The following is a 60,948-nucleotide window of genomic DNA, read 5'->3' as shown; positions in this document are numbered from 1 at the left end:
TCAAGCGCCCAGCGTGCAGCTTCGCACTGTGTGCTTACTAACCCATGATGAAGCCAGTTTGAGGAATCACCCTGTAGGTAACGGTGGCTCTGGCAAGGACACTCCTTGTCCTAACATAAGGCGCAGGAGGAAGCGTGGTAGGCGTAGGGTGCTACGCAGGAGACCAAACTTGCTGAAGTCCTTCTCCACGGAGCCTGATGTCCCTGAAGAGGAAGCTACTCCAGTGGACAGTAATTGTCGGCTGCAAGTGCTGCGCAGCAAGGTGATTCCTACGGAATCCAAGTGCCCTGAGGCCAAGGGCAAGGATGACATAGTGGGAGACTCTTGGCCCCCAACCCAGGCGGCCGTCTGGGATGATCTGTTTGTCATGACAGCTCGGACTGCCAGTACAGCCAAGCTGAGCATACCAGGAAGCAGTCTTGAGACAGCGTTGGAGGATGTCCATGTTCCTGCAACTAGGAACTCCCTTGCTTGGGAGCCAGTTGGAAGAGGCCTTTAGGAGCAGCACCAAACTTGGAGTATCTCCATTCAGGTGTCCAGACTATAGAGTGATGGACGCACGGGAGATGCCATCTGGATTGTGCAGGGCATGTCTCGTGGATCAGACATAGTAGAGCTGCCCTACCCGGACTGAACCCGTAACCTCGAAAAGAACGACTTGGACAGTCCCTGGATTATCCTTTTTGTGTGTGGAGGCCCTTGTCATTTGGACGGGCCCTGCTCTAGTGACTTAGTATCCCGGCTGTTGCTGGGATGGCGTTCCCACGCCCTTTGTTATTCGGTGGTCCCGTTGGTAACAGACGTGGACCTACTCCCCTCAAGGAAAACGGTAGTATTTGTGGACTCGTTCCCCGTACGGGCTATCTATTAGCCCGTGACGTCACTACGCGGTATTCTGCGCGAGCGAGGATTCTACCGCATGCAGCCAGCAAGTTAAGATATAGGACATGTGCTAGCTAGACGAGGCGACAGGCAAGTTCAGCGGCAACTCACGGATTATATCAGTGATAGTGACTGAGAAATTCTATATCACTTTGAATTCAATGGACTAATGTTGTCATTTTATTATTTTCATCTACTGTTTACACCATGTTTTGTGGGGTTTTTTTATTTAAAAAAATTAATTATATTTTGTCATACGGAGATTGCTATTTCAAAATATTTGACCTTTTTTTTTGCTGTCAATTATTTCAATAATTTTCATTTACACACTATTGTAATTGCTACTTCATCAGATTCTATTTCAGAATTGTCATCAGAGGAAATGGATGTAAAATCTGTTGGTCTTCCATCCGAAATAAGAACCAGTCGTGGGTTAATGTGAAAAGCTCCTATCGTGTGTGATCTACCTAAAATAATTAAATCAAAATTAAAAAAAGAAGTTTAAAACATTTGCAAATAACAAAGTTATACATCAACCTACCTGCATTATTAACTATGCATCCCAATGATAACATGAATGATGCAGTGATAGGAGATGGTCCTCCAAAATCAATGTCATCTATTTAAAAAAAAGAACTATTTATGAATGAACCAATCAATGTTCTTTACAAAGAAGTACACGCAGGCGTCGCCCATTATTTTTGATTACACATTCGAACACGAAACCTAAAACATTTTAATTTCAAAAACATAAATCATAGGTTATGCTCATATGTCTTCGCCTGTGGGATAACAGACCGAAAATAATCACCACTATGACATAAGTTACATGTACTACATGCATGAAAATTACGTTAAGAATGGCACTGTCCAATTCCTTTTGAAATGATAAAAATAGACCCTTAGATAGCTGTTCCTGGTTTTAGATTACCTAAACAGTGTTTGATATATTCATAATGATTGGAAAAATGACGCTGAATCTTGGTTTCTCGTCCGCACACAATGACTGCCACGTTCTCATCGATTTCTGGGTGTTTGGCATATTCTGAACCATAAAAATTTGTGCACTGTCTCAAATTTATCAAACTAAGAAATAAAGAGTATATTTTTAATTGCCCCCCCCCCCGATACTTTCATTGGTTTTAACATGACACGTAACTGCCGAATATATCCCTATGTCCGTCTGGTGAGAAATATTATTGGGAGTTGATTTTAATCTACTCTCCTATGCAGTCACTCTGGCAAACAGAAAGTGAAACAGTGTTTGAACCTAAGCACAAATAATCACCGCTGACAAGTCTTAGTTCTTGAATATAATAGAAAAATTCGATGTAATGTATGCTGAAGCATTGTTTTTCAAGGAAACTTATCTAAAACACTTTGAAAATAGAAAGACTTTATATAATACGAACAATTTAAATATTTATGTAGTCTCATGTATTCCTACGCCAGAGTTTAATATAGTCTCCTTCAACCAAAAGTTCGGCCGTCTCCGTAAATGTCCGACAATCAGAGAGGCTCTCTTACTTGTCGGAGATTAACGGAGACAGCTGAGCGTCTGGTTGAACGAGACTGGAGTTCAATATAAATAGTGCTTGGATCCATACAATTTTTATAATTGTTTCGATTACTAATACATAGTTTGAAATCTATCTTTAAATATTACACAACATGATTCATATGGGGTTTCTCTAAATTCTTGTCTGAAAAATCTAATTAAAATTCATATTAATATGTTTTACGGTGCTACCGTTCTGGCGAGCGCAGCAAGAATTACACATACCATGCATCGTTGTCAACTTATAGTTTTATTTAAGTATCAACAACGCCAAAGAATTTTTGAGAGAGTATTGCTCTACAATAAGTATGCCAAAGGTTTTAATTTTAACGGTTATGATACATACAGCGCAACCCCCTACCCCGAGAGAGAGAGAGAGAGAGAGAGAGAGAGAGAGAGAGAGAGAGAGAGAGAGAGAGAGAGAGAGAGAGAGAGAGAGAGACTGGTACCTGTTTGTAGGTGTGTAATTTCCCACTTTTAAATTTAATGGTCTATATGCAATATCTACATCAATTTTTTAGCTGTTTTTTTTTCTTTTTATTCCTTTTTATTTAGTTCAAAATGTCCTATTGTTTATTTCCTCCCTACTCATATACTTACATGTACCTGCCTACTGTACATGCATGCACAATTAGCTTAAAAATGGATCGATATGACAGTAAAGTATGGCTCTTGCTAGTATATATATATAAAATCTCTATATTAAAAAAAGATTAAAAACAAAGCATATGTCAATGAGGCAGGTATCGCAGTCCATACTGAAATAGCCAGTACACTCATTACAGATGTTTGATCCACCTCTAAATTTATCGCGGGAAATATAGCACGAGTACACTGTGACGTCATCCATGACTTTATTCGTCTTTGTTTACGTTTCTCGACTCAATACGAAGGTATGGAAGAATGTAACAAATCTTTTGAGTCTCGCCAAAGCATATGCAACTCTCAAAACGTGTCTTCAAACTTTAAGTCACGGTATTACGAGTTAAAAGTCGGCCATTTTTGGCATAGCACCACGGGTGAAAACATTAGAGAGCATTATGGGACGTAGACAAAAAATTTTGTTTGATGAACTGTAGGTTTAGCTCGTTCTTTTTCCCGCGCACACTGGTTCTTAGAGCTCGCTTCGCTCGCCGGCGAGCTGCGCTCGCTATAAAAAAATTGCGTTATTTAAATACAGACTAGAAACTAATTGCCACGCAAGATAAGTTGATTTTTAAAATAAATGATAATCGATAAAATCAACTCCCGTCAGTACTTCAGTACTTTGATTTGTCAATATTGCCAACGCTTCGCCTACTCTCTCGACTTGAAAATGTCTAATTCAGAAACAGTGTTCCGTAGATGTAAGACCACTATAACATGGAAATTTGAAGATAATCGCCTCATAGGAAATAAATGTCAAACTTGATAGACCTCGGGAAAACAAAACATTTATGAGGTTTGTTACTGACTGACCATAGAAATATATCTGTTCGCCTCGCCGTCTATGAGACTGATCAATCTGATATATTTCTGTAGTCAGTCAATAACAAGCCTAATAAGTGATGATATATACCGGTATTTGATCACTATAAAAATTAACTGGTCACCATCAATAATTGTGGTAAAAACTTCCTTTATTTGTTGGAAACCTTCATCTCCCAGACTTGAAGATGTATCTAATATAAAAGTATTGTATGGACCCTTTCCTTGTTGATAGCGCAGTGCCTGGTCTGTTGAATATAAATAATACAAGTAATCTTTATATCAAATGCAACATACGAGAAAGCAAATACATGATGAAATATTTAAAATGAATGAAGATAGTTAAAGATTTATGATTTCAAATTTTATGTATGATATTACGATGTAGTTAATTTTTAAATTCCTCAAAAGAATACTTTAAAGAGTTACAGTCTCCCGGTGTAATCTCATCTTAAAGCTGACATGAATTCATTTATACGCATTATTTCCCTCAAATCTCCGTCTATCGCCATATTAGTTTCTATTGTTCTGCTCATCGCTACATGCCCTGTTACAACGCACCTAGAAAAATTACGCACTTTGAAAAAAAAAATTCAAAGTGCGTTAATTTTTGGACCAAGTCAACGCTTTAAAAATTTTTTTTTTCAAAGTGCATTGACATCGTCGATATTAACGAAATTTGAAAAAAAATGTTCAGGGTTTAGTGAAAATAGTTGATAGTTTTATATACAATAAATGATTGTTTTTACCTTGTTTAGCTTAATGTGATATATTTAAAAAAGAACTCATTGCATTCTCAACTTACTTGATAAACAGTTTCTAGATGAGATTTTGTTTTCTTTTCTCATAAGACATTGTCGACAATTTACACAGAAAGAAAAATTCGGGAGGTTTGAAAAATCCAAATATGACATAAAATTCATCGCTTAGCAACTGCATTTTCCTTTTTGAGTATGCAGCTAATTTACTTCTGATCTAGTATACTGGGCTATGCCCGAACGAATATGATTTATAGGTATGAATATTGGAGATCAATATATACTATATTTCAACTGGCTTATTGCAAATATGATGTGTAAAAGGATACCTTAGTTCTATTTATCAAAAACAATATGATCTTTTAGAAGATCAGTGCGAGAAAATTAACCCACATCCCAATGCTTATTTTTAAGTTTATAATAATCTAATGTTCGTAAATGTTATTATTATATTATTGAAGTTGATTGGAATACGAAAAGAGGGTTACTGTTGGAACACATAGATTCTTTAACATACCAGTGGAGAAATTATTGTTCGGCCAGCTCATTTTTCCAATAACACTGCATGTACTTATACAGAGCATATTTCTTTTTCCGATCTTAAATTTTTACCCAAAGTTGCTGAATATCATATGTTTTGGAAGGAAAAATGAGTGACAAGGGACCTTCAGCTTGTAATCAATTACTATAGTAAGTGATGCACTGGTATTTGACCTGTATCTTTGGTTTACCCCCATCCCCGTAATAAATACGGTAAATTAGATTCACGAGTGTTAACAAATCATCATACTATCAACAAATTAGAAATTCAGTTCCAGAATTTGTGATATAAAAATATTTTTTCAAAGTGTGTTAAGAGTGCCGATACTAAAAACTATTGATGTACCTTCATGATACACTTTGAAATTTTTTTTCAAAAGTGGGTGAACTTGGTCCAAAATTTAACGCGCTTTGAAAAATGTTTTAAAGTGCGTTGATTTTGTCCAAAATTTACCGCACTATGAAAAAAATGTCAAAGTGCGTTGCCACACTGCACCCTGCAAAAGGCTGATAGCACTATTCATACTTCACCACATTCAGGTACTTTCTTCACCCAAACAATGCAATAGACGAAAACTCTCTCTCTCTCCTCTCTCTCCTCTCTCTCTCTCTCTCTCTCTCAAGCATCAGCAAAATCAACGTCCTAGTTTGCGATAATAGATGTGACTACAATATTGTCAATAATACAGTACAATTCTTCTTTTCACTAAAATGTGAGTGTCTTAATGTCACAATTGATGCTCATTAGAAAAGACAGAACGTTCCATTATTCAAAATATTTTACATTTTAATGCACTATTAAAAATGTTTATTTCAGTACTCACTCCTTTTGGCCGCAATAGCTGCTTGTTGGGCCCAAAAGTTTTTACATTCTTCCCATTCTTCCATCGTACATGTAAGTTCTGAGAACAGATTAATAAATCTGGTACGCACTTTATAGAATAATACATCGGCATTTTTTTTTATAAATGGCTAGCTCATTTTATTGTATTGCTCATTTTATTGTATTTTATTTTTCAATCTAAAAATATCAGTAACGATAATCAAAACTATCAAGAAACTTACCCATATCTGCTTTATTAAATCAAACGACTCAACAAAGATAGTCAAAATAATCTGCTATATGTTTTCGTAGTTGACAAAATACCCGGAAAGAAGGGAAAGAAAACACGTCAATGTCCTCCCTGTTTCCATTTCAGTTATGAGTCCACTTAAAGATGAACACTGTTTATGATATGAAATACGAGAGAGAGAGAGAGAGAGAGAGAGAGAGAGAGAGAGAGAGAGAGATTTCCTCATCATACGCACAAAAGTTGTGGTGAATAATAGTAAAGAATGGACAATTGAAGAAAAAGTTAAAGTTCCTTGAGATAAATTTTTACAACTTTATTTCTCACATACATGTATTTGTATATACTGTTAAAAGTTTGGAATCACAAATAGTGTTATTGCTTGGCGGCAACGTAGCATTGCTTTTACGTGACGCATGCATACAGCTGTTTATTGAAGAGAAATGAAGAGAAAGCGATTGAGCGCGTCAACAAATATGAACAATTACTTCCTTAATAATATAAAATGTAACTGATAATATTTCTGCTTCAAACAGTAAAGAAATTTAAAGGAATTCTAAATCATGGTCTCACGAGATTTACAAAAGTTCTGAAGTAAGTTAAGCAAATCGCTTAAGCTTGGTCTGTGATGACATCATTTGGTGATGAATTATATTTCAATACCGAAATCCTTTCTTCCTTGTTCACATGAAAAGGGTTTTTTTTTCCGTAAATACTTGCAACTATACACAAAACTCGCAAGCAAAGATGTAATATGAATATTGTTAAATTCAATATATTAACATTTTCAACTGTCTTAGTCTGCGTTAACATTACGGATCAATTTCGATCCCTAAATCCCAGTCACTTCATAAAACATGAGTGACATAAAATGGCCGTGTTTTATAATGTAACCGAAACACGCTATTGGCTGCACCGCGTAATAATACGTAGCATGTGCTACATAAAAACACAGTGGTTTAAAAATAATGTTGATTTAAAATGTAAAAATTGGAAATAATATAAATATAAGTAATAATAAGGAATCATGATTCAGGCTTTACTGGATTTGACCTCGCCCCGACCGAAATTATCACCTCATAATACCCAAAGAATGATTCCTGATTCCTTAATTAGTCCCCTACCGGTTTTCACCGTAGGGGACTCTAGTTTTCCTCTGCGTCTGTCAGTCCGTCCGTCCGTCCGTCCGTCATTCTGTCTGTCCGTCAGTCCGTCTGTCTGTCCCACTTCAGTTTTCCACACTTTTTTCTATAATATGACATTTACTGAACAGCTTCAAAATGTCAAACTCCAGATAAAGTTTACACTTTTGTGGCGTCTGTTTGACATATACTTTTGAGAAAATTAATTTTTTATATTCCAATTTTTTAATGTTCGGGTTCGTTATCGGGTTCGATTTGTACCTGAATAAACGAGGTCAGTATGTAGTCAGTAATAATATCGTTCCTTTTATTGTTGCTAACAAATAAGTTCTGTAAAATAGTTACAAGTATTGTGTTGTAAATTAATCAACAGGGTTTTTTTGTATTATTACAATCGGGTTCGTTATCGGTTTGGTCTGTTGATTCGGGGTACAGAAAACGGTAAGAAATGATATGCTGCATAACAGTGCATTGTTTTCACAAATTTCTACAAACCGGTAGAGGACGCGTATCGCAGGCACGTAGAATCAGGGGGGGGGGGGCAGGGGGGCCTGCCCCCCCCCCCCCCACTTTTTCTCGCAGCAAAATTTTTTTAAAATTTACATATAAAAAATGGAATTATGATGGAGTTGGCCCCCCACTTTTTTGGGAGAATGTAAAAAATTGATATGAAAATATGGAAATGAGGAGTGAAATTGAAGTTATATAGTACGCCAGCCCCCCCCCCCCCCCCCCCCCCCCGGATTAGGATTTTGAAAATTTTGGAAAACTTAAAATGTCCCTTTTTTTTCTTTTTATTTTTTTATTTTGCTTGTCAAGATTTTTTGGATGAGTCTGCCCCCCCCCCCCCCCAGTTTCAAAAACGATGCTACGTGCCTGTATCGCTTATGCAATACTCTCAGAATTGCTTGTTAAAGTACAAACTTAATAGGATAAAGCAACAAGCAATTTCATGGTCATGATTCGAGATTTTGTTTTGCATTTCTTTAAACGCAACTGTTGATGTACTGTTTTTACTTGCAAAGTAACGTATTTCTGTATAATTTTACTTGCTGAATTTTCATATTTGTGTTCATATGCAAGCTAGCATTAGTTGACTAAAAATTTGGATCTTTCCCCTATAAACCTAGTGCTCAACTCTTAAAAACTTTTTATGTGAGAAATAAAGAATCATTCCAGATTTATACTTAAACGGAGTGACCATATCAGTCGGGCTCGTGATAAAATTCAAGAGATTTTTCAATCTTTGTACATTCAATTAAAATGAATGAATTTTTTTTTTTACATTTTTTTTATCATGCAAACCCCGCTTGTTTCCTAACAATGTACGTCATTTGACACATATAGATTTTTTTAATTAATGCAGACTGTGTATTCCCATGAGATGCAAAGCAACTACGTGTTGCTTTTGAACACGCACGTTTTAGTCTATGTGCCAACAGTAAATTTAAGAAAAAAGGATTTAAAAAAAAATAAATTGACTTGTAGTCTTATCAGAGTCAATGTCACAACATATAAGAAATAAAGAAACGGCACAAAAACATTGGCAGAAGAAACATCTGTCCTGTTTCAGTCGTCTGTTTGTGTTTGTAGTTTCTCTAATTACTTTTTGTAAAAGTATTACAGGTGTATGAAAAGTAGCTACACCCAGAAAAGCGCTTATGTATTCGACTCGCCGAAAATTAAAAAAAAATTGTCAATATACTAGTAGTACGCGATCAATATAGTACACGATGAATATCGTATGCTTTCATCCGGTTTCTCCCCTACCAAATAGAAGTTTGGTTTTCTTATATATGATGTTTCGATACTGTTATTCCGTGAAGTTATTTGTTGCAGTTTCAACTCATTAATACACCAGTGAGTAAAAATAAACTTTCATTGGGATAATACCATAACATTCCACGTACTATACCATATATTGTTATATATATTATAATATATTATTATAATAATTTATTATTATACAAGATGAGTGTATATGCTGCCATGCACTTTATAATGTTTTGAATGTGCTTGCATTTAAAATACATTTCAGGTAAATTTACTGTGGAGGGGGGTTGGCCAATAATAACGTAAGCATATCTTTAAAACATGAATACTTTTACTCGGTCAGATTCCATGTTCTTTTAGGTGATTCAAGGGAGAATGAATAAATTACAAAAGTTACAGTTCTTCTACAGACTATACACCTCGTATGGAATTTCGCATTTATTAATAAAACACTTTTCTCAATTCCATTATTTTGAAATTAACGAGGAGATCATTTTTCACAGTTTCAGATTGTCCTTAAAAATATCAGTGAGCCATTCGGAATACGTTTTAATTCACTCATGAAATTACAATACGTTCATTTAGCCTCGGCCCGTTATCGTTTGTGAGATTGGGTGTGGTTTCGAACAAGCTGGGTTATCTATTCAATATTAATATTTTTTAATCAGAAAACAACAAGCAAATGCTCTTAAAGTTCATTCGTTTATTTTCAACACTGATATGAAATAAAAGTAGGTCCATCTATTACAGACAGGATCAACAATTTATCCTATTTTATTATCAGAGCCACATTTGTTATCACGCACTGAATTCATGTTTCACTAATTTTACCTCAGACTTCTCTCTAGTTACCACTTGTATCTGTATGTTTTTGGCCATTACCACTCTGTAACTAAATAAAAATATAAAAATAAAAAAAAAACAACCAAAAAATATCACGCTATCTTTAGTAAAAAAAAAAAGACAAGAACAAATATAGTTCGGAATAAAAAATTTTATTCAGTACAGAGTAACCCAGTTACTATTTACTTACGTTTGGTTTTGGACCGTGACAATCGCAGTTGACTTGGGATCACGTTTATAACATCTGTTAATTTTGGTGTTTGTTTCTCTACAATATGGGTTCCATTTTCCTGTGCCATCTTTCCAAAACCATTGTCCAAGGGCACATGAAAAACTGGGACCGTCTGTTTCAATATCGGATGACAATGAGTGGTTTCGAAAGTACTTTCCTTTAGTTACATGCAAGATCGGATTCGTCGTCGTTTTCGGAGAAGTCTTATTACTTGATGCTTCTGATGACTCCAATGCCTTTTCAAAATCTGCGGAGATTTGTACACATATTGAAATCAAAACATATAACAAACCTTAATTCATTATTTCAAGGAATGGAGCATCAGACTATTTCATTTGTTGAAGCATTTGAACTTCCAGTGTTTACATTTTTCTGAGCTTCAATTTTCAACTAAGCATTAAGCTTGTAAAAAAATCAAAGCCTCCTTGTATACCCTTGAATAGTCAATATATGTCGACACTCTGTCTTTTAACAGGAAGAAGTACCTTCATTGGGGCTTGCCTGAGCTCCGGATGTATAGTTCAGCGCAGGCGGCGTCCTCATCAGTTCCTCTCGGTGACTGACTGCTTCCGGTGAAAAGGGGTCGCTTTAGGATAAAACGATTCAGTTTGTTCAAGAATTTTGTTAAGTCCTATTTCGAATCAGACAAAACAACTGGTACAAACAAGAATGAATGATTGTAAAGATATTTTAAACTGATAACTGACAAGGCAATATCATTATTTATTTCATTTGGGAAGATAGTTTTAGTTAGCATGTCAATGTTTGTATTTATCGACATCAATTAGAACTGCAATTTCTTAGAGATATCAGGACACTGAACACATCTCTAAGTAACAAATATCACTTACCAAATCTTAAGGTCAAATTTTCCATTTCTACCAAATCTATACTGACCCAAAAAACCATTCCACCATCGTACCTACATCATCATTGTTACAATTTAAGCATCCATCCATCCATACATACATATACTTTATACATTTCATTTTCTAAACTTTTCAAATAAATTGAAACTTTGACACGGACAGGAAAATTATGCAACTTTAATGTCTCTGTTTGTAATTTCTACATCGGAATAAAGAGTGAGTTGAAAATTTGTTCAAACATTGAACAAATGTCAGTAGAAATGTCGTGATTGTTTGAACTATTTCTGAACACGATCTTACCAGAATATCTCCATTCTCTACTACTGTCACAACAGATCCAATACTTCCGGTACCGCCATCTTGATTTTTAAATTCCCAGTCTGGGCCTTAAGTAAATATCAAAAGTTCTATACACATGGTAACAAGTCTATATTAAATTTTTATTAGTGCACTTTATATTTATACATATAACACACCATGGGCTTGGAGAATATTGACACTAAAATTAGATTATAATGTTTTGCGAAATTTTGAATTATTGAACGCATATTTTACTATTTTGAAAGAATATCCCTATACTTATACCCCATATAATTTTCCAATACCTCTTTGGACTTGGCAGCCTGTTGATATAGGTTCGTTCCTCAAAATCCGAGGTTCATTGCATACCTGAACATCATACATATCACTCTCCAAACATGTTGTTCCATAGCGGTAAATATTCCGCAAGCCATTATCCCACTCCACTGTCAACCAGCCCACTGGTGATTAAAAATGTTAGTTAGCAATTAAGTAATTTTGAAGTAAAAACATCTACAAGACATGTAAGTGTAATAATGATTTTTTTTAAAGAACGATACAAATATTTATTTACTGTTTTTGCAATGCCCTATAACTGTTCCAGGTCCGAGACTATCCTGGTCATCCCAAACCCAGTCCCGCCTACGTTTGACCCTTGAACCTAAAGGAGGCATCTGGGGGTTTCTTTCTTCAAACCTATTCAAATCCTCCCCACCATCCGCTTCTATTCGCTTGACGGGTCGATATAAGGATTTTTTCAAGCATACTTCAAATATATCATCCTGTACATATAACACTAAATTACTTCTATAATGGTTTATAAAAAAAACAGTCCAATGTAAACAAACCATCTGTTAAAAAATCACATACTTGATCCATTTCTGTAAATTCTTCATCAGGAAATGTACACACCAGTGACGTCATAACACGCTCTCTGTCGTTCCCGTCATTCATCATTGTATATGACAGCCTAGACGCTATTTTCTTTAAAAAGATGTTTATTAAATTTTTTGGTAGTCACCATTGCTCAAGCCTTTATAAAAAATATTTGATTTAGACAGATAGATAGATAGATAGATAGATAGATAGATAGATAATTTTACTAACATCAATTAAGTTTAAAATGTAACAAGTATGTTGCAAAATATATTTTAATTCATATCACAACAAGCTTTGAAGTTTGTTACCATGTTTTGAGATAATTTGGCAAACTGCCTTGAAGTTTGTTACCATGTTTTGAGACAATTTGGCAAACTGCCTGGCTTCATAAGAATGAACTATTTTCCCTCCGCGCGACTGGTTGCAGATAAATTCTAACACCGTCTGAAACAGGCGATAATTTGATCGAAAGTTATTGTAAGGTTTAAAGGTTGAATACATTTGACATAGCAGAAAAAATTAAAATTGCATGTTGAAACTTTGTTCATTTGGTTTACATTTAAAAGTGATATATAACATGAAAGAATGTAAAAATTATCGAGATATACCAAGAATACGAAAAGTATGCTACTCGATTAAAAAACATAAAGGATTTGTTAGAACAGAACATTCCTTTTAAATCGATTTCTTTATTTTTGGCATGTGTATTTCCAAGTAAATACTGAAAATCCGAAGGGGGGGGGGGGGTTATAACAATTTAACTCACCCAATCAGGATTTCTACCGACTGGAATTAGGCTGAAGTTTTCCCAAATCTCTGGTACACTGTAGTAAATAATCCTTATTCTGTCAAAAGACCAAATCACTATAAAAAGGAAATTCGTTGATGTATATTTTAATTCAAATTGTCTTTAACGAGGCCGGGTCTAGTTTCTTCTACCCTAGATTTTTTAATGAAATTTTTTACATGAATTTCTACTGAAATTATTATTATTTTAAGATATTTTCTACATCGTTTGTTTAGGGGGCATCTCAAAGTCTATTAATTTTTAACATAGGACACTGGAGGATTTTGCTTGAAATGCAACAATTTTATATCCTTTTTTTTAAACTTCTGCTCTAGAGATTTCTTTTTTTTTTATGTTCTACATATGAAATTTATTGCTAAAAGGCATCAAATCGTCAAATGAAAAAAAAAACACTTTTATTTCCTGGTTTGTTCCTGGGGTCTTATCAAAGTTGGTTTTTTTTTTGGGTATGCGCAGATTTGTCAGATAATGGCTATTTTTTATTTGACAAAGGCGGAAATTGTGCATGAACTTTACAGTCTTATTAAAACATTCAGAGATATTTAATTGATTAATATATAACATCACATATAAAGGGTCATTAATATAAAATACATGGTTACTGTCTTGAAATACATGTATTAAGCTATATTTAGGCGGGGTAAGAAAACAACAACTTTCGACAAATTTCGCTGGATATATGCAATTTGAAACCATAACGCCATCGCGTCAACTAAGCAAAAAGATGAGGTCACAATGCAAATAAAACGCTGTGCGAAAGCGTGCGTACTCTAACTTCACTCGGTCTCATCAAAGCTCAAATAAATCAATTATCTATCTATGTTATTTAACAACATTAACATTATTACATTAGCATATAATTTATACTTCGTCAAATTCCAATGCTGAATGGTCATCCGAGGAAGAAAAAGAGGTAAAATCTGTTGGTCTACCATCCGATATGAGAATTAACCTTGGATGAATGTATAAATCTCCAACCCTGCGTGTGTGGCCTTAAGATAATACAATAATTTAGATAACACAAATATCACATTTGAACGATTTTGCATAGAATAAACAAAACATAGATGACCTACTTGCATCATTCATGAAACATCCTTTGGACAATAAAAGTGCAGCAGTTAGTGGGGACGATCCTTCAAAGTGAAGATCATCTTAAATGAACAATTTGATTTTAATTGGAATTGTTATCTTATAATTTTGTTATTTACATTCCATGCAAGAACAGTAGAACCACAACTTCCTAGGGAGTATATAAGTATATAATTAGGGACTTAATCAATTTTGAATACTTAGAAAATATCCTCAATTTTAAACTTATTTTGATCAACCCTCAACTTGTATTTATATATGAAAATAGATAATTTAAGGGGCATGGTCAAGATTTTTGTTAAATTCTGTTTTTCTTATTTACCACGCTTTAGGAACGCTTTAAGTGATTAAGTTTAAGTGATTAAACGAAATTTAAGAGCCAGTTGTTAAATTATAAGCAAGATGCAATGCTCACAATTCTTTGTAATGTAAACAAGGCTCGTGCCCTGTTTTTGTTTACATAGGTTCAAAATACCACTAAAAATCTTTTTTAAGTTGTTTTGTCTATCATCTCTTTCATTTTAAGGATATATAAACAGATCCCAACGTTTACGACATTCACTTAGGTCTAGAATTGGAATTTTCACTTCAACGTTCCTAATGTAAACAAATGTCTTGTTTACAAAGCAAAGAATTGTTAGCTCTGTAACTCGCTTATAAGTCAACAAATTGCACTTAAATTTTGGTTGCCTATTAAAGATGCCTTACTGAGGCATTGTAAACATTAAAATCAGAAAAATAATTTTTGACCAAAATCGTGATTATGCCCCTTTAAAATCCAACATGAAATGGCATTCCACAATCTAATAAATTATAAAAATGCTGTAGTTTTTTTTATTTATTTACCTAAACAATGTTTGATATCTTCATAATGGTTAGAAAAATAACGTATAAACTTGGTCTCTCGTCCACACACAATGACGGCCACGTTCTCGTCCATTTCCGGGTGCTTTGCATATTCTACAATAAGAAAATTATTGGTCATTAAACCGAATAAAATTCAAATTCGCGGGACTCTGCGAAGGTTTTTATTTTAATTATATCGTGGGTATTAATTCCAATGTAGTTTCATTCAATATGAAAAATATTTTTGAAGTTATTTGGGTAAATTGCAAAAAAGATGCTATCCACAGAATCCTTTTTTCGGTGTTTTACACCATGCATACTCGAGGCGGTTGTGAATTATATTTTCTCTGAACGTTTTGACAGGATATAAAAAGAAACCTATATCTTTCGAGCAGATTTCTATACAAATTCTTGTTTCTCCGCTTATAAATAACACAATATACTTATTTTACTAGAGATGATACATCGAAAAAAATAACTTTGATATTTTTGTCGACCAAGCCAGATGGTCGATGTCTTTTAATAGTTCTAAATACTTGGGAAAAACATCTAAGAAAGAAATAACTCGCAGAGAAATAGTTCAGCTAAGCCTTGTTTTATAATATATATTTGAACAATTCAATTATTTTAGACATTTCATGACCGACACTCTACAACGTTGAGAATAAAAAGAAGTTGTAGAGAAAAGGGTTTTCTTTGTATAACAACGTAGGCTACATGGAATTTAAAAAGAAATATTTCCTGTGTTACAGTTATTAACGGCCATGCGAACAAAGTTATAAATAAAATCACCATCAATAATGGACAAAAACGCCTCCTTCATCTGCGTGAATCCGTGTTCCCCAAGACTAGAAGACGTGTCTAATATAAAGACATTGCATGGACCCTCCCCATATTGATAGCGAAACTCAATGTCTATTACGATAAAACATAAACAAACATTAGAAATATCACAAAATATCAATTACTAAGTTGTAATTGATTTAAATATAGTCATTAAAGTTCAAATATCTGCAATAAAATATCACTATATTTTAATTTGGTATAAATCTGTCCTCACAGCCTCACATATATTTTAAACATAACTCACGTTTATGAGACTCAATAGCTGCTTGCTGGTTCCAAAACAACTGGGATTCTTTAACAGAATCTTCCATGATTTTGACGTGAACAAGGACACTTGGTCAAATTAATTTTACAATGTTGTTTCCACATCCGTTCTAGTAACAATAAGACTATTTTTTTATTTTCTCAAGCTTGAGTTATTATCAACAAAGTATTATAAAAACAGCACAACTTACCACTTTGGCATTGTTTTAAAGAACACGTAAAAATGTCGACAGATTAGTTTTCTGTTATTGCACGATGAAGCAGAAAGGACGGAAAACAGCTATGCACAATGTACTTCCTTGTAACATTCCATCATTCATTAATTAAAATTACCAAGTTGATATTCTTAAAAAGAACTTACATACGTTTACCAAGAGTTTTTGGTTATAAATAAGCATTGAAGAAACCCAAAACTGGTAAATAGTTTAGGATTAAACGTCAAAATCTAAAATCAAAACATGCAGTTAAAAATAACAAAAGTTAGCACTTCCTGAATAGCAACAGTTATGAGGATTTCAATCAAGTGTTTTCCATTTATAACGCACTGACCTAACCAAACTCTTGATTAATTGGGTCCTCCATCTAGTATTATAGTCACCCCTGCGAATGTGTTCGGAATGTTTTCTTTATCGATGCTAAGTATGTAATAAATCCAGAGGTGCTCGAATAAAAGTTCACGAGACTTCACCGAGATTTGTTCAGTTCCTGTGAAATTTTGAGCGGAAGTATAAGTGTTCGGATAATATTCTCAAAATACGTAAGTACTGGTCGTTTTTCATATCGTATCCTACTTTGGATTTTGTTAAAACATGAAACTCTTTTAATATGTTTGTCTTATTTCACCATTTAGCGGTTTTTATATCAAACGATACTATTCAGAACAGAGTTATCGTTCGTGTTCAACCACGTGTTGAGTGGTTGAAAATGTAAACATTGCGTGGCTTAATAAAATCATATCCATGTTTGATGCTTGTGGTGTGCAATATCATGTTTTAAAAAAAATAATGGATGTCTGTTTTGCATAAAAACTTAGTATATCGAGTCATTTTCAATGAACATTCTGCATAAAATAGTATAGTCTGTTTCACTATTGATGCTATTACTAGGTCAGGCGCGGATCGAAAACTAATCCTCAGGGGGATCTCTACTTAGCATGTTAATTGTTGCAACAGCAGACGCAAAATATTTTTTGTATTTTTACATTTATTTCTAGAACACATTTTATCCACCTATTAATGAAGATAAAGTTTAAAATCAATAAACCTCTATATTTTATAATTGACTACAATAGTACCTAGATTCTATGAACTAGACTATAAACACGAGGCACGATTTTTACTGCGAAACTGAAAGGGTCAAATAAAACCACGTGGTCTAAATTTTAAATGACAATAACATTCGCAGGGGTGATAGTTGTCGTGGGAATAAGAGGAGAATCGTGGTGCATAAGCATAAACGTTTTGTTTCATTATAGAATGCATGGAATATCCCTTGGAAGTCTATTCCATAATCTGTAAAATGTAGCTTACACCAAAGGAACCTCACTCATCTAACAAAAAATCTAAAAATAATTACCTCATAGGACATCACTAGGACAGTTGGGACGTCATTATAAGTGCATTTTCCCGTATTTTTTACACTAAATAAACAGCCGACACCGATTCTTCAGTATTTTTTCTTTTAAAAAGGGTATGTAATATTGCCTGCTTCAACTTTATCATGCAATTTCATAATTATTAACTATACGAATTCCTTTTCCTTTTCGAATATTTTAGATAAAATAGTTCATTATTCATCATTTTCTTAAATTTTAAGAATATGACTTATTGTGGAAGTCATTTATCCATAATAAAAATATAACATAAGTTCAAACTTGCCGGTTTGTGTTATATATACTGATACAGGATGCAAAATTTGTTGACGACCCTATATATGGCCCAGGCTCCTGACAGCTTTGATATTTTCTGCGTTGATCACAAGGACAAATTGGATACCGACATATATTGAAAAGATGACCTTTACTTGCTGCTTTATACCATATTGAATATGAAAAAGGATTTGAGTTTTAAATCTTACACACTTATACCTCGATGACAATACTTTACACTGAAGCCATATTGCGTATGGAACAAAGTGTGACAGTTTGGTTGCATATACAATGTACCTAGCATCGCTATTCAAATTAATGGGGAGAAGCTTATAAGATATTTTAAGGTCAAGATCTCATAAATGTTTAATGCCGTTTTTGGAGAGACTGTAGGCAATATATATATATATATATATATATATATATATATATATATATATATATATATATATATATATATATATATATATATATATAATTCGTCGCAAATTAGCTATATGTTAAAATAATTGATGAGGTTTTATTGTAATTGGGACGTGAAAGGAAATGAAAGCAAAGTTTTCAAGGATGTTTGCATTTAGCTGGATGTGTACAAAGTATTGTGGTCAAAGTAACTAATTACTTTGACAAAAGGGTAAATTCTATTGTCTAATCTATCTTTTAAAAAATACAATGGAATTTGCTAAAGCGTCAATCTCTTGATATTAGGGTAATAATAAAAAAATGGGACTTAATATTAAGGAAAATAGTTAGGCAAGTTTTTAATTTCTGAAAAAGAAAATAAGTTGTGGTAGGTCATGCTGCGATACCCAACGAGTTGAAAACCAAGTAAAACTTGTTAAACCCATTACGTCAAGAGTTACCGGACTTTCGTGACAGTTGTTGACATGGCAATACTAGCAATATCAATTAAAAAACATAACAAAAATTCTTATTTCAACATTTATTCATAAAGTTTCAAAATTTTTAAATGCAACAATTTTTTTAAGTTCATTATTTACTGACAAGTTAAACTATGCATTTTTTCATGTTATCTACAATTCAAAATTCACATAAGTGTTTACAAATCAAGTTCATTTTTCACTAATTTTACCTCAGACACCTCTCTGGACGCCAGGTTAATTTGAATGTTTTTTGCCATCACAACTCTATAACTAGAAAACAACTATAACTATTCAAACGAGCAGTATTAAGAAAATGTGGTATGTTTTATTCATTCAAAGTCCGAGCGCTTTTACTTACGTCTGATTTTGGACATTGACGACTACGGTTGACTTGGGATCACGTTTATAACATTTGTTGATCTTTGCGTTCATTTTTGTACAATATGGGTTCCATTTCCCTGTGTCATCTTTCCAGAACCACTGTCCTATTGCACATGTAAAACTCGGACCATCTGTTTCAATGTCTGATGATACTGAGGTGTTTCTGAAGTACTTTCCCTTTACTACATGTAAGATTGGCTTTGCCATATCAGAGGTAGCTTTATGCCCAGATATATCTAATGAGCCCTTTGCCTTTTCATAACCTTTTGAAACAATTGGTAATAGTGCCTCAATAAAATGATTTATGAAAAATACAAACTCTTTTTTAGTATTGATAAAAATTTTATTACTAATAAGTAATTCAATAGATAATAATAATAGTAAAGTAATAATAGATAATAATAAATTTACATTCTTTTCGATTTAATTAATGATAAGATGATAAAACTTCAATTATAATTACCTTCACTGTTTGGTTTATTTGATTTTTCATAATAAATTTTAGCAATTTTCACTATTTTATCGTGATAATCATTCTGTTATAAAATATTATAAAAGACTTATTGAACATTCTTCTTTCACAGTTCTTATTACTAAACTTTTGCTATCTTTTACAAATCGGATGTATATTTAAAGAACTCCCAGTTAGTGTTCACATTCGCGTAGTTGTTACAAAGATATGTTTAATGACAAGTAACATTCAATTATTGATTTAAATCTATTTTGATTTAAAAGTTAACAAAAAAACCATTTTTAATTATAGTTTTAGATTTTAATTCTAAAAACAAAAATTACATTGAAATCAGTCAATTTTTGAAGCCAAGCAAAAGCCATTTACTAAATCCAGGATGGTCACAAAATAAATGTTGACAAATACCTACCCTCTTTTGAGTTGGCATGACTTTCGAATGGATAATTCTGCGCGGCCGTCCTCATTATCTCTTCTCGATGTCTGACTGCCTCAGGTGAGAAAGGGTCGCTGTGGGGAGTAAAATTTTAGTTAGCTCATATAGTTTTCATCTGGTTGCTTTCGTAACAAAACAAATAACCAACGTATACATAGTAAGCTAATGATTTGAAATGACGATATCTAAATCTAATAATTCAAAAACATTATCTTAAATTCTTGTCAAACATATACGTAGCCTGTAATAACAATTTAAATGTTCATAAAAAATTTACACGTGGATAAAAGAAATTACCAAATCTGGATCTCATTTTTTCCACTGAATCCAAATCTATAATGACCCAGGATACCGTTCTGCCATCGCACCTTGAACACAATAAACATCATTTATGTATTAAACCTTCGAGGGTTTTTGATTTATAAAAGGGATTTAAAATTTCCCTATGTTTTATTATGTAAAAAGTTTTCACATTGTACTTCTATTAGGGAAAGAGTAGGAATTGACATTATAGCCATAAACGGTGTTCCAATGATAAATAGAGTTGTCTTATGGCCGATATCCTTACAAGGACTACTCCATGGCCTACTACTGCCACAACAGATCCAATGTTTCCGGCACCGCCATCTTGGTCATCCCACTCCCAATCTGGACCTAAGTGTGAATGGAGATGTCTCTAGTTAGACAAACTACACATCGGTGATTTTTTAGTAATCATTTTTGTAATATTAGTAATTAGATTTTTTTTAGTACAGAGTCCGATATTACTGTTGGAATAACTTCATTCAAATTGCCATCAACTAAAATCTTCTAGTTGTTAGAAAGAGAAGTTTAAGTGAAAATGGTGATATCTTTTCTTATTGGCGGTGGCTATGAAACACAACAATTTCATTTAATAATTTCAAAATATTTGTCATTTTGAATGGAATCTTGTATCATTTTGTTAAAGTAATAACTCTTAACCGAAGAAAGCTTTGTTTACAACTATATCACAAACTGATATAAAAACTGTAGAAAGGTTGAAAACTACATATTGCAGATTAGTTATGAAACAATGTCCTAATGAGCTAGATTTAGATTCTAGTTTACTTGTCGGTTACCGACTGGTACTAGAAATATTTTCTTGTATTTCCAAAAATAAGGAAGAAGTGCTTATAGCACTTCTTATGTCGAACATATATTTTCAACTATCTCTGCGTGTATCTGTCTATGATGATAATGGTATTATTAACAATTCTCTCCAAAAACAAATTAAGCAGGTAATGATTAATTTCTATATCAAACATTAAATATCAATTCTTGAATACAGATCATAATTCTCCCTGATGACCCGTTTTAACCTACCCCGTTTGACCTGACAGCCTGAGGATATCGATTCGTTTCCCAAAATACGTGGTTCATTGCACACTTGAACATCATACTTCTCCTTTTCAGTATCTGTTGTTCCATATCGGTAACAATTACGTGAGCCATCATCCCATTCCACAGTCAACCAGCCCACTAGGTAATATAATGGACTCAAATTATTCCACATACAATTCAACGTGAGTGAAGCATAGTTAAAACATAATAGATAAATTTTGGTCACTCGGAAATGAGCTTTTGATATGATGCATACGCGCGCAAAAATTTATGTATTGATTAAAGTAGCAAAATAAATATATGTCCATTATTGACTGCGTGGGGTGCAATATATTCATGTGTATGTTGTCGAAGAAGAACTTGATAAGAAGAATTTGCAGTTTTGTATCAAGAGTACACTACTTGTAGCATTGTGCAATGTGACTTGAGAATATTGGAGTTTACAAATCCAAACACGATTAGAATATTCTGGCAAAATCAAGATATTCTACAGTGCAAATTTTAAAAACATAAATTCTTTTAGTGAAAAGAGCTCGATAAACGTCATTTTGTATGGAATTGGATCGAAAAAGATTTCTAAATCAAAACGGACATTCATAAATCTATGTATTAACATTTTTATTCTACAGAATCGCACCATCCTCTACCGTTTTTTGACCAATGTGCGAAGATTTCGAACTATGCGCATCTTTGCGCACGCTTTCTTATGAAGCGATGTGGACCTATATGACCAATGCAAAAAAAATCCCGTAACTTTTTGTTTATCTAAACATGCTTCATCGCTTTAACAAATGTTACTTTATTCAATATTTCGTTTATTTACATACTTCATTCAATATTTAGTTTATGTACATACCCAAATGCAAAATGATCTGTTTTGGATTAATGCTTATTGTTAACCAATTGGATAATGCCAGTTAAATGAATTGAAGCAGAACGATCGTAAAAACTGTCCATAAGCAATGAAAAGGGAAATGTTTTAACGAGGCCGGGTCTAATTTTTTCTGCCTTAGATTTTTGAATGAAATTTTTTACATGTATTTTTACTGATATAATTATTAGTTTAAGATAAAAAAAAATAAGACATTTACCACACCGTTTGTTTAAGGGGTCATCTCAAAGTTTGTTAATTTTTAACATAGGACCCTATGTGATTTCACTTGAAATGTATCAATTTTGCACATTTTTTACAATTTTCTTAAACTTCTGCCCTAGGGATTTCTTTTTCTATTCTACATATTAAAGTTATTGCTAAAAGGCATCAAATGGTCAAATAAAAAAAACCTTTTACCTCCTGGTTTGTTCCAGGGGTCTTATCAAAGTTGTTTTTTGTATGCCCAATTTCCCAGTTTGTTCGATAATGGCTATTTTTTATTTGACAAAGACGAAAATGGTGATCTTTATAATATTATTAAAACATTCAGACATATTTTAGTAATAAATAAATATATAACATCACACATTAAAGGTCATTAATATAAAATGCATCGTTACTATTTTGAAATATATGAATTAAGCTATATTTAGGCGGGTTAAGAAAACGTGACAAAGGGCTAGGCTTGCTGAACCCTCTTCACGTTTTCAACCCGAGCCCAAATATAGTTTATACTTCGAAACAATTATGTTTATTCCACAATATAATATCAATTTTACGCATCAAATGAGCTACTTTCAACAAATTTCGCTGAATATCTGCAGTTGAAACTATCACGCCATGGCGTCAACAAAGCAAAAAGATGACGTCACAATACAAATGAAACGCTGCGCGAAAGCGTGCGTACTCGTTCTGTACTCGGCCTCGTTAAGTAAGTTATAAGCATAAAACTGCCCATATTTTCAGATATAGTACAGTCCTTAGTCTGACGCGCCTTGGACTGTACAAGATCGAACAAAATAGACAATTTTCGACTTATAACCATTACTTAACATTAATTATTCCTTAATTAGTTAGGTTTATTCACTTCAAAGACAATAAAAAAAAGAAAACGACAGAATTCATTTTTAAAAGCTTTTTATCAAATTCAACGTTCTGTGAAATATATTAATCAATTAATATGAAAAATTGCAAAAAGTACCAAGATAAACCTCGTGGCCTAGTAGACAAACTATCGTATATATACCTTGTATTTTCTAAAGAATTTATATGAGCAATGCTTGTTATACCATATGTTTATGTGATGCATAATGAAATACTGTTTAAATTAAATTAAATATCTTATTTACCTTCTCTAGAATGCCCTATTACAGTACCAGGTCCGAACCTGTCCTGAAATTTCCACTTCCAGTCTCGTCCTCGCTTCACTCTTGTTCCCATAGGAGGCATCCGGGGATCTCTTTCTTCAAACGTATCCAATCTCTCTTCAATATCGTCTTTTATACGATCAAATGATACATATAAGGACTTTCTTGAGCATATTTCGTAAATGTCATTCTATAAGCATAACATTGTATATCAACAGAATGACGTTCTACAAAACAAAATGTAGATCAGATATGGATTGAAAGATAGAGAAATATACTGACATACAGATAGAGACGGGAAGAAAGAGTAGATAAATGATAATGGTTTAATTGTTTTATTTGTTTAATACCTGGTCCATTTCCGAAAATTCCCCGTCTGGAAATTTACACACCAATGACGTCAAAACACGTTCTCTGTCGTTCCCGTCGTTAATCAATTCATACGACAGACTAGCAGCTATTTTCTTTAATAAATACATGTAAACATATTTCTTAAGTAATTTTCAAATCTCATTGTTTAAACAGTTTATTTCGATCAATATGCATGATTTTATGCAGCGTCTTTTAAAGTTATTCAAATATCACTTTAACCATTAGCGCTGAGTATTTAGAATAAGTTATTCCAATTCCACTCAAATTACGCGTTCGGTATTTAGAAGAAGCTATTTCAATATCACTTAAACTTAGCTTTCAGTATTTAAAATGATAAATAACACACGTTATTAAAATTAATTCCCTATAAAGCATGAGAGAAAATTCTGTGACCTTAGTGTAGCACTAAGAACTTTTAGTGAAAAAACGTATTTACAAACTTTTGTGTAAGATGATTATGATATAGTTAAAACATTTTACCATATTCTTGGAATATTTAGCGAACTGTCTGGCTTCGTGGGGATTTACAACCTTTCCCCCACGTGATTGGTTACAGATGAACTCTAGTATTGTCTAAAATAAAATAAAAATACACGTTTGTATTGTAGTATTTCAGCAATCTGTATGGTCAACAAATTATCCAGGAAAATTACTGAACACTTTTTTGAAAAAAAATTTTTGTTAAAATGGACCATGTACATCCAACTCTTTTAAATAAAATGGACATGAAAAGTCACGACAAACAAATGTGTTTTTAACTATATGATTTATTCTATGATCAAGTGGTATGGCGTGCCTGAAGTTATTCAAATAAAATTGACACCGCTATAGTGCACCTTAAACTACACTTACGGTATCTGGGTGCCTCCCAGTCGGAATACAAAATATTGGATGAACTTTTCCAATTTTTCTAGTAAACTGAAGCAGATGATCCTTATTCTGATAAAATAACGAGTCATTATGATAAGAAATACAATGAATTTAGTTTTCAAAAACCCTATATTTGTTTTAAGTCATGATTAGACATTCATAGTACACACATTATCAGATTCCACTGAGGGACTGTCCTCAGTCAAAAAAGCTGTAATATCTGTAGGTCTGCCATCCGAAATTAGTACAATTCTTGGGTGAATGTGAAAATCGCCCATAGTATAAGAGTGACCTATAGAGTAAATAATTAAAGCAAATAGGGTAAAAATCACCAATTATCAATATAAAAACATTGTCAAGAACAAACAATACAACCTACTTGCGCCATTGACGAAACATCCAGTTGATAATATAAATGCAGCAAAAAGTGGGGATGGTCCACCAAATTCAATGTCATCTAAAACAAAATCGATGCTTTCGATTACAATTCTGTATGATTAATAGTTTGACACATCTGAACACACAGTAGTATCAGAATTCGGGGGGGGGGGTTGTTTATTTTAAAGTTTTCATGAAAATGTGGAATCATATTTGGAAATAAGTCATTTTAACAAAACAAAGTATTGTTTTACACGTTCTGAATTGGGTGGTATGTAAATTACCAGATGTCGTTCAATGGATGTAGCCATATAATGACAATATTACCTAAACAATGTTTGACATCTTCATAGTGATTTGAAAAATGACACTGAAACTTTGTTTCTCGTCCACATACTATAACTGCTACATTCTCATCAATATCTGGGTGTTTGGCATATTCTGAAATGTTAACGTTTGAAAACAGAAGTTACTGGTTTGCATGGCATGATTGAAGCCTTAGATAGCTCTAAATAATAAAAAATATTTTATAATGCCAAATAGAACACAAAAAAAATTAAAATTAATTTTGAAATTTCTTTTGTGTAAAGCAAATTTTGAAAACGTCACCATCAATTATTGAAGTGAACGCTTCCTTCATCTGTGTGAAACCTTCTTCCCCAAGACTGGATGACGTGTCCAATATAAAAACATTACACGGGCCAGTTCCATGTTGAAAACGCAATTCTCGATCTGTAATTCAATAACAGGAGGCCCGTGGGCCACACCAGCTACCTAAGAAAGTGTTTATCGTTCTAAGCAGTTTATTAAGTGGTTTATTAAGTGGGCAGGAATACGTTTATCAAAAACAGCATAAAACATGTTTATATTAGCACACATGATTATTTTTAAAAGAAATAAACAACGTTATTTAGTGAACATGGCGTTATGAATAGCAAATATGCCAGCAGAGCAGTTGCTATTTATACCGCCATGTTCCCTAAATAATCGTTGTTTATTACTTATATTTGCATTTTAACACTCGCAAATACCCTGTATTAGCTTAGACCTTGACATTTAGCTATTGCATCAAAAATAAACATTTAGACTTTAATAGAGAGGTTTAGCAAACCAACGTGTACGCGTACGTGTACGTGTAGAACGGAAAATATGTGCATTACGTCATCAGTTTGTGTAATGACGAATTTCTACACGTATGTACCCGAATGAACATACGTGTAAATTGCAAAGTACCCGTAAGGTCGAACTTGTAGCCTCTGTTTCCCTGTTGTCTATTAATTTTAATAAATATGTTAACTTTTCTTAAGCTTGAATATTCAATGCAAATACTGATATCTACCAACATAAATTTTCATTAGCGTTTAATATGTTATTGGAGTTTTATTTCACGCATCTCTTCCTTCAAAACATGCAATGGCTCCGTTATCTTATTAATTTGCGATAAATAAAAATGTGCATATATAATAAATGATGTTTAATAAAATTAACACATGCAGAATTCCTACTTTTCGTTTATAACCAACATTCTCAGATTAGGAGGAGAGGATATCCATAATTACGTTAAAACATTTACACGTACAAGTACACGTTACAACTGCTAAACAAGAAAAGTAATTGAGCTGGTACGCGTAGTTCTAACTTGTAACTTACATGTACAAGTACACGTACACGTTGGTCTGCTAAACCTCTCTCTTGTATCTTTTTAATTCATGGAAAAGTATATGACGTCACATCTTTATGACGTCATAGTATACAGATTATTGCAGTTCCTCCGTATGGACTTACAGTGGGAAAGAACAATGCATTAAAATTTATAATTTTAAAAGTATTTGTAAATACGTATACGTAAGAAAAATTTACAAAAGTTTTATGCTATATCTTTCTTCGATGAATTTCAATCCCATAACGACTCCTCATTCTAATGGTACTGTTTAAAACTATATTAAAATATACTGATATAAGGACACATGATCAATTCATGACCTTAGATGGTCCATGATAATAAACAGAAGAATGCATTGCTTTTTATTTGAATAAGCTTAAAACCTTTTTGCCAAAAGTTGTACGAATTATGTTATTCCCTCAGTGATTCGTATAAAAAAAGAAAATGTACAATGTTAACAGATTAATGGACAATTAGGGAATAGACAATGGATACAAATACATTACGACAAATGTTTAGTGATCAGAAGAGTTTTGAAACTATATTTTAGGTGAATCGATTACAACTATCACATAAATTTCAAAATAGCAAAAACTTAAAGAATTGTCGTCTGTGTTTAGCTGATTTTACTTCAAAAACGTAAAACATACAATGGGTTTATTTATTTTGGTAGAACGTCCTACTTAAAAGAGGTGTATACACATATCGATATACCCACTTCTTTCAGCTGCAATGGCTGCTTGTTGGTGCCAAAACGTTTGGGATTCTCTAAAATTCTCGTCCATTTAAATTCTGTGAACAAAACCAAAGAAGATGCTGTTACGACGTCTATTCAGACAGTTATTGATTTATATTTGTTATGAAACATTATACATGTATTTTGTTGTTTTAATTCGTTTGCCATATGAAACAAATTATCAAATGTTACCATTATCTGCTTTGTATCCTATAAGTATACCTATCCATTGTCATAAAAGCAGTCCACTTTCAAAGATAAATGTGCTGCTATATAAGGTCAGGAAATGTCCCTACAGGTTTATGGAGTTTAAGATATTCTTCTTTCAAAGATGTTTCACCAAAAAGCTTTGTTCAATAAAGTTTATTAGGGCTTCGTTTTTTGTATATACAATGAAAGATCTTGTCATAAACTGTCATTATCGATTGAATACATATTTATAGAAAATAAGTAAATAATGTTTTGTCCATTTTCTACTAACAAAATACCGGTATATCTAAAACGTAGTTTTTTTTTCAAAAACAGTATTAGTCATACTCTTGACATCTTGCTCTTGACCTCTTCGTGAAAATGATATCAAATTGAATATAAGTATCCGATTTAATTTTCTCATGATTTAAGATTGAATGTGAAAATTGTACCTAATTTTCAACAGGTTTTTTAAAAGGCGTTAATCAATTAAATTAATTAAGATATCATAATGGATTAAGCACAAAACAGATAATTCCAAATTCATTTACTACTCATACTTAGGGGATAGGGCATTTACGTAGAAAATAAACCATTTTCTCGACATTTCCTTCGACATCTCTTTAAAAATTAAAACCTATGTTTTAGTTGATATCAATAATTATAAATATAAAAAGAGCTCAAGAACATTTTATTCCCTTTTTGTTACTGTAGGCATCCTGGATATATTTTATTTGTCAAAAACGGGAAAAATAACTCCAACATTTTTAGCAGAATCCTTCATATTTTAAAAAAAAATTAGTTTGAAATAAAATCTGGTACACCTTAAAAAAAACAAGCTATTGCTATGAAGCATCATTCCAAGAATTCATTTCTATAAAATCAGAAATCTGTAAGCTCCTTTACAAGATCTTAACCTAAAGCGTTGAATCATTAGTTTTTGAAAGATAAAGTTTCAGAACTTCAACGACATGTGCACACAAATTGAGTGACTTATCTTTCAAAAAATAATGATTTTATGCTTATAATCACATTTTTTAATTTCCTGCATTGTCTGAAAATGTTATTCGTGTCTCAAAATCCCCGTTTTATCCTAAGCTATGAGAAAGCTCAAGTTAATCGAACGAACATTGTACAGCAACACCCGCGAATTTTGATTTTAACTCGTAACATTGCACTTAAACAGCGTTCAACATTTGTGACGTCAACATAAAAACCATAATTACATATTGAGCTTGTTATGCAACTTAACCATAAAAATCAACCTGAAATTATAATGAATTAAAAGAGGACTCAAACAAATCTTAAAGCTTTAATGCGATTTTTACAAATCATACCCTGAATTTCTTTATAAGTTCTTTTGGATACCCCCTCCCTGATTGCGACTTCCTCATGCATTACCCCAAGAGTCATGGTTAAACTAACTAAAATAATTAAGACATATATTTGCTTCCAAAATAGTTTCTTCTGCTCTCTACCTTCTGTAGAAAAGAATTCAATGAAACAAGCGTGTGTTTTAGCTATTTCTATGAAGGAGTTCCTTTTGGGTCAGCTAATGTAAAATCTACTATATATATTTGGATCAGTAGAACATTCAACCCAATTTTAAGTTTTTTCTAAATATGTACCTTTGAAAAGGATAAGACAAGAGCTCAACTGAACTCACTTGCAAGTCCCTTCTCATAGATGATGCGTGTTTTCAAATAGAGATTAAAATGGTCGTGTGGTTCTGAAAGAGATTTTCAAGTGTTAAAGGCTAATGGCAGGCGTTTAAAGTACGGAAAGCCTCCGTGAAGATGTGACTAGTACTTGAAGTTATCCTTTGAATTAAAGAACCTTTTTTACGATGAAGTGTGACATTATCTTAATAGACGACCCAACAACTTACCTAGTTCACAGATATTTAAATCACTTTTTTTGAGCGACGCGAGTCAAAGGTTGTACAACATATGATGTTGTTATCACTATATTCAACAGGAAGATTACGAATTAAACACGCCATTTACTTCCGTATTACAATTCAATGTTTTCATTCCAGCAGCATATCCTCTTATCTATGAGCGTTGATTATAAATGGGATTGGATGTGCTCGGTACTCTCATCATATAATTAACACGAAGAACAACTTCGAGGTCACACGAGACATGGTATATTGTTAAATTTCCTTATATAATGTAGATACGAGTTTAACAAACATCTTCACAATACAATATGTACCAATTATGATACATGTATAAACATAAGATCATAATTTGTTCATGATTATCAATGAATATGAAAAGTCAAACATTACTATTTTTGGGGTTCTTCCTTTTTTTCTTTTGTAAATTTCACTAAAAGCGTGTCACTATCATTTGTTTTGTATAATTTTCCGATTTTATTACATGAAATCCATTTGTATTATATAGTTTTCCATCGTGATCAATAATTCCCTTTTAATTTGTATTATTTCCATTTGTATTTAATAATTTTCTAATTGTATTTTATATACTTTGTTGTGTTAAATAAGTTTCCATTTGTATAGTTTAATTGTTTAATACAGGTTTGTATTGACTTAGTCACAGCTGTTTATTTCCGATTGTATTGTAAATATGTATAATTTCAAGTTGCGTTGTATAGTTTTTCATTTGGATTTTATATTTTCATTTGTATTTCATAATTTTTAATAGTATCTTAGATTCTCCTTAATATGTACAGTTTGACCAGCTAAAGCGGTAATATATACGCAGATTGTAAAAGATTATATATTATAGTTATTTATTACTTTCTTTTATTAAAACAAACAGAAACATATCAATTTGATAAAGTTTTTGTTACTTTGGTGATAGCATACAAGTAATAAAAAAAGAATTTTTTAAATTCATACAAAGTAAAAAAGGTAAATATAAAATTTTTAAAAAGTAAGAATTTGGCTTGTACGCAGTCTTTTTAATCTTAAATTAATTTTAAAAATGTTTTGAGCTTTATAATTTGAATATGCATATAATTTATTTTTTGAGATTGGTTTATAAAACAAGATTTTGTTGAACAATGTATGAAAGTATTGCAAGCTCCCTGGGGATGGCCAAGCTTAATTTGGGAGCATTACAAAATAATTACTGGCTATTCTCCTTTACTAAAATCCTTGGTTATTTGGTAATATGGACGATATATGAGACTTCTTGATCTCAACAATATTTATTAACATGAATAAACACATTATTCATTCAACATGTACAATAATATTTGAGTGGGGGTGGATCTAACAGCGGCACGAACGGTATTTCAGTAAAAAATAATAGTGCCCAGTGTGTTGGGAGACATTTGCTTCAAGGATCCTCGCCTAGATCTGTACTGGAATGGCTAGGATGGAAAAAGGGGCGGATCTACAACTTCTGGTTTCAAATATTGCCGCCTGAAAACTTACAAAATATCTGACACTAATGAGCATCCTCTTGTATATATAACCTTCGGTAGTATGTCAAATGACAAAGATTAACCAATGGGATTACTGTTCGGCGACGTTCCACCAATCATGTCGTACAAATAAAACACGTGTCGTGCTGTCAAACAGTTTTGTCGTACAGAGTGAATAATAAACAAATACATGAATTTGGATTTTAAAATAGGCGATGATCAATAAATATTGGTTATACTGGATATCCCTATGTTATGTAAATAGACACGTTGTATTTGAAACTTTACATTTCAAAGAAGTTACTTCGTGATTTTACAGACGACATAATGCAGGGTTAAAAAGCACAAGTTGTAAATACAAGTAATTAAGAATAAATAAGTACTTGAATGAAATACAATTATCATTAAATTGTTCAATATAATTATTAAGACGTAATTACACAACTTTTATGGCATAAATAACAAGTTTGGCAAAATACAAAACAAAGCCAAAAAAAGTCCGGTATGAAAACGAAAGTTGAGATGTAAACAAGTGCATGGCAGCAGGTGATTTAAAGGAAATAACAGCTGATATAAGCATTCAAAAAGGCTAAAAATATGATGATGAACTCACGGAATACATACAGATTCACATGGTATGATACTTGCATGGCATGTAAAAATAAATGCAATCTACAGTGCTTTTGTCTATGTTGACAAATGAGGTTGTTTAAAGTTGATAAAATCCACCCCACCAATAGCTATCACAATAAATAAAAATGGGTGAATAAGGCGTGCAAAATGCCCATATTATCATTTAATATTTATTCGTTTGATGAGATATCGGCGCTTCTGATTGGTTGAAAAATTTCTTTGATACCTGCATCAATAAAATTTTTGCCGGATCTACTTTTCTCAACTGCTCTGATCTAACACTATTTATAGAACGGGAATTTCAAAGATAAACACTGTCAACAAAATGTAAAGTTGTGTCTGTTTTATTGTCAGCAAACAAAATGCAAACTTGTGAATATAAAAACTTAAAAGTTTAACCTTCAAAAATAAACAAAACACTTTGTTTGATTCACCAAATAGAAAATTAAGCGTCTTCTCACGATTTCGTCTGCTTGAGATCAATCAACATTTACAGCGAGGCTGGCTGTTCCTTTTCCAGGAATATTATAACGAACATATAGGCCTATAAACTTTCACGGTAACACTGCTGTTCAAATTTGGTAACGATAATTTTTACATTAACACACGTAGATGATCGGTCATCAGAATAAGCGTCGTAAAGAAAAGCTATGAGTGATGCATCAACTCCTTCTGCGCATTCCAAGCGACTGATATACCATTTAAGTGCATCACTGGCTATCTAGTTACCACAAAGTTTACAAAAGTCGCTTATACATACTATTCTCTGTCGGCATATCAGCTATTTTCGTCCACGATCGCTTTTCCTTGGATGGTTATGTCCAGTTGCATATTCCAGCGATCTCACATACAACTAGTTTTAATACGAGTTTTTCTGCACAGTGAATGATATCACAAGCTACCGCATGTATTTTCCTTTCGTTTTCAATTCAGCTGGTTCGGATTTTAACTCACTATTTGTGTTTAATCCATTAAATTCAGCCCAGTAGCTCTGCATCAGCTGAAGGCGAATCCATTTTGAATATTGTTGCTGTTGTTGTTTTGTATTCATACGCGCCGCTTCATTTACATTATTTACATTTTTGATCAATGACACTTCACATTTTTTTATTTGAAAATGTTTTATTAAATGATAAGAAATGAAGATAATAATTTTTCTATTGATCGACGTATCAAAGAAAAAATTGACCGGAAAACTTTTTCATCATTGCGCTACGCGCATTGATGAAGTTTTCCGGTCAATTTTTTCTTTGAAACGTCGATCAATAGAAAAATTATTATCTTCATTTCTTAAAGGAATGATTAGATACTGCAAAATTAAAATATCATTAAAATCTAAGAATTGTTTTAAAAATAATTAAAAACAATGCATATTTAACGTAACATTGGTTTGTAACCCTTAATTGTTTTAAATACTTGTAATAGGTTGATTCAAACTGGCGTATGTGTCTCAAAACCTCCAAATAATGTCATTTTTATAACTTCAATGCCTTTTCTTTTATAGAGTGGATCTGAGCTCCATATTTTTGGTATAGTCTAAATGCGGTTTAATGAAATTTAAACCGATTTTAATCAACAAAAATGTGTAGAGATGACCCACTATACTTTAAAAATGTCATTTTGTAGCCCAACAATTGAACGTTTTAGAAAAATAATACAAGTCCGTAAATTCGTAGCCAACGTCTCATAAAGCATTTAAACAACACACTTTGTTGTGAATAAAATGACTCAGTGGTTAGAGCACCAGACATTAGGTAACTTTATGGACAGTAGGTTTTTAGGTTGTAGGTTCGATACCACCAAAACTTTAGGATTTATTATTTTTTTCTTCTCATTTTTTGAAAATTTTCAAACTGAATATAGTTAGAAATTACCCTTATGTAAGCTTGTATTATAACATATCAAATATATTTAATTGAAAAAAGTGTTAAATTTGAAGTTGTATTTTACGACTAAACCAAATGGGCAGTGTACCATCTTATTCCCCCATCTTCTTTTTGATAGTTTTTCGAACACAAGTATATGAAAACGACGCCTTTTAAACAGTTTCCATAGCCTGACACATTATTATTATGAGAATAAAAGCATTATCGCTGTTCTTAAAAAAATATTGCAACGGAAAATCATCTTTGTTTGTAGACATTTGTTGTTTTTTAAAAAAGATGAAAATAATGGGTGGGCCTTGGTACAATAGAGCGATATGCCTGCCAATACATTGATTTGAATTATAGCTCTTTAACATATGTGACAGCATTTTTCAGTTAAGTTTATTCTTCAATCAAGTGAGTAAGGATATGAAACGTCATACGAAATGAATTCATGCCTGATAAATGACAATCGTTTATAATGGAGAAGGCCAATTAAATTTTTCAATGTTTATAATTTGAGGAATTGAGCGTATTTTTTCTGGTGCATCGAGGTACACTTTTCTTCTTTCACATATAGGATTTTTTTTTTAAATACAATAACTAGTAAATAGTGGAGGGAGAAAATGTACCTTTATGCTCTCGTGTATTTAAATCTTTTTATAAAGTGATGGGGGGCTAAAATAAAGGGAACTCGAAGTTAACCGTGAACACCAACTGAAAATTTAGTTATTTATATTGCATATAATCTTATTTTCGGTTAAAATGGTATTCCATAATGGTAAATATGTCAAATATAAGTATTGGCTAAAATAAGTGTAAAATTCGGATATTCATTTTTGGTTAATCTACCGCGGGGCCACATGACACAATATCCTTTGAACGACCATATAAAGCCAGTGTTGCTCAGGTGAGCGATGTGGCCCATTGGGCCTCTTGTCTTTATATACTGTACTTATTAAGGTTCCTTGACACATCAAAATTTTATTTGATGGATCGATAAGAATGAAGTGTAATTTAAAAAAAATAGTGCGATATCGCTTTCTTAATATTCTAAATGATTTTTGTCTATTTTAAGAGAAACAGTAAAAATTGTTGTGGCTGTGAACAGACCATTTTCGAACCTAAAGTTTGATCTCAGTTGATGCATAATAATATAATTATCTATTAATACATGCCAAAAATGGTCAGGAAAAATTTTCAATTTTTTTAATTAAAAAAATACTTATGAAATTCTTTTATATCTTTTAACTCCATGAAAAAATCTAAAGAATAAATAAACGTTACATAAAGCATTCATCAAAGAGATTCAATGATATTTTATAAAGAAAATACAACGAAAATGCAAAATTTTAGATATTGCAATTTTTTAACTTTGTACCCATCCCGATTGGGAAAAAACTTACCCTATTTTGAAAAGTTTTACACAATAGCATCAGTTTACTCTGAGGGATCGAGATTTAAACAAACAATTCTGTTTGCGATCACGGTCAACAATAGCCAACTATCAAATCACTATAGAAGTATAATACCGGGTCAGCCGAAAGTCATCAAGACACTATTGAAGTCACTAAGACACTATGAAGTCACCAAGACACTATGAAATCACCAAGACACTATTGAAGTTACAAAGACACTATGAAGTCACACACACTATGAAGTCCCAAAGACACTATGAAGTCATCAAGACACTATTGAAGTTTACAAAAACACTATGAAGTCACAAAGACACTATGAAGCCACCAAGACACTATTGAAGTCACCAAGACACTATGAAGTCACCAAGACACTATGAAGTCATCAAGACACTATGAAGTCACCAAGACACTATGAAGTCACCAAGACACTATTGAAGTCACCAAGACACTATAAAGTCACCAAGACACTATGAAGTCACCAAGACACTATTGAAGTCACAAAAACACTGTGAAGTCACCAAGACACTATTGAAGTCATCAAAACACTATTGAAGTCACTAAGACACTATGAAGTCACCAAGACTCAATGAAGTCACCAAGATACTATTGAAGTCACCAAGACACTATGAAGTCACAAAGACACTATGAAGTCACCAAGACACTTTAAAGTCACCAAGACACTATGAAGTCACAAAGACACTATGAAGTCACCAAGACACTACGAAGTCACCAAGACACTATTGAAGTCATCAAGACACTATGAAGTCATCAAGAAACTATGAAGTCACCAAGACACTATTGAAGTCACCAAGATACTATGAAGTTACCAAGACACTATGAAGTCATCAAGACACTATGAAGTCACCTAGACACTATTGAAGTCACTAAGACACTATGAAGTCACCAAGACACTATGAAGTCACCAAGATACTATTGAAGTCACCAAGACACTATTGAAGTCACAAAGACACTATGAAGGCACCAAGACACTATGAAGTCACCAAGACACTATTGAAGTCACAAAGACACTATGAAGTCACAAAGACACTATGAAGTCCCAAAACACTATGAAGTCATCAAGACACTATGAAGTCACCAAGACTCTATGAAGTCACCAAGATACTATGAAGTCACCAAGACACTATGAAGTACCAAAGACACTATCGAAGTCATCAAGACACTATGAAGTCACAAAAACACTATGAAGTTACAAAAACACTATGAAGTCACCAAGACACTATGAAGTTACCAAGACATTATGAAGTCACCAAGACACAAGGTACTGAAACAGGTTTAAGAACTGAGTAGTCCAGCGAACAATTCTGTTGCTTTCCGACACAGCTTAAATCCCTGTTCTGTAGAACTCTAAAGAAAGAATTTCACCAGAAGACCGGTTCAGTCGTTCACAATTTGAAAACCTGACTAGGAATGATGAAGTGGCCGTATATATACCCAACTAGTTCTCAACGATTGGTCTTATCATACAATAATTCTATTGGGTATACGCTATTCACTGATTGGTTGAAAACTAACGCATCTAATTGGCTAAACACCTGATACATTTCAATCCGGAAGTAAATCATTACATTTTATAAGATTAATAAACGTACAACGTATTTTAAGGTAATCCCAGTGTTTTAAACCAAACTTTTTTTTAATTTGAACAGTTAAAACAACTTATAAACTTACTACAGAGGCCAAAATATTTATACCTTTGAATGTTTGTTTTCATAAAGTGAGGTTCAGCTCAAAAGGTCCATAAATTCAACTGCCAAATTTTAACACAATGAAGCTGAATCTCATAATTTGATAAATTATGTACCATAATACATTAGATTAGGTTATAATTTAAGAAAATCTTATGGTAGTCTTTATATAAAAAGGTCTAAATACAGAAAATATACAAAAATATTACATTTGAGGCATATAGCATCGTTTTTGAAAGTGGGGGGGGGGGAGACTCATACAAAAATTCTTCCATAATACTGAAAATACTAATCCGTGGGGGGATTTTTTAAGAAAAATCTTTACTGCACAAAAAAGGGGGCCTGCCCCCCCCCCCCCCCATGCTTCGTGCCTGCATTAGTTCTTCACCCCCCCCCGATGCTACGTGCCTGCATTTGTTCTTCACACACCCAAAAAATTCACAATATTTAATTTGGGGGGGGGGATTCTTAAAAATTAATAAGTTTACTTACTACTTTTATGAAACATTTATTTAGAGTTATATACATGTATCTAGATAACTACAAAACATAGTTTATTTTTTAATTGCTAAGCTTTTTATTAATTGCTAAGCTAGTTTTTGTTTAATAGTCTCTTGAACACGTATACCCCCATATCGTTGGATTGTTTGACAAGTTTGACAAGGTTTTGTTTTTGCAAACATTGGAAAAAATAAAAATGTACCAAATAGACATTATCTTACAGTCACTAAAAGGATATTCTTATTCAAACTGTATAATAAAATTAACATTAAAATTTTGGTCCTAGCTGGCCAAACCGTATATGTTCAGTAGTACACCCCCTCCCCCCACCAATCGTTTCGGCAAGTAATTTTTAAAGACATATTTATGGTTTTCCTCTGTTTTTGACAAATATGAGCAATATATCTGTAAAGAAGTCATCGAACCATACTTGTACAATACTTTAAATCAAATACAAGTCATCTTAAATTATCATTGATGTGTTCAAAACTATAACCGGAAATTTATCACGCTGTAAACAAAAGAAAGGAACCGGACACGAAAGTCACTGGGAATACCTTAATGCGAAAAACAATTAATATACAGGTTTTATCCAAAGATTTGAAAAATATATACAATTCTAAATCTTCAGTTGCAGAATTATTTTTATTATAAAAATCATATAGTCTGTTTAACCCCATTTGACATGTATATATGGATGATTGCATGGTGCATACATTCAGACTAAAATTCTAGCTCTAAAATAACATGTTCGCAGCAAAAACAAGTTTTCTGATTTGTATTTAAAAATACAAAAAAATCATATAAAATAATTGAAAGCCGATAATGCTCTCTTTCATGTGAAATCATATTTCATAACAGGTTCTTTATCAATGCATCAAATAATGTATTGGTGTGTCGAACCACCTTTCCCTACGTCAATAGAAAATATAAAATACACAACATGATTTTGATGATGAAAATTAAAAAACACTAATAATCATTCTAATCTTAATATACATGTACATAGGCGTCGGAACCGGGGGGCTAGGGGGTGCTTCACCCCCGCACTTTTTTTGCCAAGTAGCCATCGGGCACATAGCATCAGAGAGGGTTCAGCCCCCCCCCCCCCCCACACACACACACTTTTTATCGCAACAAACATAATTGTTCTTAAATTTACCTTGAAAAGATTGAAATATTGAGTTATAGGTATACTGTATTTTGTGAATTACATGAACATGAACTTCAACTAATGTTGAACACGTTGTATGATTACACTTTAAAATGGGACTTGGCCATTAATACAGATAAAACAAAAGTTGTAGTATTTAGAAATGGAGGTAAAATCCATCTAAAAAGAAAAATGGCATATACATACTGACCATATAGAAGTTGTAGATACATTTATGTACCTTGGTGTTTTATTGAACTATAATGGAAATTTTAATGTAACACAAAAACAATTAGCCAGTCAATGTAGAAAAGCGATGTTCTATCTAAGATCTAAGGTTAGTCAATTGAATTTAAATGTGGAAACTATGTTCTTATGTAAGTAGCATATTGAATTACGGATGTGAAGTCTGGGGAAACCACAGTGCGTGTGGCATTGAGAAAATACATTTAGAATTCATAAAAAATGTTCTGTGTGTTAGAAAAAATACAAATACGTCTATGGTGTATTTTGAAACTGGCAGGTTGCCTTTGAGGATTGTACGCTATTTTCGGATTTTTAAATTTTGGTTTAAATTATTACAAAGTAAAAATTGCATGTTGAGGTCATGTTATGATAAAATGTTAGAAGAGTGTGAACACAATTTGAAAAATGTATCAAACTGGGTGTCAAATATCAAAGACAAATTGTTTGAACTTGGTTTAGGCTACATCTGGACTGACCAACACAAAATATGTTATAAAAGCCATTTTTTACTTATTAAGCAAAGAATAATTGATACTTTTGTACAAACTCTTTTTGCAGATATGAATAGTTCATCTAGATGTATGTTAAATAAAAATATTATTGACCATTTTTCACTGCAATATTATTTGGTAAAACCCATTCCTTGTATTTACAAAAAACAACTCAGTAAAATCAGAATGTCTTCACATAATTTATCCATAGAAAGTGGACGCCACAGATATAACAGAATATGTGAATTTTGTAGATCCGAAATTGAAGATGAATATCACTTTGTCTTAATATGTCCACGATACCAGCAATTAAGAGCCAAATACATAAAAAAATTACTATTGGAAAACACCATCAATGTATACAGCTTTTATGTGTAAACAATGTTAGAGAACTCTGTAACTTAGGAAAATTCTTGCATCATGCCTTCAAACTACATGTTGACTAATATACTATTTTTAAAACAATTGTTGTAATTAAATCGATGTGTTGAATTGTACATTCTCCAATGCTATTATTACTGTATTACATATTCATTGCTATTACCATTTGTTAGTAAATCCATGCAATGTGCTGCACATATTATTTATAAAAAAAAAATCATATGCAATAAGATGTATGTCTTACGCAATAAAGAAAGTTGAAAGTTGAAGTTGAATAAGCAAAAAACCTACAATCCGCGAAAATCGGCACCAACGAGTTTGAATGAATCCACAGTATATAGTAACATGCAAATTTTAGTCGGTATACGTAAAGTTAACTATGCCCAAATTTTTAAAAAATAAATGAAAAAAAGTAATTTGATTCAACACAATAACAGAAGAAATAATTTAAAATAATTTCATCAAAAATAATTCCTCGGCCAATTTATTGCAAAACAACTTTAAGATTTGAAAAAGAATTCACTAAATCTTACTATCTTATTATAACGTTAAGCTACATTAGCGTGACGTCATCATTTTAATCTTACGACTTATGAGCGGGAAATGAAACGCGTTGGTTGATTAGCTTCGGGTCTCGTTCGATCTGATGATCTGCGCCTGGCAACTCGACATGATCCGAGCCTTTTGATCAAGTTACTGTTATAATAATACATATCAAAACAATAATATCGTCAAAATGGACAACACCACAAAAGACTCTCTGAATTCATGTATTAGGTATTGACCACAAGTACAAATAAAAAAAAGGTTATTCTTGTCTTTTTTTTATTCTTAAATGGGAATTAAAGTTATCTCTCGTTGTTTATTAAGTAGAATTTTCCGAACACGTGATTGATCTGTAAGATTTATAACGATTTGTTTAAATATTGTATTGATGTTAACGCTAGTTTTTGCTCTGTGTTCACCGGAGCCAGTGTCTCCTATTCTGTAAGTTCGAACTACTTAGATAATGATATTTATGTGTTTGTAACTAGTAAATGACAAATAACTGTGAAAAATGTTTTACCTATTTTTGTTTGAATTCAGTATAAAATGTACATTTATTGATATCTTATCATAGGATAGGTATATTTACATTAGGGCACTTCATAACATGACCTGCTGTGAATTGTCGGTTCATATACCAGTATTCATATGTGTTTCTTTACTTGTTAACATTCTTTGTCTGAAATAAATGAATTTTAGTTTTTTAAAGATTAAAAAATGAAAGAACGTTTTACCTTTTCGGTTATAATTTGGCACTAATTTCATTTAATAAACTTATGTAATGTAGCTTTACATCATGGTACGTACACATAATTATTATTACAATTCTATTAATTTTCAAGGAATAAACTATTCAGATTAAACCCGACAACAAACGGAATTTTTAAGTAACCAAAATTTTATATATTTTAAATAAAGACAATAAGCTTTTTGCTTTACAAAGGAATACCACAAAATTCTAATTATATTCTTAAAAAGACAAATGAAAAGATCATATTTTATCACGATTACGACAAAGTTTTTAATTTATGTTATTACATATCAATGACTTTGTTTTAATCAGGAAACTCTTAAGGCCAGGATATTGGGTAAATAAATGCTTTTACCATTTCATATCTAAATATTTTATCAATCTACAAAAGCTACTATAAAAGAAGATATAAATGACCTGTTGATAGAATACCGTTTAATAAAAAAAATATTGTGCGTTTTCCAAGGACTTCTAAAACTAAGGTGCATTAGTTAAAAAGAACGAAATAAAATGTTTAAAATAAGCTAATTATTTTTTTTCCCGAATTTCAGAAAACAAAAAGAAACAATAAAAAATTGAAAGTTATAAATAATTCATAAACTTATAAACATTAATCTTACTTTTAGAAAAATAAATGATTAAATTAATTGAACTACATACAGTTCGATATGATGTAATAAATAATGATGCCAATAATCTACTTCTTCGTTCATTACAACAATATTAAAACTTGCAATAAAAATGAAAAGTTAAAAACACAAACAATTTCCTTAAAGACGTGTGGTCATGATTTTAGTAAAGTTTAGTTTTCCTTTCTTATTAAAAAATTCTATTCAAATGTATTTCTATTGTGTGGATGCTGGCTGTTTAGTTAAAAGCGAGACACTTTGTTTAAGGGTCATGTCATGTTTATGTTTACATCTGTTGCATTGTCTTTTAAACTTTATTTAACAATTTTACTGTTTGTCACGTCTCTTTTTGATTTAAGTATAATATTTTTCATCCAATATGCTAAATGTAAACAAACACAAGCCATACTAACAAAAAATTGAGACCTGTACCTCGCTTGAAACTTGACAATAGAAATAGATTTAGAATACCTTTTTAGCGTATTATGTAATATCTATTATATTTTAAAATAGATTAAACATTGTTTAGCCCAAATAGCGAGCGTCCCTTTAAACAGGCTTAGATTAAGAAGTGGGATACATAATCAAATTTCGGTATAAACTCAAAGCTTTTGATTTATCTTGGAATTTAAAATCATACATTGCAGAATTGATAAACAGTAACTATTTAACAAAATATCCAGATACAAAGCTTCTTTTTTACTAACCTAATTTCTACTTTGTAATGTATGCATACATTTTTGTAAGGCATTATATTGTTATTAAGGAAATGAGGTATGTATTATTGTTGAAAATTGATAAATTTCGGAAGAACGAGCAATTGGCTAATTTTGCTAAAAACGAATTTAATGAAAACATTATTGCATTAAATTGATTCTTGCTTGAAATTTTTAAAATTCATATACAAATTCATCTACAAAGGTGATTAGATACAAAAACTTATAATGCAAAAAAAAGATTTAATCTTTCCTTTTGGATGACAAGAGTGGTAGAACTAAATTACAAGAAATCTTAACAGTTTATAACTTATAAATAACTAATATATAATGTTTCTGAAAAATACACCTTATCAAATCAACAAAGTGTACATACGTTTCACCCTCTTCACGATGGAATACTTAAATGAACATATCACCCGAATGATCTTGGACTTAATAAAATCATTTATATGAACCGTGTGAGATTAAGATTCCCGATATTTATGAAAAAATAAGGTGCACATTTGTATTAAAAGTGTTATTAGAAGATGATAAAGCCTTTATAAAACATAGCCTATAAGGAGCGCAGCTGTGCAGGTGGTTAAAAGTGTTTCATTAAAGAAGGTACAGTTTCTTTCAATATTTGCCCTAAAATTAAAAAATTGTTAAGATTTTAAAAAAAATACACATATACCATCTGAAAATGTGTGTGCGTGTGTGCGTGTGTGTGTGTGTGTGTGTGTGTAATACTTAGCTAGGCTCTTTCATTCCTATTTAAAAATGGAAAAAGTTCAAAAATTTATCATATTTCTCAGATGGAGCCAAATTGGTGAACAATTACATGTCTTTATTGTGTTTTGAAGAGGGAAATGTGTCCGTAGTCATAAATTATTATGTGTTATATCACATGATAAAGTAATGATAAAGTAATGTGAATTCTATCGTGATCGTGGGCGACTACTGCGAACATAATTTTCTATTTCAATTCGTGTCTTCTGCTAAGTTCTGCTAATACGGGAAATGCACTTTTAATGACGTTACAATTACCATTCTAAAAGTCTAATCAGGTAATTATTTATTTATTGTAATTGTTTGTTATTCTTGCAATAAATTCCATTGTTTGTCATATTTCTTTACTATAAAACAGAGCTAAAATGACTGAAACTGTTAATTGTTCTTACCAATAATCTCAAAGTTTCTAATAATCTTGCCCCTTTATAAATTGGCATGTCTAAGAAGATATCACGTGTATTGAAAATTCGTAAGAATACTGTTAATGTTAATGGCAAAATTTTTAAGCAGTCAACCAGCAAAATTGATTTTACTAAGAAGAAAAATACACAAATCAGTGATCAAATGTTGTGGAAGAGTAAAAACAGCTGCAGTTTTGAAAAGATATTTTCCCCTGAATTGTGTAGGATTTTTTTCTGGTTTGGTGTATTAAAAACATAAGAATGCATCTGCCATCACGAAATCATTAAAATAGCCAGTTGTGTTACGTATTGATCAGAAACAATATTGAATACTAAGAATAATAATAAGTCACTGGTAGACGTATAACTTTTTCTTGACAGGTTTCAACAAAAACATCCAATGCGACAAATATATAGTTCAAACAATTATTTATAAAACAAATAAATGAATAAGTAACATATTTTTATTATTCGCTCAAATCTCACTTCCTTTCACTCCACTTCTCTCTGTTTCTCTGTTTCTCTGTCTCTCTGTGTGTGTCTCTCTCTCTCTAAAACATTAGTTTGATTTACATGTTTAAGCAGCAGATCATTTATTGATTTCATTGTTTTCCTTTGAGATAACAGTGTTTTGACGACCAAATCTACAGCAACAAAACCGACGGAAATTAAAGCAAGGATTACAATTGTATCAGCTCTAAAACTGGAGGTATGTTGTATCTTTCGTTTATCATTTTCCCAAGTAGGTTAATTGTTAAAGAATATTGTGTTTAAAAAATACTGTATCACATTATTATGTAAATGAAAACTGTTAGAATGATATTTTATAACTTTTGATTGTAAATCTCTGATACATATAATAATATAGCATATAAATTTAAAACATGTGACATTAATTTCTATCAAAATTATATATTTTAGATAATATCCTGATCAAAATGGGGATATGTGAAAACTGGTATGAAAGATATGAAAAATTTACTGAGACTAGATTTGAAAACTTGGGATCATTTATAACAAAATATCCTAAATCAATCATGTGCGTATGTATAGTATTGAATCTCATCTTTTTGCTCGGATTTCTGAATTTGTCGATTGAAAATGATGTTGAGATTTTATACACCCCAAGCAACAGTCAGGCGTACAAAGATAGAGAGTTTCTGAAAAACATGTACTCAGATCCAACGACGAAAAATTTTGAGTCATACCAGCTTGAAACCTTTGGAAGATACGTTGATATTATGATCATTTCCAAAAATAAGTCAGAAATCATGAATCAACAATATATTGATGAAATAAATAATATTAATTGGTTTATAGAGAACACAATAGTGGTCTCTGATACAAGTGGAGCAGTATACAGATTTGCTGATGTTTGTGCGTTGAGCAGTTCTGGATGTTCTGTACTTGGTGGTGTTGTTTTGAATGCTGACTTTCAAAAACAGTTCATCAGTAGAAATGTGACATATCCTGTTTATAACTCTGAGTTATTGTCTCCGATATTTGCAAATGCACGTATTCAAAATGATAAACTTCACTCTACTATCGGTGTTAAATTGAGATATTATCTGCGACAAAATACGTCAATGTCCAGTAATTGGGAGAATTCGTTTTTAACACACATTGCAAAACTACAAACAAACGCAACAAATATTGCATATGCGAACTCCGGGTCTCTTGGTACAGAATTAGACAAAGCCACAAATAGCGATATTAAGTTTTTCTCGTTGACATTTACAGTAATGATGACATATGCTTGCCTAGCTTCAGCATCGTCTTGGGTGAAATGCAACAATATTGCAAATAGAATAAATCTTGGAATAGCAGGAGTAATCACACCAGTCTTAGGAATAGGAGCAGCCCTTGGTCTTGTTAGTGGAATTGGAGTAAAGTTCACAAATATCGTTGGCGTTATGCCTTTCCTGATAATTGGTAAATAATATTTTGAACAATGTAGATATGTTTAAGATACATGTTTCTGTAATTTTTTAAGTTCGAACAAATAAAAAAATAATAAATATTTTTTCAATTTAGGTATTGGCATCGATGATATGTTTGTCTTAATGTCTGGGATGGCCGAGGCTCGATCTCTGTTGGAAGTATCAGTTGAAGAGAGAATGAAAAGCATGCTTGGCAAGAGTGGAATTTCAATAACAATAACTTCAATCACAAACCTCTTGGCATTTGGTGTGGGAGCGACTTCAGTTTTTATCAGCATCAGAAACTTTTGTATTTACACTGGTCAGTGCTGTAGACATGTTGGATATCTTGTAAATTTAAGCATCAATCATTGTCATTGTACGTTCATATTAATTTTTTCCAATCTTGATTTGTATACTTTTAGGGGTTGCAGTTACATTTTGCTACATCAATCAACTGTTCTTCCTTTGTCCAGCGATATGTCTCAATGAAATGCGTACAAATGGAAAGCGACATTTCTGTTTCTGTTGTATAAAACTAGAAGATCATGTAGAAGAAGGAGATACACAGGAAAACAAAAAAACCATGAAATATATCTGCACGTCTGGAAATATACCAGAAAAACGAGAGGATTTGGAAAATTTCCTGGAAAAATATCCCAAAAAAATTGCTATTAAAATATTATCTCACATTGCAGGAAAAACAATCATAGGCATTTTGTTTATATCATATATAGTATCGGCAATAATTGGAGCAGTTTCTTTGAAACAAGGCCTACTTTTGTTCAATCTTGTTTCAGAAAATTCTTATTTTCATACATACAGTACCTGGGATGACAAATATTTTACAATGGAACCTGTAATTGCAATTTGTATAAAATATGAGCAAGCATACTACATGCACTCAACGCAAGTAGAGATTTCAAAAACTATAGCCCAGGCTAAACTAGACAAGGGGATAGATGATGCATTTGAAATTAATTGGTTATCAGCATACAGACAATCCTCTTTGTATGACAACACTTCAGAGACAAATTTTATGGCTTCTTTGAAAATATTTCTAAATAACGTACCAAAATTTTCGAACGACATAAAGTTTGACAATTCGAAATCAAAAATATTATCTTCAAAATTTTACATAAAATCAAAAAACTTAAAATCTACTGACGATCAAGGCTCTCTTATGCAACGACTCCGTAAAATTTGTGATGATTCAGAACTTCCATGCTTGTTTTATACACCTGCCTTCATCTTTTATGAGCAATATGTTCAAATATTACCTAGTACATTGTTGACGGTAGGCATAGCAGTTGCTGTGATATTAGTTATCACTTTTATCTTTATGCCAAAAGTTTTAGTAGTTATAATTGTAGTGATAACAGTGGTTAGTATCATTATTGGTATTTTTGGATTTATGTACTACTGGGATCTAACTCTTAGCTCTATTACTATGATCCATCTTGTTATGAGCGTCGGCTTTTCTGTAGACTTTAGTGTGCATATCTGTCATTCTTTTTTATCTGCAAGATTGGAGAAAGATGTGATGAAAAAGGCTCTTGATAAAGCAGGCGGGCCAGTATTCAATGCAGCTCTCTCGTCTTTGCTTGGCATATTAATGTTATTTTTTTCCGAAAGCTATGTTTTTCGATCTTTTGGAAAGGTTATGCTTTTGGTCGTCGTTTTCGGTCTTATTCACGCTGCATTTTTTCTACCACTTTTATTAAATGCTTTCGTATTGTGCGCCAATAGAAATAGAGTTGCAGCCGATCCACCAGAACTTAAGATAGACGAAATTAAAATGTGTTAACTTGATTAAGATTATTTATGATATGCGCGACGTTTTTAATAGAACATTGTGCTTTCAATTTACTTACTTTTTGAAAGTTTTTTTCCTGTCTAAAATATTATTAATTATTAAAGTAATCACAAAATAATGTTGGTTAAGATGATATTCTTTTGATTAACAATATGATGAAGCAAACGATATTTTGTGATTTTAGTTCTTTATATTTTCTTTTTTGGTTAATTTTTTGCAATTTTCATTATTTGCTTTTAATATCGTAATGAGTGTCCATTTACATCTGATCCATGAAACATCTTTTTTTTCATTTTTTCTTAAATCAATATTCAAACAGATTGCAATCAAATATGAAATGTTATATACATGTAGCTTACTTATTTCATTGATTTATCATATGTTAAAAAATTGTCGAAATCCCATTTTATATTTTATTGTATTCAAAATAAAGGTCACTAAAAATTGCCCTCATATTTTAAATCCAAGGAAGAAATCTACTTGTATAAACAATATTTTTCATTTAATATTTGTTTAGCCAACTATGTTACGGAAATAAAACTGTTCATATATATATTTTTATAACAGTGGGTCCTCTCTGAAGTGTACATTTTAGATCTAAATATAGCGTTTAAAATAATAATCTTAATATGTTAATCCGGTTTTTTTGGTACAAATATAACTTATACAAACTGTTTAACTGCTTTATTAGATTGCTTTTTTTTTTTTACATTTTATGAAAAATAAATTTCTGTTAATCCAAAAATTGGTATTCGTTAATCCACTTAAATTCTCAAATTAATTGTCTTTTTCTAGATAATTTTTATTGAAACCATATAGTTTTTTTGTAAATCTTTGTTTTTCCTTCAAATTAATTTTAACAAATTATTGTTATAATAACTGGACTATTAAAGGACTTGAAAAGTGTTCAATATGTTGAATCTTGTTCATATGTGTTATTACGAAAGCGTTATGAACTAACAACAACCAAAGCTAATATGTTTGGTTAATTGTATAAATTAAATGGAAAAAGCAACGTACTTAGATAAAAAAATCAATGAAATCATTTCCTTACTTATCATTTTTGCTGACAGTTTAACTGAATCTAAAACAAGATTGTTCATCTGCCTTTAATTTGTTTTAGTTATACACAATTATCACATTAGCCTTCTGTCAATTTATAATTATATATATATAGTCTTCATAATACATGTATGTAAAAATCAGAAATATTTCAATATTGAAAGCACAGAAAAAGAAACAAAATACCTTTAAAATTCAAGAAAATTAGAGGAAATTCGGGCCAAGCAATTCACCTAATTAATTAGTTTAACTGACAGACATTGCCATATTTAATTATTTCTAGGTCTAATTCTAGATCTGCTATATACATGTTAAAGATGAAAAGACTCTCAACTGCCTTTGTTATATCTGGTGGGATATTACTGCTTTGTTTGTTATAAATTAAGACATCGTTTTGTTCGTTTGTGTATATCTAATTAGAGCTTATTGTTTGTCCAACCTAACAAAACCCCTGCAACTAACACAGAATATACAAGATATACACAACAGGTGTGTCGTGTGCCCAGGTGCACGTCAGGGTTTCTAAAGGCGATGAAATCTTAGTATGTACTTGTATACGAAAAGTCCAGTGAATGAAAGTTTATTTACATTTGTAATTCATTCTCAAACTATTATTTCCTAACTCTGGGTTTTAAAAATGTTACGTCTACAAATAAAAGATGTATGTAAGAGTAAAATCTAGAGGCTAATTAATTACTGTACCGGTGATTATAAATGGGGGTTAACTATTTAAATTTATGTATAAGGATAAATATGTCACATACCCGGCCGGGTACATCATACAATTGTATGTAGATGTATATGTATACATCATTTGCAATTGCCACATGCAGTAAATAAGTCATCGGTTAGTGGTTATATTGTTTGTTATAGAATTGATGGTTTAAAAATCATGTATACATTTAATTTTTCAAACATAGCCTATATCATTTAATTTGTTCTTCTTGATCTGTTGTAAATGTATAATGATAATTTTTTTTAATTATACATGCTGGAACGGTGCCATGATCATGAAAACCGGACAATTGAGTAGAAATAATACCCTAATAGTTTCAATGCATTTAAAAATAGTTTCATCTTCTTCCTTGCATTTCATTTACCTAGGAATTAGGTGAACGTATATCTACCCGGTTTAAATTTATCATCTAAGTACTAGTAACAGTTTCCATTTAGGTATAATATTTTTTTTCACTGAAGACCAAGTTTCGTATTTCACTCTACATACATGCATGCATGTGATTTATAAATTATATATAAACTGAATGGAAGTCAAAATCTTTTAAAGTAAAAAACACACACTAATTACATTGTTTCAATAGTCATTAATTAATAGGATATAAATACATAATTTATGATACATAATTTTAAGATTTATTTAAGATACATAATTTATGTAAGCTGCTGTGGCGCAGAGGGAATGAGGTGATGCTAGTAAATGAAGGGCCCCGTGTTCAGTCCTCGTCATAGGCGTTTTAAAACAACGTTTTGTTGGTAAATTAAGCACAATATTGAATTAAAAGATTTTTTAATTGCTTCAAGTTGGCTTAAAGGTGGCTTAAAGGTGGCTTAAAGAAGTTTGGACATTAAGGACCTATAAGTCGTCCCTAAAGGTGGCTTAGTTTAAGAAATATTTTATTCAAAAATATACATATAAGAATATAAATGAATCTGGATTGAACAGCAGGCAATAATAGCCTATATTAGTTCTCTCCATCTGAGATCAAGGTATAAATATTTATAATACTAATAGTATATACTTTCCAAAGATTTACTTAGACATTTACTAACTTATAAAGAATAAAGTAATAAAGGATTTCGATAAACAACAAGATAATGATAGACAAAAACCCCCCAGAAAATAGATATATATATATATATACATACACATATATAGTACTTGTTAGAGTATAATAGGCTCATTAATTAGTATATGTAAAGTACATTTAGCACAGTGTTACTCATTATTAATTTACATTTTAAAATCTTTTACTGTTTTTTATAAATTGAGGAACTTGGTCAAAAAATGATATATTTTCTGCTAGAGATAAACAATCATATCCATATTGTAAAATATCAATATCTTTTGGTATGTCATGATCAATCATGTATCTAAACAGAGAGTTTCTCTGAGTATTATAAAATTGACAATGAACGAAAAAATGAAATGAATCTTCATAGGAGTACCCACATCTTAAACATTTTGATGATTCAACTAAATTATGATTATACAAGTCTGCATTAAGGTTACCTGAAACATTTCTTAACTGGCAATGAAGTATATCTAAATTTCTTTGACCATGGTTGTATAATTTAGATTTTATTTTATCTACAAGGTTATTGTTTTGCAAGCCTTGCTTAAATTTGGCTATACTTATTGCAGATTTTAAACTGTTCGGCAAAGTGTTCCATAATTTAACTGTTGAGGGTAAAAAACTATTATAATATGCAACAGTTCTGGTAATTGGAATGTGAAACAAGTTATTATTACGTAATGAATAATTGTGTGAGACTCTGAGACACTGTTCAACCATATCTTACAAATATTTGGGTGTATAATTATTCAGTATTTTATACATGATTGTAACTTTGTGTTTTTCCCTCTATTGCTTAACGTTTCCCACCCTAATTCATTATACATGTATAAGTTTTGTTTTGAGGAAGTGCGCTTCAGTCCTGTAATGATGCGCCCAGCCTCTATTTGTACACTTTCTAAAAAATTGCTCTGTTCTTGTGTAAAATTATCCTATACTACATCACCATATTCTAAAATAAGACGAATAAAGGAAATGTAAATTTTAGTTAAAGACTCACTGTTTAATTTATATTTAAGAGTACGAAGAACATTTAAACGTTGACAGGCTTTATCAAAAATGTTTGTAATATGTTCAGATCAACAAGCATTTGATTGGAGAATTAGTTCGAGGTGACAGTGATTTTGCTTACAGTCTATATAGTTTATTGAATGACCAAAGGAGATATCTGGATGTGATTTATCTGACCGAGTGAAGTTCACATTTACAGTTTTGTTAGGGTTAAACTCCACCAGCCATTGTGTAGACCATTTATTAATTTTTTCTAGATCATTTGTTAAAGATATTGCAGGTCCTATTGTATCAGAGTGTACAATTACAAAAAAAGAGAAGTATTATATGCAAATAACCGAAATTGATTTTCAAGAGTAAGAGTGATATCATTAATATATACCAAAAAAAGAAATGGACCAAGTACAGAGCCCTGGGGAACACCAGCATTTATACTTTGTTTAGTAAAGGAATATCCTTCTAACAAAACTTTTTGTTCGCGGTCAGTAAGATAATTTTCAATCCAATCTAATATGTTCCCATAGATCCCATTTTGTTTTAGCTTATATGATAGTCCCTTGTGACAGACCTTATCAAATGCTTTTGAAATATCACAAAATATAAATCTAACACCTTTTCCTTGGTCTAGATTGCTAATAATAGTGTTATATATATCCAAAAGTTGATTAAAGGTGGCTTAAAGGTGGTTTAAAGATAGTATTTAACCTGCCTTTAAGCCATTTTTACGTTTTATTTAAGTCACCGTAAAGCACGCATATAGCTCGTCTATAAAGATCGTCTTTAATTTAGGCTATCTTTAAGGAGAACTTAAAGATGGTCATCTATCCTGTGTTTATTAAACATATTTTAGAGGGTATTTTCTTAATATGATGAATGATCAATTTGTAAGTACATGCAAGTATTCTTTAAAGATATAAAAATATTATTTTTTTAGGTGAAATATATCTTTAATCAATATAAATTTACACATTTACATTGTATCACAAAATAATATTAATTGTTCATACAATGCCATTTTAATCATTTTTGAAATCCGTGTAATTTGTTCAAAAACCCATCTGCAGCTTTATAAAAAATGTTTTATTATATAGCAGTAAATAAAAAGTAAACAATCTGTCAGTGCTGTTTTTGGTAATTAATTGTATAAAAACAAAGTTACCAAAATGATGGTTTTAACAATTAAAATAATGAATAACCTATTCATTGCTTCCTTCTTTTTTTGTACTTTCACTAATCGTCTTATAAGAAGAAAGTGTTTTGTACAACATTAATCATGTATTATAGAGGGTTTTTTTTTAAAATCAAAACAGGGCACAATTTGAGTAATTTTCAGGGTCATGGTCTCAATTTTGTAGTCATCATTTCCATGATAACGGTACCTCGGTACCTGATTGGTTATTAGCTGCCAAATTTGATGAAAGAGTTTTAAGTTATCCTTACATGTCAAATTTCATTAACATTCGTAATTGTGAGTTTGCATCACTGTAATAGTATTTTTTTTATGCTCACTGAGAATGACTCTTGAAAACGCATGATGAAACACCTAGGAGATGATAAAAAATATTCTACTACAATAAATATATATTATCTTCTGTACACAACCCTCGGAAATTTGCAGTGCACGATAACGAGATGGGGTAAACTGAGTTCACAATCACGTACACATGTATATTCATACTTCTTTAGATCTGAATGGTCTTAATGTTGATCAATTATCAATTAGTTGTTTAACCACCTCCCAAATTTTTTTTTTTCCAACCTCGCCAAAAAAAAGAAAGAAAACATCTAATTTTGCATTATTTTTTAAAAAAGAATTCATACAAAATAAGGAAATACTTCAAATTCAGTACATATTTTGACTCAGGTGAATTATATTTTATTGCTCTTTTATATTTTCAATTGAAAAGAAGAATGCGGTTCTGATTAAAAAATAAGAATAAAAATATTAATATAATGATTGACCGCAGATATTAACAAATTAACTTTAATAATAAAATAAAACCTAAACAAGCCCGAAAAAGCAAAAATGAGAGTAAGGTGGTGGACACTCTTTGGCGGATCCAAGTCAGAGATGTTACATCAAAATATATACTTGCAATGAAATAATATTGAATGATAACGTTAAGAGTAAATATATTTGGAGAATACACAGAAGTTATGATTTGACAAATGTTGAATTGATAAAATGAGTCAATTTGTTTCTTTAGTGGGCGATTATAGTTTTGATACACATTCGCTCGAGAACTTTCCAGAACGGGGTAACCAAGAACGCGGATTGGCTAATTAACGAAACGTGTAGGACGAGTTTATCATGCATCGCGGACAGGAACTTTTGATAGAACTTCAATTAATAAAAAAGTCAATGAATAAAATGGAACAATTAATGCAATTTTAGTATTAATGGAAAGAACTTCACAGGACAGGGTGCCCAGAAATGGGTTCACTAATTAACATCATGGCAGAAAGTGTAGCCGGGGCGAGTTAACCATCGGCCAGATACTTTAAATGTGACAACTTTGGTTTTAAATATGCATGCAGATGGATAATAATGCATAACCTTGCATGTTTTCATTTCATACTTTTTTATACCACGACAGATTGGTTGTAAACCTGAGACATTACTTGTAAACATTAATGAACAAATCACTGCATTATAGTCTATAAATTTAATCGAGATGCCCCCCCCCCCCTTTTTGAGATTGTTTTTCAAAACAGTGTTTTATCTGAAATGTTTATTTGGGAGAGCTATTCAAAATATATTGAAAATTGCCAAAAGAACCAAATTAAGAGAGATACACTAAATACCCATTCACTGATTTGAAATAAATACATTAAAGAAGTTAATTTTTATCAGTCAGCTGGATCAAACAGGATGACGGCCACGTACATGTATAAGTTATCCATTCATTCCATGCCCGCTCCTCTAAATAGCAAACAATTCAGTTCGTTTTTTTATTTCAATTTTAAAGAATAAGAAAAGGAAAAAAATCGGACAAAGTATATACAAAAATAAACAAAAATATGGTTCAACATATTAAGCATTTTATGATAATGTGTGAAGTGTTAATTCCCGGGCTTGCGCGGGTTATCATCAAGTATTACGTATAAATGATTTTTAAGTGACAAGATGCCCATCTTTTTAATCTAACTAAAATTAGAAAAAAATTCAAAAGTACATTGAAGAAAAAATATAACTAGAGGTACTGTGAGCAAGCTCACAATTGATACCCCCCGCTAAGAAAAAAATCATAATGCGTGTATTTTTGCTATTATAGAAAATATTGGATGAATCTATTTCACTGTCCATTTTCTATAAATAACAACTGCTTTATTTTTTTAAAATGTTAATTTTTAGCTTCTAATATTTCCATTAGTACAAGACATGACACAGACAGAATTTAGCTTTTTTGAAACAATGACCTTGAACTTTCTCAATTGACCTTGTGTCAAGGTCATGACACACCCTTTAATCATAAGCAATCTTTGTGTGAAGTAAGAAGTTCCAATGTTTCCCCATAAGAAAGATATGGACCGGACACGAATTTTGCATTTTTTCTACCAATGACCTTGACCTTGCCCGAATGACCTTGGGTCAAGGTCATGACACATCCTTAGGTCATAAGCAATCTTTGTGTGAAGTAAGAACTTCCTATGTTTCTCCATAAGAAAGATATGGACCGAACGAATTTTGCACTTTTTCTACCAGTGACCTTGACCTTGCCTGAATGACCTTGGGTCAAGGTCATGACACACCCTTAGATCATAAGCAATCTTTGTGTGAAGTAAGAACTTCCAATGTTTCTCCATAAGAAAAATATGGACCGGAAACGATTGCACAGACAGACGGACAGACGGACAGATGGACGGACGGACAAGGTGATTCCTATATACCCCCCAAACTTTGTTTGCGGGGGGTATAATAAACAATGTCGTCTACAGTAGTTTTCTTAAAAGATTGAAATAAACAGCCCCAGTATATAGAAAATATTCAGTTCTTAAATTGCATTTACTTACTTTTTTTAAAATACCGTTTCTGTATCTACAGAAGCAGTTAATACTTGCTTATAAAATATTAGATTAAATATTGCCCCAAATTTGCACAAACAAATACGTTTTAGAAACATCATTCTTGTGCCACAGAAAAGAATTTTGAATAAATATATGTCTTTAAAAAAGACATTATATGACACTGGTAAAATGAAAGTACTTTTGACGATAAGATCAATCGACAACGGAATGTAGCAACAAAACATTTGAATCATTATATGTTAATAATAAAAAGTGTGAGCAAACTGTCTTTCCGAATATGAAAAAAATCAATAAAGATGTGTTTAAATTTGTTACTTGCCCTTTCCCTTAATTTTTTGGCTAAAGTTGACTTTAAAGAAAAACATTTCTGAATGGTGCGAATTCGTTGTAAAGTTGAGAGTTAGCTTTTTAGGTAGAGTAACGTATAAAATTTTGTAAGGACCTTGACATAACTTCTTTGACGACTGTTAAGTAATTAAAATTATTACAATTGGTTTGAATTTCATTTTAACAAAAGTCTCATTATTACGAGATAATTATCTCGTTATTACGAGAATGATCTCGTTACAACGAGTTAAGTATCTCGTTATTACGAGAAATGATATTGTTATTACGAAATAATTCTCGTGAAAAGATATCATAAATACAATTAAAGATCTCGTTATTGCGAAATAATCATCTTGGAATTACGAGAAAAGATCTCGTAATAGAAATAAAAATCTTGTAATAACGACCTCGCTAATTATGAGAAGTTAATTGTCTCATAATAACGAGAAAATATCTTGTTATAATCAAATACATAATAGTTATAATTTGATTTTTTTTATTCTAAAAAGTATACATTATGAATGTCCATTGTTCATCAGATCGAAATCTTCAATGAGAGTTGTTTGGTTCACCTTTTTATTTTATTTTTTACTTTCAAGAAACGTTAATACAATTTTGATTATATTTAAATTACGAGGATCAATATTTATTTAATTCTGTATAAAATGATAGGATATCGCATATCATTTTTAAGAATAAGTGGAAAGAACTTTATATATTTTATTTCTTTAAATGTTTTTAATAGTCCAACTTTGAAGTAAAAACTAGGTAGTTTATGTCAAAAACATTTCTCTTAGCTACAAATAACTAAAGTTTCAATCAAGGATATCCAGGATTAAAACGTCGAACCATGTTTTGTATACATATATTCATGCACAACCTACATGTTTATTGAAAATGATTGTTTTTATAAATTAACATATTCGAATCGGAGAACAAATTTGATTTTTCTTTCAGATAAATGAATTGGTCAATTTATTCATTATTCAACCTGCTTTGCTCCTTCCTATAAATTTTCTTTCACTAAGTTAATAAACTTCTCGACATATGTTCATCCTTTTAACATCAAAAAGAGTACATGTAGAACAATGTAACGCAGCATTTTGTATAGATTATTTCTCCTAAGTACAAGATCTTTTCTCGTTATAACGAGATAATTCACTCGTAATTACAAGATCTTTTCTCGTAATTTCGAGATAATACTCGTAATTACGAGATAATTTACTAGTACAAACTAGAACTTTTTCGTAATTACGAGATCTTTTTTTGTAATAAGGAAATATTTTTAACTCGTAATTACGAGTTCTTTTCTCGTAATAACGATTTCTTTTCTCGTAACAACGACATAAATAAATCGTAATAACTAGACATTTCTCGTTATTACGAGATAATTAACTCGTAATAACGAGATAAGGGGATTTTTTCGTTATTACGAGATCTGTTCTCGTAATTCCTGGATATTTAACTCGTTTTAACGAGATCTTTTCACGTTATTATGAGATCTTTTCTTATAATAACGAGATAAAAATACTTTTTTGTGTGGTCCTATTTGTCTTTCGTATTCAAAGCACTGCAACGACCTTCTTTTTTATTGATTTCAATTGTCCTGTTGCAATACTTGAATCAAGCAATCAAAGGGCTTGATAGTAATATTTGATGTAATGATTTAGAACAAGATTTTAGGTTTCAGAATTATATGGTAAGATCAAAAAAGAATTCTTAGTTTAATCTGCAATTCAAAGAGCTTAAGAAGACAACAACTACAGTAACCTATGATGATAATTTATGGTTTTAAAACACAGGAATAAAAAAATTCACTGTGGTAAAAATCAATATGAATATTGACACAAGTGCTATCTTTACGGGGAATATTGGAAAAAACACGAAATATGAAATGATTTATGACGATCAAATTGCTTTATATCTTTTCCATTCACGTCATTGAAAAAAAGTATGTTTGCTTCAAACGAATTATGCGAGGACACGCCGTCCTAAGTCAACAAAGGGACGTTTTTTAATAAATACCAAAACTCGAGATATAAATAAAACTTTTGTAAATGTCCCTTCTTCTTAAAACCATGATAATCATAACGTTGCTTTGGTGTTGATTAAAAGCCGCCTGGAGAAACAAACATGTGTTCCTTATTGTTATCTATTAATACTATTTTAATCTTTATGAATCAAGTGATATGCTTAATACTGCAATACGCCAGAAAAAGCTTCTGATTATTTGTGGCAAATATAACAATTGAAAGTAACTTAGGATACAAATCAAAATATTTCTAATAAGAAATGTTTAAGTAGAAAGTTTAATACCAAATGAGAGAGGATACCTAATTTTTATTCATTTTGCATTTTTAGGATGATCTCTCTCTCTCTCTCTCTCTCTCTCTCTCTCTCTCTCTCTCTCTCTCTCTCTCTCTCTCTCTCTTACACTTGTATATCAAATAATGTTTGTTCAATATGAAAAATGTTTTTTAATGTTATGTACTTAAACAAAGTTAAATAAATAAATATAAAGAAAAAAAAATGTTAAGAAATGAAAAGTCTGTATACATTTCATGTAGCAGAAGAGTGTTGCATAAAGATGAAGGATAATTTAAAAATTAGAGCTAAAATACACCGATTTTTTTTTTCATTAGAGTTAATAACTAAACATTTCATTTCGGTATTTTATAGATTAGGTTCAATATTTACAATTTTTGTTTCCTTAAAGGAATATTCTTCATTCTTAAGAACCACGAATATGATTCAAATACATGTAGAAACTTATGATACAAAAGGCATTTCAAGTTTCCTTCCTTAAAAAAGGGACAGCGAAAAGAATATATAAAGCACGAAAATAGACCAACGTCACAAACAATTAAATTGTCAAGTTTCAAATGAATACCATTCAAATGATTTTAGACAGTGTGTTTGAACATTTTTTAAACACTTATATTTCCAAAACATATTAAAATTCTATACATGTATTTAAATACTTGTGTATCTAGATATTGTAGACGTCAAACACATGATCAAAAACGTTTCGATTCTAAACACAAAAGTGTATAGTTACTAATTACTTTCATTTAACTTGTAAGAAAAACTTTCTATTATATTTAGCTTGGGAACTAAGCAAATATAATTTTTATTGACCATCTTACACATAGTTTGCAACCTTTCAAAGCATATAATATAGGTACTTGAATCGATTATTTTTTGGTAAAGTCACAGAGTGTTGATTTAATTGCATGTACACTTTTTGAACCATACATACGAGTGTACTCTGCTTATTTAGAGTAGGGCTTAAAAATGATCGCTTTTCTAAATTCTTGTTGATACATATACAAAAATCAACATGTTACTCAACTTTAAACAGAAATATTGGTAATACAAAATTGAAAATGTGTTTTGAAAAGTCTGTGCAATATTATAAAATGTATGTGTAACATTATGTTGGTCTGCACTTGTAGACGTGCGGCCACACATTCCTGTGTAAGCCAAGCTTGATAAAATTAATTAATCCTCCCAAGTCAAATATAATAAACGGTGATGACACATTCGGCGCAAAAGTTAATTAGTCATTTTTGAGCTTAATATTGTTATGAATTAGTATTTTGATTTGGATATCAAAACATTTAATTAAAGTAATAAATCAGGTAAATTGCTATCAAGAGTTTTTGAATAATATGATACTTAGTTTGGAATATTTTATTTTTTTATCTGCACTCTAGTTAATGCCTTCCATTGTTCCATAATTGCTCAAATATTCTTTGTAATTCAATAAAAAGTTACTTTTTCACATCGAAACGACAGCATTGTGATTTAACAAAACGATTTGTTCAACCAATACGACTTTATTGATCAATTCAGGAAAATGGAGGTCAGTAGATTTAGATTAAACAAGAGCAAACACTGCAAATGTCACGACAACCTACAATTAATACATAACAGGTTGATTGATAAGGTTTTTAACCTTTCATATCAAAGCAGACTATGCGGAAGGATCGAGATATATAGTTGGAAAGAATTGCAATTCAAAGAAGATACAAGAGACGTATTTTGATTTACTAGTATCATATATGAGAGTTCTCTTGCGTAAAGACATCTTTATTGAAGATGTCGAGCCATTTATTTTCTATTGTTAAGAGTTTTATGAGTTGCCCCACAAGTAGCTAGATAAAAAAAGTCAGTATAAACATGTAAATTTTATAAATTAAAACTTGAGATTTGCAATAACAGTGCAGATTTATTGGACAATTAAAAGTGCTTTTAAGATCTAAAAGCAGAGTTTGCGTGCATATGAAAATTCATAAAAAATTAAAAAGCTATATTTTTTATGATACATGTTATTTTATCAATCAATTATCATGACAATTTTTGAAACTTTCTTTCAATTTTGTTTCACTATCTTCTCTATCGCATATGCATATTGGAAATAGGGGTAATCATATTTTAAACTAGCGCCATACATGTTTGCAGAAAAATTTCAACGAAATTTAAGTTTGAGATAAATCAAATTCCAACATGTCATATTGTATGGCACAATGTTCTGTTTCTCTATTTTTGTATATTTGTCAACCCAATTACATTATGTAGCACATGGGTAACATAATTGTTGGTAAAATGGTTGCAAATTATTGATTTTAGTACAGCATATGCTAAATATTAAAGTTCAGCACTGAAGTACCTCTTCGAAACTTTTGAAACAGATGTATTGCAAACATGCAACATCGTGCAATGCTCTTTTTTATTGGTACTCGCTTTGGACACTATTTCTTTACAAATCATTGAAAATTTGCTAACAGGAAATAGAAGAAAAGACGTTATCATAGCGGTGACTATGTCTTAACTTGTTGCACTTTTGTATTTTAAAATTTACGCAATATTTTCTAACAAGAAATATAACAGAAAACAGAACATTCTACTATAGCAGTGATTATTTGCTTAATTTAAATTGAAATAACAGAAGTTGATTAATAGTAGACTTATTATTTGTTAGCATTTAAAAGGTCCAAGACACAACTCAAATTTTTCAAATCTTATTTTTTAATTTTTAATATTTTGAATGGTGTATATGGGTATTTTTAATGGTTTTTTTAAATCTTAAAGTTGTCAAAGTAGCGTAGGGGACAATGCACTCGCTTTTCACAGCTAAGACCCAAGTTCGATCCCCGTGATCGACAGTGGCTTTACATGTATGTGATAGGATACGGCGGTCGCCCGCTTGGACACGTGGGTTCTCTCCGGGTTCTTTCCACACCAATGACCCCCTCGCGCTAACATCCGTGCCAACAAGAGATATTAATATAAGTTGTACAACTTGTTTATCAATCGTTGTAAAATAAATAAAGTTTAGTTTTTTTA

The 60,948-nt window shown here is 31.6% G+C and overlaps 3 protein-coding genes across 6 annotated transcripts; 1 reads left to right on the top strand and 2 right to left on the bottom strand.

Moving 5' to 3' along the window:
• Positions 1 to 9,878: 9,878 nt before the first annotated feature.
• LOC136276205 (uncharacterized) lies at positions 9,879 to 13,100 on the bottom strand. The gene is made up of 10 exons (XM_066087534.1): positions 13,080 to 13,100; positions 12,665 to 12,757; positions 12,305 to 12,418; positions 12,009 to 12,216; positions 11,740 to 11,895; positions 11,435 to 11,520; positions 11,117 to 11,187; positions 10,751 to 10,851; positions 10,224 to 10,512; positions 9,879 to 10,082 (listed from the first exon to the last, which is right to left on the bottom strand). The coding sequence occupies exons 2-10, from the start codon at positions 12,665 to 12,667 to the stop codon at positions 9,989 to 9,991; spliced, it is 1,122 nt and encodes a 373-aa protein (XP_065943606.1). The 5' UTR covers positions 12,668 to 12,757; positions 13,080 to 13,100; the 3' UTR covers positions 9,879 to 9,988.
• Positions 13,101 to 18,991: 5,891 nt separating this feature from the next.
• On the bottom strand, positions 18,992 to 30,064 carry LOC105346192 (uncharacterized). 4 transcript variants are annotated; one of them, XM_066087533.1, is made up of 17 exons: positions 29,906 to 30,064; positions 29,646 to 29,746; positions 27,811 to 27,884; positions 26,039 to 26,161; positions 25,757 to 25,870; positions 25,431 to 25,508; positions 25,222 to 25,343; positions 25,034 to 25,120; positions 24,662 to 24,754; positions 24,160 to 24,273; positions 23,792 to 23,999; positions 21,551 to 21,706; positions 20,775 to 20,860; positions 20,504 to 20,574; positions 20,183 to 20,280; positions 19,279 to 19,564; positions 18,992 to 19,184 (listed from the first exon to the last, which is right to left on the bottom strand). In XM_066087533.1, exons 3-17 carry the CDS (start codon positions 27,875 to 27,877, stop codon positions 19,097 to 19,099), a joined length of 1,791 nt encoding a protein of 596 aa, XP_065943605.1. In that variant the 5' UTR covers positions 27,878 to 27,884; positions 29,646 to 29,746; positions 29,906 to 30,064; the 3' UTR covers positions 18,992 to 19,096. The 4 variants fall into 4 exon arrangements, with proteins under 4 accessions (XP_065943605.1, XP_034324656.2, XP_065943604.1 ...); XM_034468765.2 differs by having other exon boundaries at positions 18,993 to 19,190; positions 29,906 to 30,062; XM_066087532.1 differs by having other exon boundaries at positions 18,993 to 19,190; positions 29,684 to 29,746; positions 29,906 to 30,062.
• A 15,167-nt stretch (positions 30,065 to 45,231) lies between these two features.
• Positions 45,232 to 47,350, top strand: LOC117689068 (patched domain-containing protein 3-like). Its single transcript, XM_066087083.1, has 4 exons — positions 45,232 to 45,556; positions 45,659 to 45,865; positions 45,969 to 46,040; positions 46,761 to 47,350. Exons 1-4 carry the CDS (start codon positions 45,367 to 45,369, stop codon positions 47,348 to 47,350), a joined length of 1,059 nt encoding a protein of 352 aa, XP_065943155.1. The 5' UTR covers positions 45,232 to 45,366.
• Positions 47,351 to 60,948: the final 13,598 nt, after the last annotated feature.

The sequence above is a fragment of the Magallana gigas genome, chromosome 6, assembly GCF_963853765.1.
Source record: "Magallana gigas chromosome 6, xbMagGiga1.1, whole genome shotgun sequence".
Classification (NCBI taxonomy): Eukaryota; Metazoa; Mollusca; class Bivalvia; order Ostreida; family Ostreidae; genus Magallana; species Magallana gigas.
The sequence above is the reverse complement of the archived record's forward strand: the minus strand, read 5'-3'. Positions and strand labels throughout refer to the sequence as shown.

Bases quoted from the DNA above. Each gene is read 5' to 3' on its own strand.
- LOC136276205 (XM_066087534.1), bottom strand. The intron at 12,217-12,304 runs GTATGTGATTTT...TTATATGTACAG, and splicing joins AATTTACAGAAATGGATCAA to GATGATATATTTGAAGTATG. The intron at 10,852-11,116 runs GTAAGTGATATT...TTTATCCTAAAG, and splicing joins AAATTTGACCTTAAGATTTG to CGACCCCTTTTCACCGGAAG.
- LOC105346192 (XM_034468765.2), bottom strand. From the start codon at position 27,877: ATGGACGAGAATTTTAGAGAATCCCAAACGTTTTGGCACCAACAAGCA. The intron at 25,344-25,430 runs GTAGGTTGTATT...TTTACTCTATAG, and splicing joins ATGTTTCGTCAATGGCGCAA to GTCACTCTTATACTATGGGC. The intron at 24,755-25,033 runs GTAAGTGTAGTT...ATTTTATTTTAG, and splicing joins CTGGGAGGCACCCAGATACC to ACAATACTAGAGTTCATCTG.
- LOC117689068 (XM_066087083.1), top strand. From the start codon at position 45,367: ATGATGACATATGCTTGCCTAGCTTCAGCATCGTCTTGGGTGAAATGC. The intron at 45,557-45,658 runs GTAAATAATATT...TTTTCAATTTAG, and splicing joins TATGCCTTTCCTGATAATTG to GTATTGGCATCGATGATATG. The intron at 46,041-46,760 runs GTACAAATGGAA...GTGATGATTCAG, and splicing joins GATATGTCTCAATGAAATGC to AACTTCCATGCTTGTTTTAT.